The sequence below is a fragment of the Primulina eburnea genome, chromosome 3, assembly GCF_022965805.1.
Source record: "Primulina eburnea isolate SZY01 chromosome 3, ASM2296580v1, whole genome shotgun sequence".
NCBI classification, from domain to species: Eukaryota; Viridiplantae; Streptophyta; class Magnoliopsida; order Lamiales; family Gesneriaceae; genus Primulina; species Primulina eburnea.
In genome coordinates this window covers 35988827-36060915 of record NC_133103.1, presented here as the reverse complement: position 1 = coordinate 36060915, position 72089 = coordinate 35988827, and the positions used below count along the sequence as shown (strand labels likewise).

Below are 72089 nucleotides of genomic sequence, written 5' to 3'. Positions count from 1 at the left end.
AAAAAAATTATTTATGGAAGTTTTACGTAAGAAACTTGAAGTTATATGGTCGGACATAATGATATTAAGAAACTTACCTTAGAATTTTGTTGTCGATTGCACCTTGAAGCCTTGAAAATTAAATAAGGTCTTTGAATTTGGAAATGAATTGAGAAAATTTTTTAGAGCAAAACATTCGGAAGGAGAAGTTGCATAAGAATGCTTTGAAGATGAATTGAAAGTTTGCATTCAATAATTCCAATGCAATCACGTGCATGTGATGTGTTGAAATAATTGAAATTCTTCTAGTACATATATATAAATTAATTTTGCATATTAGATATTATGTGAAATATATTGGGTATTTATTTGATATGAACATGGAAATTTAATATTATGTTTGCATTTATTTTTGAAGTTTTAAAATGCAAATTATATTGAAAAATATTTTGGTAACTCAAGATTTACATTATATTCATATTAAATTATATTTTGTTGTTTATAATTTAAAAAATGAAATATCAAGTAAAAATGTAAATATAAAGTTATTTAATAAAAAATTTTGGCTCATAAAAATTCAAATAAATGTGAATAATTAAGTTAAATAATAGTTATAAGGTATCATAAGATAACATTATTTGATATAGTTCTTTATAGATCAGTTTAAACTGCCTTGACTTGCCATTGGTCTTCCTAAGGAACGTTGCTCTGTCTAGGAGTTAGATATTTAAAGGGCTATAGCGTTACTTATATTTCATGGAAGCACTCTTGGAAAATATTGATTGTGTCATTAAATAATTATTATATAAAACGTTAAGTAAAGCCAAAATTTTGATCGGTGGACCGTATAATTTTAAATAACTGAGCTAGCCACAACATCCTAAATTATGGAAAATTATGCATTAAGTGGATTTGGATCACATGTTATCATCAATTGCAACTAATTATATAAACATGATAAATTTTACCCCACAGAGATTTTTGTTATATTTATATAACTAATTGGGTTAAAATATCAAAATTATATTTTTCTTAATTTATCAACATGAGTTAACGGGAAATATATTTTGAAAGTTTTATCATAAAGTTTCAGAAATTTTTTAGTGAATTAAAATTTTAGCCCACAAGCAAATTATATATCACTAGATTTATAAAACATGATTTACATTGGTAAAACATGATATTACCTCAAAATTTTAAAAATAATAAGCATATATATTTTTATGCAGTTTTGCAACCTATGATTTTTTCTGATATGAAATATGACATTTTCGAACTGAAGGACGATAATTATAAAATATGGAAAGATGATACAACATGTGTTTGTGCTCTGCTGAACTATTTGGGTCCTAAACTGATTAGTCATTTGGGAACCCAAACTTGAATCAGTCGAATTGATCTACCAGTTGATGTGTTCTAGATAACTTTACCTAATTTGAGTGTGACAATTGTGTGGTGTGAAAATGATACAACATATGTTTGTGCTTTATTGACCTTGTTGTTTATCCAGTAGCGTTTTTTATCAGGCTTGCAATTGTAATAGTTATTGTAATAGCATTTGCCGAGTTCTATTTGCTATAACTTAACCGCTTGGGTGACCAGCTTCTTGAATCACTTGAACTCTTAGGGCTATAAACAATTTTGTGTCGTTTTGCCTTGTTCATATTTTCAGTTGGCTGCTCAACCATGTTGTATCATGACTGATTTAACAAAGTGAATATACTTCTCTTTGCTCATATTCATTGGCATTGTACCGCTAGTTGAGATTCATCTTGGCTATTGAAGCCCAAACAAGTTTTGTCCCCAACTGGTTTATGTGACCCTTGCATTTCAGTCAACATAACTGATGACTTATTCCAAGCTGGAATCACGTCAGTCAGTCTAGAGTTTTTCTGATCTCAACTGCTAAATCAAAGATTGACTTAGAAATCTCATCTTTGAAATTTAAGCTTTCAACTGATTTTAAACTATCAGTTGTGTCATTTGAAGGATCACTTTGCCTAGCCTTAGCTTCCTCAAAGTAGATAGCCAACTTGCAGTAATCATTGACCATATCGTGCAATGTGGAAATGAATTCTTCTCATGTAAATTTAGTAGAGCTAAAATCAAATACTTGATCACTGCTAGATTCCAGTTCTGCATCATCAGCCATGGGACATTTCATCTCATCTTCATCGCTGGAGCTGCTCGAGCTCTCAGTTTCTGATGCTTCGCTGTCATTTTCAGCCTATTTTGACTTGTTCTCTTCAGTTACTAGGGCTTCGTGCTTTCTTCTGAATGACTTCTTCTCATCATTGGATCTTCTCCTGTGCTCGAAGGACTTCTTATCCTTTTCAACAAATCTCTTGCTGTCCTTTTTTAGGTTTTGGATGATCAGTAATGAAGTTACCAGTATTTCCGAAGCGAAATTACGCATTTGGTTCCTTTTTTGATTCATTCTCGTGATAGTTTCTATGAAAGGTACCTTGATTGTTTCTGATGAATCTTTCGAATTTCCTTACAAACAATGACATTGCGTCATTTCTCAGTTGTTCAGCTGTCTTCTCAACTGAAACTATTGGCTCTAGTTCATCACGCTTAGGGAAATTGTAACTGATACGACTATTGGTTCGCCCTCTTTTTTTGCATCTCAAATTCATAGGCTTTTAAATCTGAAATCAAGTCATGTAGATCCACCTTGTTTAGGTCTTTTGATTCTCTCATGGTCATAATTTTGACATCCCATTCTTTGAGAAGGCCCCACAATATTTTTAGAGAAGTCTCTTTGTTTGAGTGCACATTTCCTAGTGCATTCAATTCATTTACGATTTACCTTACTCTTTCATTGAATTCATTCATTGATTCTCCTGATTTCATCTTGATGTTATCGAACTTATGAACAGAAACTGAAAGATTGTTGTCCTTAGTCTGCTCGTTGCCTTCACATAACTGAATCAGCTTCTCTCAAATTTCTAGAGCTGATTTACACATTTTTATCTTGCTGAAAGTGTTTTTATCCAGCATCTTGTACATAATATCCTTTGAAACAATATACAATTTTTATGTTCTTTATCTTATGCGGTCAACTCATCGTGTGGTTTTTCGATACGATGAGGTGCTCCGAAAGTTAGAGCAACAACTGTGTTTGCTTCCATAATTTTCATGGGTCCGTCAATTATGAGTACCACACGTCATCATCATGTGTAGCTAAATGAGCCTGCATTATGGTTTTCTAATCATTAATCACTACAACAAAAACGGCTTTCCGCAGCGCGCATATAAGCTTTCCGCAGCGCGCATTGCACGCTGCAAAGTTCCAAGCCGTTAAAAGTTCAGGATTATCCGCGGCGTGCATTGCACGCTGTTGATACTATTATCAACGGCGTGCATATGTACGCTGTTAATACAACTTTCCGCAACGTGCATGCGTAATCCATTAATAGTCATAAAAAAACAAAATTCTAGCGACGGTTTTCGATAAACCCGTCGCAAATCAGCGACGGTTCCGAAATTAAACACCGTCGCTACTATAGCGACGGTCTTAAAATAATGTGACGGTAAAAACTTTCGCGACGGTTCTAAAAGCCGTCGCTAAAGTTTGCGTAAATTTAAAAAAAAATTACTTTAATAATTTAATATATTTTAATAAAAAATTCAATTAAAAAATTAACCAAAAATTGAAATAAAAACAAATATCTAAATCGAAATTAAAATCATTTAACAAGAGAAAAATTTTAAGTGTTAAGTGATGTGGAAGACAATGGAACGGAGATCGGGTTTAAATAGATAATTTGTGCTTTGTTGCGACGGTTTGTATGTAAATTGTCGCCGATGTGTGTCTATTAGCGACGGTTATCTATTAACCGTCGCCGATGACAATCGGCGACGGTTTTAGTTAGCCGTCGCTAAATGTGGCCTTGAAGCAATTCATTTTCCACTGCATCGGCGACGGTTTTCGATAACCGTCGCTAAACGTGCAATTCATTTTCCCCAGCATCGGCGACGGTTTTAGATAACCGTCGCTAAATGTGGCCTTAAATCGAAATTCGAACTCATTTTTGGCAGCGTGCTTATAATATGCACGCCGTAAATAATACTATTAACGTCGTGCGATTAATGTACACCATTAATGTCTGAATACGATTTATTTTTAACAGCACACATAAACTTGCACGTCGTTAATAATATTATTAACGGCGTGCGTTAATTGTGTGCTGTCGTTTATATAATTTATTAACAGCACACAAAAAGGCATGCTGCAAATATCACTATCCGCAGCGTGCGTTTAATGCACGTTGTCCATAGTAATATCCGCAGCGTGCTTTTAATGCACGCTGTTAATAGTATCAAGTTACTATCCGCAGCGAGCTTTATATGCACGCCGCCGATAGTACTATCCGCAGCGTTCGTTTAATGCACGCCGTTAATAGTATCAAGTGCAACACTATTAACGGCGCACAGGTGGGTGCACGCCGTGAAAAGTAGTATTCGCAGCGTGCTTTTAATACACGCTGTTGATGACGTGCTGCGGAAAGTCGTTTTTCTTGTAGTGAATCCTCTTTGAAAAACATAGGATTTTGTTGAATGAAGACATGATTATCAGTTTGAGCATATGGAATATTCAAGAAAAGATTTTAACAGCTCTGGTACTATTTGTTAGGATCGGTTAAGGATGATGATATGTTTAGAAAGTGTGGGGACCCGGACGCTAATCATCTTCTTAATCGTCATTAAGACCAATTTAATCAATTAGAATAAACAGGGTCTAATTTTTTTTTTTTAAATGTGGAAGGCAATGGAATCATTCTATTATACAAACCAGTATAATAATACAAATCCTGTATAACATGCATCTAGTTCAAAACTAGGTTCAACTACTACAATCAAGTAATAAAACCTATCTATATCCAAGTCCGGAATCACCACTCTAATCTCGATCTTTCTTCACCTCTATGACTCTGAACCTGTCCCACCTGTTGCCATGCACACATACAGACAAGACAACAGCCGGATAACTCCGGTGAGATATAAATATAGCAGTATAAACAATGTATCAATGCAATCATATAAAACATATATAAAAGAATAAATAATCATTAAAACATGTATCCAATCTGACTACATGAATCAATACGAATCTATATTTAAGTCAATGACTTATTATCTTATATCAACTTATTTCTAGCCTAGGGATCCCGATCTAATTTGGACTTCGGCATGCTGTATCGAATGTCTACAATAGAAGTCGATCTACATCTAAGCTCATCGATACACCGTAAGACTAGAGTCTCAGCGGTTCTGACAAAGACTCGGCGGTTCTGCCCTAGCTAGACTGATCTGCCCTAGACTCAAACTCTGACTCTGCTATCATTCATTAGACTAAATATATCAATCAGATAATTTGCAAATATCGATGCAATAAAATAAAGTATGTGATTTAGGAAAACTCAAGTCAAACCTAACTCGAGTTGTGCAATCCCAAATCAACATTTATTTATACCTTTCTTGATGTCGCTCTGATACAATCGAAGTCTTGACTCAAATTCTGTCACTGTTCAATCTGGCAATGACAATATCAATATACTGTATCAATATTCTAATCAAATCACGACACCTCTGGTTTATCAAATTCTGACAGTATAACAGTACAATCTTGCGATACTGGTAATACCATATCAGTCTATACCAATTCCATTAACTCATAATCAACCACCGTACAAATCTGACATCACATCTCAGTCAATTCAACTCTGAAATTCATAACAATTCTATAAGATATATGTTTCTTAATCTGACTTCGATTTATGATGTCTATTACGTCAAGAATGCTATATATGAATCGTATCTGATTCTGGACATAGCATAATTTAAAATCTTAACAAAACATAACAAAACTTACGTCCTGTTGTAGCTGTCGTTGCTAGAAACGCGGTGCCGTACCCGGATTTCAATTTGCACGGACGGATCTCAAAATTTTCAATTACAACTCAAAATCTTCCCTCAGCCTTTTTCTCGATTTTTGCTGAAGAATTTCGTTTATATATATATATATATATAAATATATATATATATATACACGTTGAATGCAGATGGACGAGTGGCTCCATCTTTGAAGCACACGTCTCGCGCATATGCGCGACCTATCTCGAGCGCATATGCCCGAGACCATATGTCTCAGCGCGTAGCTTCACGGAGACTCGCGCATATGCGCGCCCTTACTTGGCGCATATGTGCGAGGCCATTGCTCAAATTTGCCAAGTCTCGGGTTGTCTCGCGCATGTGCGCGAATCTACGTCGCGCATGTGCGCCAACCTCTCTGGACCTCTCGCGCATGTGCGCCTAGTGTTCTGTTCCGCACCATGGGCTTCTATCCTACTCGCGCATATGCGTGCCTACTCTTCGTGCATATGCGCGAGACCTTCGGCTCTCGCCCCAACAACTTCACATACAAACTTTTAATTCGTGTCTCGATTAGCACTTTCATAATCGTCTCGATTACAAATTAATAATCGTAATTTAACACGATATAAAATCTTGGGCATTACATTTCTCCCCCCCTAAGATACGATTTTGTCCTCAAAATCACAAGCATTAATTTATATCAATAGGGAGTACATACAAAAACTATATAAGAAATTTACATTATCGAAATAACTCTGGGAACTCTTGTCTCATATCTGATTCAGTTTCCCAGGTTGCTTCTTCAGTACCATGACGAGTCCATTGAACTTTTACAAGTGGAATATTCTTCGTTCTGAGCTGTTTTTCTTTACGATCAATAATCTGAATCGGATTTTCAACATAGCTCAACGTCTCATCCAGTTCGGCCTCGTCTGGTTGGATAGCATGTGAAGCATCAGGAAGATATTTCCTTAATAACGATACATGAAAGACATCATGTATCCCGGATAATGAAGGCGGTAAAGCGAGTTGATAGGCACGATCTCCTATCTTCTCGAGAATTTCATAAGGCCCAATGTATCGTGGAGACAGTTTCCCTTTCTTGCCAAATCTAACAACTCCTCTGAAAGGTGAAATCTTTAGAAATACTCGGTCTCCTATCTCAAATACCAACGGTCTACGTCGAACATTGGCATATTTGGCATGTCTATCTTGCACTGCCTTCATTTTCTTTCGAATTAGCTTCACTTTTTTAGTTATATAACGGTCTACGTCGAACATTGGCATATTTGGCATGTCTATCTTGCGCTGCCATCATTTTATTTCGAATTAGCTTCACTTTTTTAGTTATATCTCTGATCATGTCAGGTCCAATCTCAGGTACTTCAGAGCTATCATCCCAATATAGAGGGGATCGACACTTCTTTCCGTACAACGCTTTGAATGGTGCCATCTCAATACTCGTCTGATAGCTATTGTTGTACGAAAACTCACAAAGAGGCAATGCATCTTGCCAATTAGTGCTAAAATCAAGCACTACTGCTCTCAGCATATCCTCCAGTGTCTGGATAGTCCGCTCTGACTGTCCGTCGGTCTGTGGATGATATGCGGTACTCAGATGTAACTTCGTACCGAGAGCCTGCTGCAAACTCTGCCAGAAGTGCGAAGTAAATCGAGGATCACGGTCTGATACAATTGACTTCGGCACTCCGTGTAATCTGACCACTTCTCTGACATATATCTCTGCCATCTGGTCAAATCTGTACGTCATCTTGTACGTAATAAAACATGTGGATTTGGTCAATCTTTCAATCACGACCCAAATCGCATCACAACCTCAGGAGGAACGCGATAAATGCGTCACAAAATCCATGGAAATATGATCCCATTTCCACTCAGGAATGGATAAACTCTGTAATAATCCTCCTGGTTTCTTTCTTTCTGCTTTCACCTGCTGGCAATTCAGACATTTGGAAACAAATTCGACGATGTCAGTCTTCATTTATTTCCACCAGAATTGTCTTTTTAAATCATTATACATCTTTATGCCACCAGGATGAATACTGAATCGACTGTTGTGCACTTCTGACAATATCTGTCGTATCAAATCTAAAACATTCGGCACAACCAGACGATTATTCACATACAAGACGTTATCACGTACCTGATACTCCGATCGATGCCCTGCTCTGACCATTAATACCGATCTCTGTACATTCTGATCAACTTTTTGACCTGTCTTAATTCTTAAGATCAGTTCAGGTTCCACTTGTACTGTATAGAGTCTCAACGGTTTATAATCTGTTTCAAATGCTAATCCAGACAAACAGCAATCTTCTATCAAATTTGAAACACCGATCATCGACAAGGATAAAGAACTTACCTTTCGACTTAGTGCATCAACTGCTGCATTAGACTTTCCTGGATAGTATTTGATTTCACAATCAAAGTCTTTAAGCAAATCCAGCCATCTTCGCTGTCTCATATTCAATTCAGATTGCGAAAACAGATATTTTAAACTCTTATGATCATAATATATCTCAAACTTATCCCCGTAAAGGTAATGTCGCCATATCTTTAATGCAAAGACAAGGCTGCCAATTCAAGATCATGAATTGGATAACGGGTCTCATGTGGTTTAAACTGTCTTGAGGCATAAGCAATAACATGCCCTCGTTGCATCAGAACACATCCCAACCCTCTGTGAGAAGCGTCGCAATAAACCACAAAATCACCAGTACCTGACGGAATAGTCAACACCGGGGCACTGGTCAACCTCTTCTTTAACTCCAGAAAACTGGTCTCAGATTCTTCAGACCAAACAAATGGAGCATTCTTTTGAGTCAGCTGAGTAATTGGTTTAGCAATACTTGAGAAATCTTTAATGAAACGACGGTAATATCCCGCTAAACCCATAAAACTTCGAATTTCGGGCACTGACGTCGGATTTGGCCAAGAAATCACGGCTTCCACTTTACTGGGATCCACTGATATCCCATCTTCGGATATAATATGACCCAAAAATACTAAATGTCTTAACCAAAACTCACATTTCGACAGTTTAGCATATAATTTCTCAGCCCTTAAAATTTGCAACACAATTCTTAAATGCTCAGCATGCTCACTCATATTCTTCGAATAAATCAAAATATCATCGATGAAAATAATCACAAAATCATCGAGATATTTCTGGAAGATACGGTTCATCAATCCCATAAACACAGCTGGAGCATTCGTCAAACCAAATGGCATGACAATAAATTCATAGTGTCCATACCTGGTTCTGAATGCTGTCTTTGAGATATCAGAATCTCTGATTCTCAGCTGATGATATCCCGATCTTAAATCAATTTTGGAATATACGGAAGAACCCTGCAACTGATCAAATAAATCATCAATACGAGGCAAAGGATATTTATTCTTTATCGTTGCCTTGTTCAGTTGTCGATAGTCGATGCAGAGTCTCATCGAACCGTCTTTCTTTCTTACAAACAATACTGGAGCACCCCAAAAAGAAACACTCGGTCTGATGTACCCCTTGGCCAGTAAGTCTTCCCGCTGATCCTTTAATTCTTTCAATTCAACTGGTGCCATTCTGTACGGAGCTCTAGAGATCGGTACTGTACCTGGCATCAATTCAATGCTGAAGTCTATCTCTCTAACTGGAGGTAATCCCGGGATCTCATATGGGAAGACGTCAGCAAACTCTCGCACTACTGGAAAATCAGCCAATGATGGACTCGACTTCAGTAAATCTACTGAATATACAAGGAACCCATCTGCTCCTTTCTGTAACAATCGAGTCATACATAATGCGGATATTAAAGGAATTCTCGATCTAGAACCCTTACCGTAAAATTTCCACTCTTCGGCCATATCTAGTCTGAATCTCACTATCTTGTGGAAACAATCAACGGTAGCTCTGTACTTGGTCAGCATATCAATACCGATAATACAGTCAAAATCGGACAATCCAAGTACAATGCAATCTAATTCAATCTCATGCCCGTCATACTGCAGTACACAATGTTTTACAGAATTTACGGATATCAAACCTATTCCCAAAAGGCGAAGAGACAGACACTACAGTAGCTAAAGACTCTACAGGCAATGCATGACTTAATGCAAATCGTTCAGAAATAAATGTATGTGAAGCACCGGTATCAATCAATACGTAAGCAGAGTAACCACATAAAGAATACTTACCAGCCACAACGTCATCTGGTGCTTCCTGGGCCTGCTCCTCTGTCAAAGCAAATACTATGGCCTACTGTCTAGGAGGCTGGCTACCCGTCTGGCTTCCTCCTGGCCTCTACTGTGACTGAGCTGGCGCTAGCTGGAATGTGTGAACCGCAGCTGATCGTCTCTCAGTCTGTGTTGCTGATCCCGATGACTCGGCTCCCTGAGATCTTTGAGAACCTCTCTGTGGGTACACTTTAGCAAAGTGTCCCGACTGTTTACAAATGTTGCAACTACCAGTCACTCCCTGGCATTGCTCAGTTGCATGTCTTTCTCCGCAAGTCTTGCAATAAACTCCAGTGTAACTCTGGCTCTGTCTGGAACCACCGGAGCTGGAAGAACTACTGCTAGACTTCTTGAATTGCTTTCCTCTGGCTTTCAAAAATTCTTTCTTCCCTCCACTACTGCTGCCACCTTCAAATCTGGGAGGTGGTTGCTGTGGTCTCGGTGCTGGAGGCACAAATGAAGCCCCTTTCTGTCTCATCAGACCGGTTTCTGCTCCCTTGGCTCTGTTTAGGGCGTCAGTAAAATTATCTGGTCGCCCTGTGTTCACCAATGTAAAAATATCGGGGTTTAAGCCATTGATGAACTGATCAGCAGTAGCTTCCTCGCTGTCAGCCACATGTGGAGCAAATTTCAGCAAGGAGGAGAACTTAGACACGTACTCTTCTATGTTCATCTGTCCCTGCCTCAGATTGGCAAACTCCGCCCCCTTGTCCTTTCGGTATGACACTGGAAAGAAACGTTGGTAGAATTAAGTTCTAAATATATTCCAGGTAATAGTCGTACATCTATGCTCCAAGGCTCTCTTTCTCGTAATCCACCAGTCCTTTGCAACATCGTGTAACTGGTGTCCAATCAATTTCACTCTCCTCTCATCTGTATACTCCAAGGAGTCGAACAACATCTGAATATCATCAAGCCAACTCTCGCATTCCACAGCGTTCTCTGTTCCTTTCAAAGTTGGCGGATGAAATGACTGAAATCGTTTCAGTAACGTTTCCATTGGTGTCGGGGTGACATCCTTTGGAGGATTTGATGTACTTTCCTGTTCTGGTACTCGTCTCGGAGGCATATCTGATAATCAAATAGATTAGTAACAAATACCACAATTCTGTTTCAATCCTCCTCTGATCATCTTACTGCTGATCTAGAATCAGTACTGATCCAATCTCAATAAAAACACATTACTATATCAAATCAGATAAAGAAGTAACATGTATTAAAGCAGTAAGACATGCTAGCATTCAAAAGCAAGAAAGAAACCTCAATCTACCCCGCTCACTAGCCTCTTCTATCTCAATCTAAAGGATCTATTGCTCTGATACCACCTATTGTGGGGACCGGACGCTAATCATCTTCTTAATCGTCATTGGGACTAATTTAATCAATTAGAATAAACATGTTCAAATTTTTTTTAAAAAAAAATGCGGAAGGTAATGGAATCATTCTATTATACAAACCAGTATAATAATACAAATCCTGTATAACATGCATCTAGTTCAAAACTAGGTTCAACTACTACAATCAAGTAATAAAACATATCTATATCCAAGTCCGGAATCACCACTCTAATCTCGATCTTTCTTCACCTCTATGACCCTGAACCTGTCCCACCTATTGCCATGCACACATACAGACAAGACAACAGCCGGATAACTCCGGTGAGATATAAATATCCCAGTATAAACAATGTATCAATGCAATCATATAAAACATATATAAAAGAATAAACAATCATTAAAAAATATATCCAATCTGACTACATGAATCAATACGAATCTGTATTTAAGTCAATGACTTATTATCTTATATCAACTTATTTCTAGCCTAGGGATCCAGATCTAATTTGGACTTCGGCATGCTGTATCGAATGTCTACAATAGAAGTCGATCTACATCTAAGCTCATCGATACACCGTAAGTCTAGAGTCTCAGCGGTTCTGACAAAGACTCGGCGGTTCTGCCCTAGCTAGGCTGATCTGCCCTAGACTCAAACTCTGACTCTGCTATCATTCATTAGACTAAATATATCAATCAGATAATTTGCAAATATCGATGCAATAAAATAAAGTATGTGATTTAGGAAAACTCAAGTCAAACCTAACTCGAGTTGTGCAATCCCAAATCAACATTTATTTATACCTTTCTTGATGTCGCTCTGATACAATCGAACTCTTAACTCAAATTCTGTCACTGTTCAATCTGGCAATGACAATATCAATATACTGTATCAGTATTCTAATCAAATCACGACACCTCTGTTTTATCAAATTCTGACAGTATAACAGTACAATCTTGCGATACTGGTAATACCATATCAGTCTATACCAATTCCATTAACTTATAATCAACCACCGTACAAATCTGACATCACATCTCAGTCAATTCAACTCTGAAATTAATAACAATTCTATATGATATCCGTTTCTTAATCTGACTTCGATTTTATGATGTCTATTACGTCAAGAATGCCATATATGAATCGTATCTGATTCTGGACATAACATAATTTCAAATCTTAACAAAACGTAACAAAACTTACGTCCTGTTGTAGCTGTCGTTGCTATAAACACGGTGCCGTACCCGGATTTCAATTTGCACGGATGGATCTCAAAATTTTCAATTACAACTCAAAATCTTCCCTCAGCCTTTTTCTAGATTTTTGCTGAAGAATTTCGTTTGTATATATATATATATATATATATATATATATATATATATATATATATATATATATATACACATATATATATATACGTTGCATGCAGATGGACGAGTGGCTCCATCTTTGAAGCACACGTCTCGTGCATATGCACGACCTATCTCGACGCATATGCGCGAGACCATATGTCTCAGCGCGTAGCTTCACGAAGACTCGCGCATATGCGCACCCTTACTTGGCGCATATGCGCGAGGCCATTGCTCAAATTTGCCAAGTCTCGGGTTGTCTCGCGCATGTGCGCGAATCTACGTCGCGCATGTGCGCCAACCTCACTGGACCTCTCGCGCATGTGTGCGCATACAGTCGCGCATGTGCGCCTAGTGTTCTGTTCCGCACCATGGGCTTCTGCCCTACTCGCGCATATGCGCGAGACCTTCGGCTCTCGCCCCAACAACTTCAAATACAAACTTTTAATTGGTGTCTCGATTAGCCCTTTCAGTAATCGTCTCGATTACAAATTAATAATCGTAATTTAACACGATATAAAATCTTGGGCATTACAGAAAGGGATGGGGTTGAATAAACACTTCAAATTTTGTAATCTTTTCCGGATATAAATCAGTTCTTTAAGGAACTGATTCAGAAATATTGTGTGTCGATATCAATCACTTAACTAATGATTGTAGTGCGGAAATAAACTGAAAGATATATTGAATATGTTTGGATAAGGTATTGAAAACATAACGAATAAAATGATTAACACAAAGGATTTTATGGATGTTCGGAGTCTTCAACTGCTCATACGTCACCCCTTCTATCATAAGGATATGATTTCACTAAAAGAATTTGATTGGTTATAAAGATTTGTAATAACCCACTTCAGTTGGACTTATGCAATGTCAAACTGAAAATCTTAGCTTTTCTTCTTACATCTCAGTTTGATAATTGAATAGCTCTAATAAGAAGGCTTAATGCTATGATACAACAATGATGTGAGAGCTAAATTGTGCGATTTGTAAACTTGATAAACTTGAAAGTAAATATCAGATAACTGATAGTTGTTCTATTGGTATTTCATTTCATCTCGTAACCATTCTTCAGCTGGATTCATCATCTATAAATAGTCTTCGATTCCAACAGTCACACTGAACTCATTTACTGGTTAATATCTGTTGAGTCGTCTTCTAGTCCATGTAGATGACTTTATACTGACAGAGGTACGATGTATCAGAATATACTGTTTCATATCTTCTGCTTTAGTACGAGCTGTCAGTTTGTCTGCTGAGTATTTCAAAATGCAACTGATGACATGGCTAACTTATCAGGAGTTAAACTGGTTGACTGATCAGTTCAGCTGGACTACATCAGTTCTAACTGATGTCTTCTCGGTTTGAACACTTCATTTGAGTTAGGTCATGTCAGTTAAATTTTGCGAAGTCTTCAGTTCTGATCTTCAATCTGTTTAATGGCCTTCAAATAATCATTTTTACTTTAGTCTATTAACTTCACTTCGTAATCCATTTAAGTCTGACAAGTCTTCTTTCGGTTACGACGTCTCATTTGCTTCAGTTCAGTTTGGTTCTTCAGTTATTTTACGGATTTTTTTTTTCAAACTCAAAAACTCATAAATCCCAATAGGTATGAAAATGACTCTACCCAGCCTGCTCCATTTCCTACTAGCTCATGCTTCCCTGCCCCAAGGTTTTAAGCTATACTTGAAAAAAAAAAAATCATAAAAGACTGAGCTAGCGTCCTGTACATTCAGAATCATCCAAAAATATAAAAATTTAGTCAACTGCAAACAACATTAACAAGAATTTTTAACAATCCAATCTCAAAGAAGCCGAGGTCAAATCATTTATAAAAATAAAACAACTCAAAATGATATAGTCATAAACATTGCGTGTAATGTCTCAGATTCGACGACTGTTTTCAGTGTTCCAAGACGAGTCTTTTCAGTCTTCTTATGTGCTCATTCATACGCACACTAAGAAACTTCCCAGGAAGAAGTCCATTTTAGAATTGTCCCAAATCAAACACACCTAACTTTGGAATTCTTATATGATGTGCTCCCGAAAGAAGATGCACCTTCTTGATATGAATAATACCTATAAAATATTTTAAACACTTCTCAACTGCACAGTCTCATACCTGAATAATTTTGAATCCCTCTCATTCTGGTGTGACATCAGTTCATTCATGTTTCCTTCATCTAGAAGTTTGACAGGAGACGCTCATTGTCCATGCAATATAGCAAACCAGCCAGATACACCATTAACTGCCTAACTTATCAATAATACGTCCAATTAGATATATCCTCAACTGGCTGACAGTATATCACTGGCCAATATGAATAAAATACATTAATCCTTCATCACCTATCACATTATAATCAAGCTCACATGTTCAGAAATAATAAAATCGTCACATAACCATTCATCACATTTCCAATGTCAACAACCTACTATATTTGCCTTTAAGAGTCGGTTCCAATTTACAACATATATTCTAGAATCGATGACATTATATTAATATTATTAATATTTTTTAATGTTATTTTTAATTAACACTTATACGGACCCAAAACAACCCTCATTTACAATCACTTTGTCTTACTACAATTCCAAATCAATTTTTTGGGATTATTGTATAGCATTAAAAAATTTAAATGTCATCAAAATTTATATTCATCATGAATCCAGTCTAGGATAAATTCTAGAAGAAGAAAGGAGGCTAAACTCAACATAAACTTAAATAAAACGTGATATTATTTTATCAAAAATTCTTGTAATTTTTTCTCACATATCAATTTTGTAATACAGATTTCTTGTCCGACCTGACGTGACTCATGAAAAATTATTAATTTATATACACAAAGAATTATTTTTCACTGAAATTATAGACCGGATCGACTCGTCTCTGTGAGACTACTCTTCTTGTATTAATTTCTATACTTCATCTTTAATCAATTTACTAGTCTAGACATTTTCTTGATTCACAACAAACATGCATTTTGAATTCTAAACAAACCCCATCGTTTCTTACCTTGAAAACTTTCAGATTATAGTAGCTAGTTTTCTCGAAAGAAATATAGGCTGAATCAAAGGAGCGTAGCAAACCCGATGGCTTACCACCTTGGTTGTTTGAAATTGTATATCATGACTTGCGGTTTTCTTAATGCATGTTTTAATTCTGAAATAAAAAAAAATACGTAGTCAGGTTAACCATTTTTCTATACTTTGAAGATTTTTGCTTAATTAACCTCTGCATTTTGTCACGCTTTCTTCTAAAAATTAAGCTACATATTTGATGGAGACTAGATTGACTTGAAGGAACTTGAAAAGACAATGACCTGAAAAATACCTATTTCAAGCCACGTTGATAAGTTTAGTCTCTCTCAAATCTCAATACATTTCAACGGAAAATACTGATCGCATGCCACATATAATTGGGATTGGCGGCTACTAAATAAATCGAGCCTACTTTTCTGACGAAATGATCAATAAATCATTGTCTCAATAATTAAATGTATATTCAATTTTTCTTTGACTGCTTTTTTTTCCTGTAATGTTTGAATAATTTTCTGTATTCATTGGACAATATGTTTTTTTCTAGGTAAAATTCAGTATAAAATATTGAAAATTTGAAATAAATATATGATATTTTAAAATTAAATGTCTTAGATCTGACATTAATATATGTTTTATAGACACCAAGAAATGTAGAACATAATTTGATATTTATAATGACATGTCTTTTCAAATGAAAATTAGATACAAAACGTTAAAAACTGATATTAATATATGATATTTAAGTACTAATTAATTCATGTCTGATACTAATATATGTTTTTTGAGTATCCAAACATGTATTATAAATTTTAGTATTAATAACACATGTTTTTACGGATGAAAATTGGTACAAAACTAAATATATGATAGTAATATATGATATTTAATTATAAACTATTCCAGATCGGGTACTAATATATGATATTTGAGCACACAAATAAGTATTGTAAGTATTGATATTAATATAGTTGTTCCAATTTTATACTGAAAATTTTATCTTTTGTACTAGATTTAAAACATTTTGTTCTACAATATCATATATGTTTCAAATTTTCAATGTTTGGCAACAAATTTCATCCAAAAAATAATTGCGGGCTCATAGAATGCAAAAATATTTTGTGTGAATTAAAGACTATAGAGAAAGATTCGATCTAACAAAAACTGAACACATATTTAATTATATCATTGGAGATTTAAAACAAGTGTCCCTACTTTTTTTTTCTATTTAATTTTCAATACGTTTGATATTAATTAATTGAGTAACGTTATTTATACACCTAACATTACATTTTTGTTAGACATGAATTTTGTTGTGGCAATGTTAACTAAAATCAGCAGACCAGAACAGTAGACTAACTTATCAGAAGCTACTGGTCTAGTAAAACTAAAGCAGTAGAAAGGATAGTAATACAGAACCAGTAGAAGACGTTGTCTAACGTTACTACCTTGATTGTTACCGTTAAAAGTTCCTAGTACTAGTATTAATTGCAGCATTAAATACTATACGGAGTCATTTAATGCACTTTACCCAATTAAGTATAAAACAAGACTGATTGTTTTATACCTTTTTCTGCAGGAACCTCTTTTGGTAATAAAGCTGATTGTATCAGTTATCTGGAGACATCCTCTGATTATGAACGTTGAACTCAGTCGCTTATATATACATGGAACAAATCCTTATACGACAACACTGCGCATAACATCAAGGATCAAAGCTATTTTCACTTATACGACAAATCTCGAAATTCCTTGAGTACTTAAAGTTCAACACAAAGAAAAGTAGCACACGCTTCATAGCTAATACTTGATCTTTTGAAGATCATCTTGTGCTACTGATTCTTACACTCTTCACAATCTTTACATCACTTATACTTTATCAGGAAGAGTTTGTAATCTGAAAAGAGTCTTTTCAGAACTTTGTGTATAACGTTTTTGTGAGTTGAGTAACTAAGAGTTTCAGTAGCCTGAAGTGTAAGTCCTTTTGAAGTGGGTGTGTACAAGAGTTGTACTGTAATTTCCAAAGTCTTTTAGTTATACCTTCTGGAAACAGAAGAAGGGAAGACGTAGAAGATTTCATCTTCGAACTTCCATAAACAACTGCTGCCTACTGTTTTTATTGTCTTTCAATTACTTAATCAGATTGTTTCCGCACGTTTTATTGTAATCTAGGTGAAAGTATACGTACAAGATAAACTACTATCTCTAACAGGATTTTAGTACCTCATCAGAAGAGAAAGAAAAACGAGTAGAGTTTATTCACCCCCCTCTAAACTCAACTTCGATCCTCAACAATTGGTATCAGAGCAGGTCATTCTTGTTCTTGAAAAACTACAACAGATGGCACACTTCAGCAAGATCCCTATGTTCTCTAAGGAAGATTTCGATGATTGGAAGATCAGAATGCAAGCTCATCTTGCAGCACAAGATGATGACATGTGGTATGTCATCACAGATGGTCCATTGAAAATATTAAAGCCTAACTCAGCTGTTGCTGTTACTGAGGGTGCACCGCAGATGGTTGAAAAATCAAGAAGTGAATGGACCAGTGAAGATAAGAAGAAGGCCAACCTTGATAATGCGGCAAATGATATATTGTATAAAACTCTCGACAAGAACAATTTTAGCAAGATCAAAATGTGTTCTACTGCAAAAGATATTTGGGAAATGCTCATTCAGATATGTGAAGGAAATGAGCAGACGAAAGAAAACAAACTGTCTGTAGCAATGCAGAAGTTCGAAAATCTAAAAATGAGAGCTGGTGAAACTCTAAACGAGTTCGATGAAAGATTCAGTAGCCTGGTGAATGAGCTAACAGCTCTGGGTAAAGATCATAGCAACAGAGAAATAGCCCTCAAGGTGATGAGAGCCTTACCCAGAGAATGTGATGTTAAAACAATGGCTATGAGAGTGTCCAAAGACTTGAACAAGTTGGAACTGCACGACTTATTTGCAGATCTGAAAGCTTACGAGTTCGAATTGGAAGTAAGAAGTGGAGAAGATCCTTCAAGCCTACCTACCAAGGCTCTTGCTGCTACTGCTACTACTTTTACTGCTACTGCCACTACCTCTTCTACTGCTGCTACAGTTGTACCTCAAGCACTACCTACTGTGATCATTGACAGTACATTGGAGAAGACTGCTGAACAAATCAGTAGTGATGCTATGTCCTTATTTGTAAAGAAATTCTCCAGGTTCATGAAGAAGAACCATCGAACTTATTAGGGTCCCAATCGCAACTTCAAGAAAGATTCACCATCTGGTGATATGGGATGCTTTAATTGTGGAAAGATAGGTCACTTCATTGCTGATTGTCCTAAACCAAAGAAGGATGACCAGAAGAGAAAGGATCACAAGAGGAATGACAAAAAGTCCAGAAGAGATCGAAAAGCAATGATTGCTGAAGAAAGCAAATCCAAATGGGCGGACTCCAGTTCTGAGTCATCTGATTCAGAAAGTCATTCCAGTGACAGTGATGCAGAAGAAGTCAAATGTCTCATGGCAGACAATGATTCAACCTCGACATTTGGAGAGGTATTTGATTTTGACTCTAACGAATTTACACGAACTGATTTGATTGATGCACTACATGACATGGTAGAAGAGTATTCTAGACTTTCTCAATCATTTGAAGAAGTTAAGATCGAAAATCAGAACTTAAAGAATCAGAACAGTAAGTTAACTTGCTTGCAAGTAGACAGCTGTAATGATTTACAAGTTAAGATGAGTAAATTAATAACTGAGAATGAAATAGCCAAAGCAGATTACCAGAAGGTGCTTTCTGAAAACCAGAAGTTGTCGCTACTGGTGAATGCTTGGAACAAATCTTCTGTTTCACAGGAAAAAATGCAAGAATTACAAAAACAGTCATGAGATAAGAGTGGTCTCGGTTTTTGTAATAATGAAGGCACTTCTGAAACGAATACTAAGCCAACACTGGATATGTGCAAAGGGAAATATATTCACTTTGTGAAATCCAGTGTGGTACAGAATCCAGAAGTACCTACTGCTTCAGTTGAAAGGAATGTAAATCAGATGAACAGAAGAATGCACTATGGTCTGGGTTACGTTAAACCTAAGGAAAAAGTTGACCAGAGTTCTAGATTCAGAAAATAATTCAACTCTGGAAGATAACATCCTATGAAGGTTAAAAATTACCAGTACTACAACTCTAAACCTGTTCAGAAGAGATACAGACTGGAAAACAGAAACAAAAGGGAGGAACAACACTTTAATATGCATACTGTTAGAAATAACAGACCTTCAGTTGCACACACATCTTTGGATACCCGAAGTACAAGGTCACCAAAAATTGTACAAATGTGGGTCCCCAAAGGACTGATAAGGCTTGGACCCAAATAGATTTGGGTACCAGATACTAAAATTTGTGTTTGCAGGAACTGCAGAAGAAAGCAGAAGTCAGTAACTCTACATGGTATCTGGACAGTGGATGTTCCAGACACATGACTGGACAGAAAAACCTACTTTCCGAGATAGTGAGTTGCACTGGACCAAAGATAACTTTTGGAGACAACTCAAAAGGTAAAACCATGGGTAAAGGAAAGATTATCCATGGTAATATAACTATTAATGATGTGTTATTAGTTGACAATCTTTGTTACAATCTTATCAGCATTAGTCAACTATGTGATAATGGTTATTCTGTAGCTTTTCAGAAGCATTCAAGTATAGTTAGAGATTCTGCTGAAACTACTGTGTTAACTGGAAAGAGAGAAGGCAACACTTACAGAGTCTCTTGGAACTCAAATCATGTCAATACTCCTATATACTTAGTTGCCTCTCTTAGCAATAAACACTGGCTATGGCACAAGAAATTGAATCATCTGAATTTCAAGTCAATCAATTATCTCAAGAAGCAGAATATAGTTGATGAATTACCTGATATTAATTTTGTTAAAAATCATGTTTGTTCTGCTTGTCAGCTTGGGAAACAGATAAGATCCAGTTTCAAGAACAAAGATAGCAAATCAACTTCAAGATTTCTGGAACTACTGCATATGGATCTATTTGGTCCAATCCCTATCATGAGCTTAGGGGGAATGAAATATACTCTTGTTGTTATTGATGATTTTTCTAGATTCACTTGGGTAATATTTCTCGCAGGAAAAGATCAAACCAGTAGCCTCCTGATCAAGCTTCTGAAAAGGATTCAAAATGAAAAAATCTACTTCCATCATTAAAATCAGAAGTGATCGGGGTACTGAGTTCACTAACAAGTATCTTGAGTTATATTTGAATGAACAGGGGATTCATCATGAATATTCAGCTGCCAGAACACCTCAACAAAACGGAGTAGCTGAGAGGAGAAATAGAACTCTAAAAGAAGCAGCTAGAACAATGCTAGCAGATGCAGACATCTCTCAGCGCTTCTAAGCTGAAGCTATCAATACTGCTTGTTACACGCAAAATAGATCTATGGTCAACAAAAGACACAATCAGACTTCTTATGAAATATGGAAAGGGAAGAAGCCTAACGTATCTTATTTTCATGTGTTTGGTTGCAAATGTTTTGTACTAAATAATGGCAAAAATCATTTAACTGCATTTGACTCAAAATCAGATGCTGGACTATTTCTTGGTTACTCTGCTGTAAGCAAAGCCTTTAGAATTTTCAACAATAAAACTCCTAATGTTGAAGAGTCGATTCATGTTGTCTTCGATGAAGACAACAGTGCTCCTGAAATATCTAACATATCTGATTTAAGCAACAGGCTAGACAGGATTCACTTGGAACTAGACAGTGAAGATGATGTAGAAGCAAACATCAAGGATCTTCAAAATCCAGAACCAGACATTCCGATAGTGGAACCAGAAGTACAGACTTTGGATCTACCAATACCAGCAGAAGACACTCAAGAACCTACTACTGTTTCCGTCGAGAACAATCTCAACATATCAAATCAGGAAGATATCCTTTTAAATCTTTTTATCTGGAGAAAATCTCATCCTCCATCATTGGTTATTGGTATTCCAGCAGCGCCTTTGAGAACCAGAAGGCAAATGCTTAATGAATACATGCATGCTGCTTTTATATCTCAGGATGAACCACTGGATCCTAGTTGGATTGAAGCCATGCAAGAAGAGCTGAATCAATTCAAACAAAATGAAGTTTGGTTTCTAGTGCCTAGACCATCTCACCAAGCTGTCATTGGAACTCGGTGGGTATTTAGAAACAAACTCAATGAAGAAGGCACAGTGGTGAGAAATAAAGCAAGATTGGTAGCTCAAGGTTTCAGACAAGAAAAAGGAATAGACTTTGATGAGACCTACGTATCAGTAGCAAGGCTCGAAACAATCAGAATATTCTTAGCCTTTGCTGCTTTCAAGAATTTCTAAGTATATGAAATGGATGTGAAAAGTGCTTTTCTGAATGGTCTTTTACAAGAAGAAGTCTACGTCGAACAACCTCCAGGTTTTATCGGTCATTTCTTGCCTCATCATGTATTTAAATTACACGAAGCATTATATGGTTTAAAACAGACACCTAGAGCATGATATGACACTTTATCACAGTTTCTTATCGATCATGACTTTACCATTGGAGCAGTAGACAAAACTCTGTTTACATTAGTCAAGAATAAGCATATTCTTTTAGTACAGATCTATGTTGATGATATCATTTTTGGGTCAACTAACCCCAAATTATGTGCAAAGTTTGGAAAATTGATGCAGGATAATTTTGAAATGAGTATGATGAGAGAATTAACATTCTTCTTAGGATTACAGATTAAGCAACTGGAGACTGGAATTTTTATAAATCAAGTCAAGCACACCAAGGAGCTTCTGAAAAAGTTCGGAATGGAAGCATGCTCTGCTGCTTCTACTCCAATGAGCTCATCTATTAAACTTGATAAAGATGAAAATGGAATTCCAGTATAGGTAACTCAGTATCGCGGTCTCATTGGTTCATTATTATATCTGACTGCCAGTAGACCAGATATCATGTTTGCTGTTTGTATTTGTGCTAGATTTCAATCTAACCCCAAACAATCTCATTATATTGCTGCTAAATGTATTTTGAAGTACTTAAAGGAACTCAAAATGTCGGCTTATGGTATCCCAATGACTCATCGTTAAATCTTATTGGATATTCAGATGCTGATTATGCAGGTTGCAAACTAGACCGAAAAAGAACAAGTGGTTTTTGTCAATTTCTTGGTGATAGGGTGATATCCTGGTTTAGCAAGAAGCAGACTTCCATAGCCACATCTACTGCAGAAGCAGAATATCTGGCTGCTGGAAGCTGCTGCTCTCAGATATTGTGGATTCAGCAACAGTTAAGAGACTATGGGATTCAAGCCTCTGAATCACCTATATTCTGTGACAATACCAGTGCAATTGCAATCACACAAAATCCAGTACTTCATTCCAGAACGAAGCACATAGACATCAGACATTATTTCATCAGAGATCATGTGCAAAAGAAGAACATTCGTCTGGAATACGTTTCTACTGATCAACAAACAGCAGATATCTTCACAAAACCTTTACCAGAAAATAAGTTTTCTTACTTTCGTAACTCTCTTGGTTTGATAGATTTAACTTGATTATTATCTGTTATCTTGGTTTAGCTTTTATGATTGCTTGGTTATTTATCGTATTTAACTAACAGTAAGTCATTTGCAGAAAAGCAGAAGGGAAGGTAAAGTACGTAAAATTGAAATTTTATTAGAAACCATTTCAGTACATTACACGATGCAGAAATAAAAGCAGTAGATCTACAAATACTCTTTAACCAGAAGCGTTACATTTAGCTTTTGTCTTCAGTACTATGAGCACCCTGCAGCTTGTTTGCAAAGTACTTCAACAGGAAAAGAGATTCCAGCAAGCTTAAGGCCTAGAAAGAATCTAGCAAGCTTGGGTCTTGTCAGCACTAATGTATTATTAGATGCCTTACAGGGCATCATAGATGATATCAGCATCATCGATCAACCAGCATTCTCTAATCGCATTAGCATGCTTCTGGAAGAAATCGATGCTACATTTCAATATCAATGGAAGCAACAGATCTGTTTGACTGTGGACATTACAACTCCAGGAGTTTGTTTCAAGGATCATTACGTAAACAATGATATCCCAAACCTCCTTCTGAACATTTCTTCGGCTCCTGGATCAGACTCTAACTCTCTTTTAACTTGAGTTTTCATTGTAGATTTTGTTTGTTTAACTTTGTTCAAGTTGTGCAGGTATTTATAGAAGAAACAAAGACTCTTGCGAATGTTCATTTTCAACGGTTCAGATTGAGAGATTGCCAAGAGTCACTTGTCGCTTTAATGACCACTTATTAGTTGCATTTACCGAGGGGGAACAGTATCTTAGTCAGACTAAGATTTTGACACCTTTTTCAGAAAACAGATGGAATGTTTGTCTTTTCGATAAAACTACGAGTCTGCTGGTTTTGTCAACGTGCTCAAATATTTCAGCACCCTGAAACTTCCAGCAGACGTTATCATAAAACGACAAATCTTCTTCTGATTTTTTTTTAGTAACCATCTGGACAGCCCGCCTTTTTCAAATTTTTAAAATCATTTGTATCTCTGACAATTTCTGCAAATCTTTTCAAACACTCAACCAAAAACATACTGACACGTGTCTTTATGTTTATTTGACGGCTGTATATTTATTCTAAATTTCACCTTTTCATCTTTACTGTTTCATAACTATTGGTATTCAGCTACTGCTTTCTCTCCTTCATCTCTAACTACTGCAAATTGTATCTGATTCTATCTTCATATAGAAATGGCTCGAGCATACATTCTCAACGCATATCAAGTAAATTTTGCTTCTGTTCTCAACGTCAAGGATGAGAATCTTGTGAAAATGTTTCAAGACATTGAGAAATCAGGACTTAGAAAATTCCTGGAAGCACCAGCTGTGATTTACAAAAATTCTCTCCTGGATTTTTACGCTAAAGCGACAGTACATGAAGGAAAGATTGTTCATTCTCAAGGAGATGCATCCATCTCCATTGATGCCACACTTTTGGGAGCGACCTTTCTCCTCCCACTCTCAGGTATTTCTGAACTATCTGATATTTCCAAGATAGATATTTCTATTGCGCTCAGCTCTTTCTCAGCCTCTGGAAAAGAATTTTCTCCTTCTTGTCACAAGAAATTACTCAAAATGGAATATCAAATTCCGGCCGATATTGTGGCAAAAGCCATTTTAATCAAGGCCGGCACTTTCGACAAGTTGACTAAGAAGAAATTTCAGGTGATGACTGCCATTACTAAGGGAATCAAAGTGGACTGGAGTCGTTTCCTCTTCAGAATCATGAAAGATATGGTTGACAGAAAAAGTTCTGGATTCGCTGTTCAAATCAGCGCAATGCTCAAGGATGCTGGTTTTGCCTCTACCAGTGATCAAGATGCTGCTTCAGTATCCATGATTGATGCTGAGAACATACTCGCTTTAAGGCCTAAGCCAACCGTGGCTGAATTTGTCGCCTTGAAAAAGGAGATCGGAGAAACTGCTTCTGAGGTTCAAAAACCTCAAAGAAAAATTAAAAGGAAAAGAGTGATCATTTCGACTGATTCGGACAAGACAACATCAGAAGTGTCACACCCTTACTCTATACTTAGCATAATTACCATAATCAAAATAAGGTTTGAATGATATAACTATATTATGAATCAAATCAAACAAGGGGCATCACTTTGACGGTTTGTAAAAATTTTGGCATGATGTCCCTATATTTTGTATAAGCCCAAACCAAGCAATAACCTCAAGCATATTCTCATATAAAAACATACTTTGTATCATCATTCATAACATGGAACTTGTTTCAAACCCTCATATAAAATTTACTACAATACATATGCGGAAGTTATACAATAAGAAGTCCCGGTTCTTGTCGAGGTAGGGCACGTCACAAGCATCCATTGGCGAACCGGCATCCTATGTCTCTTCACTACCTGATCCTGTAACACATGAGCTACGTGAGTTTATAAAACTCAATAAGTTGGCACTTATACGTATCAATATGCATCGAAGGAACATACATATCAAGTCGTGACAGCAATGAATCTTAAAAACATGTCATACCGTAGCATATATTCAATGTTCATTTTTGTACTTGAGCCTCATTAGTTGACCTGTACTACTGTGCTTGCTTTATTATATAGCTACTACTGTGTTGGACGTCAGAGAGCAACCTTTGGCAACCCCACGCCCCATGAACATATATTGGCCAATAGCTTTGGTGGACTTAAAACCACCCATGATGTCAACAAGCTCTATATCATGTAAAATCAGTCCTTTTTCTTTCAATGTTCATGTTCATGTTCATAACATAGCACCCATCATCAATATTCATGAGTTTCTTACATATTTAATACATAACAATGGAATATGGTGCTATGTTTTCATCAATAAGATACTAACAATGTGCATATAGGAATAATCAATGGGAAGTATTTGAAATCATAATATTACTCATGTATTACTTCAAGAACATGCCAACTTACAGTCCAAGTGTACGAATACTGGTTTGAGACGATGTTCTCGCTCCTATACTGTCAAATACATCAATAATTTAATTACTATGTCTATACTAGTGAAAGTTACACCTCTACACAAAGAACAACTAAAAGTGAAGAAAACTTACAACCTTAGGAAGTTCTTGTGATAGAGAACTTAATTCTAACTTCAAAATGATGAAAGGAATGAAGAAGAGAGCTTTTGAGAGAAAGTTTTCTAGGTTTGCTTCGTGTTTTTGCTGAGGAAGAAGATAGGAATGGTAAAAGTGCTTAGAAAAGTCAAAACTTATCCTTTTATACAGCAGGTTCGCTAGGGCGGACGCTTTTTACCGCTAGGGCGAGTAAATCTCGGTCCTACACATTTTATTTCTGCACAGGCTCGCTAGGGCGGACACTTTTGACCGCTAGGGCGAGCAAGTTTCGGCCCTATACATTTTATTTCTGCACAGGCTCGCTAGGGCGGACATTTTTGACCACTAGGGCAAGCCAGTTTCGGCCCTATACATTTTATTTCTGCACAGGCTCGCTAGGGCGGACATTTTTGACCGCTAGGGCGAGCCAGTTTCGGCTCTGCACACTGATGCATCAGAAATCGCTCCAGAAACGGCTCTTCCCTTCAAAATCTGGAAAAGTTGTAAATTCGCCAGAAGTATTGGGTGAGAGGAATCCAAAGTTGTAGCCCTATGTCTTGGCTTTAAGCTCCCCAAATTTCAGGTCATTTGGAGGTCGGAGTAAAAAGTTATGCCCATTCTCCTAACATGTGTCAATGAAGGAATGACGGTAAACATGACACACTTCGGGGCGCTTTTGGCTTGTCTTCCACAATGATTTGGACAAAACTCAAAACTTGAAAGTTGTAGCATTATATCTTAGCTTTCTAATGGTTATGGCCTCACTCAATTTGGATCAATATTCAAATCATTATGCTAAGACACTTACGAACTACCATATTTACATCTCATTTCCCACAACTTCCATTACACTATTTCTATGTACACATCTTACTATCACTATTTTGACATATATTCATTCTCAATACACCATGAACAATATAAGAGTCATGTTCAATCTCAATATTGATACTTCATTCATCACGTGAAATCTAATGAGGTAATTAACTACAAACTAAACGACATAAACACGTTATAATCATTTGTACGAGTAACGGGGCATTACAATTCTCCCTTCCTTCAAGGAATTTCGTCCTCGAAATTTGACGTACCATATAGTTCAGGATATCTCTGTTGGATCTCGTCTTCTCGCTCCCAAGTTGCTTCTTCACTCGCATGATTGCGCCATAATAATTTCACCAAGGTTATTTCCTTGCCTCGTAACACTTTTGATTTCCTATCCAGGATTTGAACTGGTCGTTCTTCATACGAGAGATTCGATGCAAGCTCCAATGGTTCGTAATGAAGAACGTGAGAAGGATTGGCCAAATACTTCCGTAGCAAGGAAACGTGAAAAACATTGTGAACATTTGACAAGTTCGGTGGTAAAGCAACTCGGTAGGCTCTGTCTCCTATTCTTTCCAAGATTTCAAATGGACCGATATATCTTGGACTCAATTTTCCTTTCTTACCAAAACGCAGAATGCCCTTCAATGGTGATATCTTTACAAATACATGGTCACCAATCTGAAATTCCAATCGACGACGTCGCACATCAGCATAGCTTTTCTGTCGACTTTGGGCAGTGTGCATTCTTTCTCTAATCTTGGTTACCAATTCAGCTATCTGTTGTACCAATTCAGGGCCTAACAACTTTCGTTCTCCTATTTCATCCCAATGTACTGGAGAGCGACATTTTCTACCATATAATGCAGTATATGGTGCCATTCCAATACTTGACTGATAGCTATTATTATATGTAAACTCAGCCAACGGTAGTTTACTGTCCCAACTGCCTGGGAAGTCAATATTACAGGCCCTCAACATATCTTCTAAGATCTGGTTCACTCGTTCTGATTGTCCATCAGTTTGAGGGTGGAATGCTGTGCTGAATGACAATCGAGTTCCCATAGCATGATGCAAGCTTTTCCAAAATGCTGATGTAAATTTTGGATCTCTATCAGATACAATGGACACTGGGATACCATGAAGCCTCACTATCTCCTTGATGTATTCTTCAGCATATTGATTCATCGTGTATGTGGTCATCACCGGAAGAAAGTGAGCTGATTTTGTAAGTCGATCGACAATAACCCATATAGCATTGAATCCTCTTTGTGTTCTTGGCAGACCAAGGATGAAATCCATTGTGATATGTTCCCATTTCCACTCAGGAATGGGTAGCGGTTTCAGAAGTCCTGCTGGTCTTTGATGTTCAGCCTTGACGTGTTGACAAGTTAGACATTGTGCAACAAATTGAGCAATGTCCTTTTTCATACCTGGCCACAAAAATAATGGTTTCAAATCCTTGTACATTTTCGTGCCTCCTGAATGGATCGAATAGGGAGTAGCATGAGCATCAATAAGAATGTCGGTTCTGGTCGTTCCTTGTTTTGGTACACACAGTCTCCCTCGATATGTCCATATTCCTTCCCCATTCAATTCAAAGTTTGAATGTCCTTTATCTTCATCTCGTTGTCTCAATTGCTGTAATTCAGTATCTGTATCTTGTTCGACCTTGATCCTGCCTGCAAGTGTTGGTCGAACTATGAGAGATGATAATTTTATTGTAGATCCCTTTGGAATAACATCAAGCTTCAAGTTCTGCAAATCCCATAAAATTTGTTCTTGTACTTGCATTGCAGCAATAGAACTGGACTTTCGACTTTACGCATCTGCAACAACATTGGCTTTGCCTGGATGATAATTAATAACACAATCGTAATCCTTCACCAATTCCAACCAACGTCGTTGTCTCATATTCAAGTCTTTTTGCGTGAATAAGTATTTAAGACTCTTGTGGTCCGTGTAAATTTCACACCGTTCACCATACAGATAATGGCGCCATAATTTCAAAGCAAATACCACTGCTGTCAATTCTAAGTCATGTGTGGGATAGTTCTTTTCATATTCCTTTAACTGTCTTGAGGCATAAGCAATGACCTTCCCGTGTTGCATCAAGACTGCTCCTAAACCTTGTTTCGAAGCATCACTGTATACTACAAAATCTCCTGATCCTTCTGGAATAGCAAGGACTGGTGCTGAAGTCAACTTTGCCTTTAACTCTTGGAAACTGTTATCACATGCTTCGTACCATACAAATTTCACATTCTTCCGTGTTAAAGCAGTCAAAAGCAATGCTATCTTAGAAAATCCCGCTATAAACCGACGGTAATAACCAGCTAGTCCGAGGAAACTACGTACCTCGGTAACAGTGGTAGGTCGTAGCCACTTATTAACAGATTCAATCTTACTTGGATCCACTGATATGCCTTCTTTCGAAATGATATGACCCAAGAATGATACTTGTTCAAGCCAAAATTCACATTTCTTCCATTTAGCATACAAATGTTTATCCTTCAAAGTTTGCAAAACTAATTCCAAATGTTCTCGATGCTCTTCTACAGTTCGTGAGTAGATGAGAATATCGTCTATAAACACAATCACGAACTTGTCTAGAAATGACTTGAAAATTCTATTCATTAGATCCATGAAAGAAGCTGGTGCATTCGTTAGTCCAAATGGCATTATAAGAAATTCATAATGCCCGTACCTGGTTCGGAAGGCAGTCTTAGAAATATCATCTGACTTCACTTTTAATTGATGATAGCCTGATCGTAAATCAATCTTCGAAAAGATAGCAGCTCCTTGTAGTTGATCAAACAAATCATCAATTCTAGGGAGTGGATACTTATTTTTGATTGTCACTTTGTTCAACTCCCGATAATCAATGCATAGACGAAGGGTACCGTCTTTCTTCTTCACAAACAAAACAGGTGCACCCCACGGTGAAAAGCTCGGTCTAATAAACCCTTTATCAAGCAACTCCTGTAACCGTTCTTCCAATTCTTTCATTTCTGTAGGAGCTAATCGATAAGGAGCTTTTGAGATCGGATGAGTTCCTGCCACAACATCAATTACAAATTCGATCTCTATATCTGGGGGTAAGCCTGTTACATCATCAGGAAATACTTCTGGAAATTCACAAACAACATCTGTATCTTTTAATTCACGAACAGGTGGATCACTAGTTAACACAGATGCTAAATATCCTTGACACCCCTTCTGTAGTAATTTACAAGCCTTCATACAAGAGATTATCCGAAGAGGTAAGGATATACCTGCACTTGCTACGGTGAATGGTTCAGCTCCTACTGGTGCAAACTTGATCATCTTTATGCCACAGTCAATAGTAACTCTGTACTTCGAGAGCCAATCCATTCCCAATATTACATCAAAATCGTTCATTTTCAAAACAATCAATTCAGCATACATCTGATGGCCTTGGACATATATTGGACACCCTCGCACAATCTGATCTGTCTGTAATTCTTGCCCGGAAGGTAAGGCTATGGCGAGTTGTGTCTCTGTAGTACTTGATGTAATGCCCAGTCTCTTTACAAACGATTCCGAAATAAAAGAATGCGTGGCTCCTGAATCTAGTAAAACAATAGCAGTAATACCAGAAATCAAGAACACACCAGTGATCATCGACGTATCTGCATCCACCTCCTCTTTAGTCATAGAGAAAAGGCGTCCCTGTACTTTATCAGAACTCCCTGGACAATTCCTGGCGAGATGCCCTGGCTTTTTGCAGCGATAACAAACATTGGAACCTTGCATACATTCCCCGCCATGAAGTTTGCCACATTTAGGACAAGGTGCTCTGTCCTGTTCTTTACGTGGAGGAGGACCCTTACCACGGGATTCTTCGGGTTTGGTACCTTTACTATCGGTCTTCTTGCCTTGTCCTGTTGCTTGGCTCCTTTGGAAGTATTGCTGCCTTCGTTGTTGCCTGTCTATGCCAATGTCATGTTCATCCTGCTCCGCCATAAGTGCTCTTTCAACTTTCTCTCCATACGTAGCAACTTTGGACATTCGTACATCTCTTTTAATTTCAGAGTGAAGTCCTCGCATGAAGTGTTCGCCCTTACTTGTATCATCTCGTGCAATATATGGTACGTATTGGACTCCAGCTTCGAATTGTTGTATGTATTCCGTCATTGACATGGTCCCTTGCTTCAAATTCAGGAAGTCACTGGCTTTCTTGGCTCGTACATCTTTACTGAAATACTTGTTGTAAAACACAGTTTTGAAAGTTTCCCATGTCAATGGTCCAACCGATAATGCGACCCTTGCACTCTCCCACCATATTCTTGCATGTTTTGTTAATAAAAAACGGCACAAGTTACTTTGTCAACATCTTCCATATGAAGGTAGGAGAAGATGGACTCCAACGACTTAATCCATTCTTCTGCTACTGCTGGATCAGTGCTTCCCATGAATTCCGGAGGATTCAAACGTCTAAAACGATCATATACGTCGGTCTGAACAGGCACATGTCTGTGTACTATGGCTTGAGCTTGTGCCTGTTCATGAGTAGTCCGTTGCATCTCCAGTAGCTGCTGGATTTGTTCACCATGGACTTTTGCTTGTTGTTGGAGTAATTGCGCGAAGTCATCTATCGGTCGTGGTGCACTGCCCTCACCTTCGACTGCTGGGGCCTTGCCCTTAGATGACTCTCCTTCATGTACTTTACGTTTTGGTGGCATCGTCGCTTATCTTAACCTACATGTAGGTCACGTAGAAACACATAACTTAGCATAAACTATGGGATACAAAGATACTTAATTGCCGAGTTCTCCATGTGGATGAAGTGCAGTGTCTTCCCTGTCAAAGAACCGTGGGCTCTGATACCATTTAAAATGTCGCACCCTTACTCTAAACTTAGCATAATTACCATAATCAAAATAAGGTTTGAATGATATAACTATATTATGAATCAAATCAAACAAGGGGCATCACTTTGACGGTTTGTAAAAATTTTGGCATGATGTCCCTATATTTTGTATAAGCCCAAACCAAGCAATAACCTCAAGCATATTCTCATATAAAAACATACTTTGTATCATCATTCATAACATGGAACTTGTTTCAAACCCTCATATAAAATTTACTACAATACATATGCGGAAGCTATACAATAAGAAGTCACGGTTCTTGTCGAGGTAGGGCACGTCACAAGCATCCATTGGCGAACCGGCATCCTATGTCTCTTCACTACCTGATCCTGTAACACATGAGCTACGTGAGTTTATAAAACTCAATAAGTTGGCACTTATACGTATCAATATGCATCGAAGGAACATACATATCAAGTCGTGACAACAATGAATCTTAAAAACATGTCATACCGTAGCATATATTCAATGTTCATTTTTGTACTTGAGCCTCATTAGTTGACCTGTACTACTGTGCTTGCTTTATTATATAGCTACTACTGTGTTGGACGTCAGGGAGCAACCTTTGGCAACCCCAGGCTCCATGAACATATATTGGCCAATAGCTTTGGTGGACTTAAAACCACCCATGATGTCAACAAGCTCTATATCATGTAAAATCAGTCCTTTTTCTTTCAATGTTCATGTTCATAACATAGCACCCATCATCAATATTCATGAGTTTCTTACATATTTAATACATAACAATGGAATATGGTGCTATGTTTTCATCAATAAGATACTAACAATGTACATATAGCAATAATCAATGGGAAGTATTTGAAATCATAATATTACTCATGTATTACTTCAAGAACATGCCAACTTACAGTCCAAGTGTACGAATACTGGTTTGAGACGATGTTCTCGCTCCTATACTGTCAAATACATCACTAATTTACTTACTATGTCTATACTAGTGAAAGTTACACCTCTACACAAAGAACAACTAAAAGTGAAGAAAACTTACAACCTTAGGAAGTTCTTGTGATGGAGAACTTAATTCTAACTTCAAAATGATGAAAGGAATGAAGAAGAGAGCTTTTGGGAGAAAGTTTTCTAGGTTTGCTTCGTGTTTTTGCTGAGGAAGAAGATAGGAATGGTAAAAGTGCTTAGAAAAGTCAAAACTTATCCTTTTATACAGCAGGTTCGCTAGGGCGGACGCTTTTTACCGCTAGGGCGAGTAAATCTCGGTCCTACACATTTTATTTCTGCACAGGCTCGCTAGGGCGGACACTTTTGACCGCTAGGGCGAGCAAGTTTCGGCCCTATACATTTTATTTCTGCACAGGCTCGCTAGGGCGGACATTTTTGACCGCTAGGGCAAGCCAGTTTCGGCCCTATACATTTTATTTCTGCACAGGCTCGCTAGGGCGGACATTTTTGGCCGCTAGGGCGAGCCAGTTTCGGCTCTGCACACTGATGCATCAGAAATCGCTCCAGAAACGGCTTTTCCCTTCAAAATCTGGAAAAGTTGTAAACTACAAAGTTGTAGCTCTATGTCTTGGCTTTAAGCTCCCCAAATTTCAGGTCATTTGGAGGTCTGAGTAAAAGGTTATGCCCATTCTCCTAACATGTGTCAATGAAGGAATGACGGTAAACATGACACACTTCGGGGCGCTTTTGGCTTGTCTTCCACAATGATTTGGACAAAACTCAAAACTTGAAAGTTGTAGCATTATATCTTAGCTTTCTAATGGTTATGGCCTCACTCAATTTGGATCAATATTCAAATCATTATGCTAAGACACGTACGAACTACCATATTTACATCTCATTTCCCACAACTTCCATTACACTATTTCTATGTACACATCTTACTATCACTATTTTGACATATATTCATTCTCAATACACCATGAACAATATAAGAGTCATGTTCAATCTCAATATTGATACTTCATTCATCACGTGAAATCTAATGAGGTAATTAACTACAAACTAAACGACATAAACACGTTATAATCATTTGTACGAGTAACCGGGCATTACAAGAAGAGTCTGCTGCTGCTATTCAACCAACCGTACCAACACCAACCAAGAAGAAAGCTCGCACCTTTCTTAAGATCAAGAAAACAACAGCACTGTCTGAGATTGAGAAAGTACCTATCAGACAGGTATTTCCAGAAGTGATTCCTTCTATTCGACCCACTGCTGCTACTTCTGTACTAGCTACTGCATCTTTTCCAGCACCATCTACTACTTCTGCTTTCAAGCCATCGTCTGGAATAGTTATTCGGGAATCAACAAGCTTGTCTTCTGCATTCCGACCCATTTTGCCTATTTCATCATCACATAAAGGCAAAAGAAAAATGATCGAAGAACCACCAGTTTTTGGACTCAAAACAACTGTAACGACCGGTTTTGATCTTCATCTGGGAGAAATCAAAAACTCTGCAAATGATGACATTAATTTTTTTTATGAGTGGCACACGGTCCGACTTTTCCACTCTTTTGCTTACTTCAAGTCAAAAGGAACCTATGCAAAAATGATGAACGCAGTGAAGAAAATTTTTCAGCTTGCAAAAACTGAAAATATCATCGAGGCCTTGCGCAGAAGGAGTTTCATCCTCGATCAGCTGAAACGTCAGAAGCTAGAATCGGTTCTGAAAGTTCTTGAATCGAATTTTGATCCTACTGTTCCTACTGCTGTTCAGGATCAAAACGTTATTTTGATTCTTTCTGACAAGTTAAAATAGTGCGTGAGCAACTTCTTGCTCAAGAACAGGGGTTTGGCGAGCCTATTGTATATCACGTCGGACTTGTTCCAGACTTTCATTAGATTCAGACAGTTGAGGAAATGACTATAGCCTCCCCAAAGGCTTCTGCTCTCAGTACTCCTGCTTCTCCAACAAGGCCCATTCCGTCATCGTCTCTGTTATCTGTACATGAACTGGCTTCGGTTGAAGAAGTCATTGAGTCGATTGTTCCAACGGTCTCTACCACTCAGGAAGCAGCACCGGCTACTTCATTGCCACCTTCTCCTTATCCGACCCCAGTGCAACATATGGCAGAACCAGATGCTACATCTCTCTTGCCAAATTTAGAGAAATTCTCTACTGCTCATCAAGCAGAAATGCATATTCTTCTGAATCAGCCTTCTGCACCTTCAACTGCAGAACCATCAGACTCACCTGCTGTCATTGCACCGACGGAAGAGAATTTTTCCTCTGACTTGGCCGTTCCCGCTGAAGAAATTGCTCCTTCACTGGTTGCTGCTGAACCCACTGTCTCTACTCTTCCAAAAGAAAGCTCAGCAGTCCCTGGTCCTTCTACTGCTTTGATGGACACTAATCTCGTTTCTACTGCGTTGACTATCTCTCATCCTGTTCTAACTCAGACGAACTCTCGTCTTACTGAGATTAAGCAACGCATGCTTGAGCGAACTTCCTCCCCAGAATCAGATGCATTCAACTTGGAATTTCAGATTGAGACTCTGCAAAGGGAACTCAACAACGTGTCTGATTTAGTCAAACGAATGTCATGTGAAAGCCTTTCAGAATTCACTGGTGCTCAAACTTTCAGAGAACGCATGGGCAAATACATTTATAACACGACGGAAACTATGGACAAGATGTATGCTGAAACCATCGTTTTCAGACAGGCTATATCGAGAAATCACAGTAACATCATACTTGCTCAAACTGATATACTCAACCGAATCACCGAGCATGATGATCTCTTCCGATCATTTTCCACTTCCTTGGAACTTATGGATGCCAAGATTGATTCTCAAAATCAATCTCTCACTACACTGAATGATCGCGTCTCTTCTCAAGCTCCGTATCTGGAGATGCTAACCAATGGCATTCAGAACCTATTTGGAAGAATGAATGATCTCTTGGCCCATGTAGTTGCTGCTGATGCCAAAAAGGGGGAAAATAGAAGAGATCCAGCAGAAACTAGGCAATCAGAAGCTGAAGCTGAACCTTCAGACAGAAGACTTCAAGATCCTCAGAATGAAGAAGTCATCTACAGGGATATTGAAACTGATTGATTATTTACTTTGATACTTTATTGACATTATCCTTTTTGCTTAATGATTATCTGCTTTATTTAACGCTTTTCTACTGTTTAGGTTTTGGCATCACCACAAAGGGGGAAATTGTTAGACATGAATTTTGTTGTGGCGATGTTAACTAAAACCAGCAGACCAGAACAGTAGACTAACTTATCAGAAGCTACTGGTCTAGTAAAACTAAAGCAGTAGAAAGAATAGTAATACAGAACCAGTAGAAGACGTTGCCTAACGTTACTACCTTGATTGTTACCGTTAAAAGTTCCTTGTACTAGTATTAATTGCAGCATTAAATACTATACGGAGTCATTTAATGCACTTTACCCAATTAAGTATAAAACAAGACTGATTGTTTTATAGCTTTTCTGCAGGAACCTCTTTTGGTAATAAAGCTGATTGTATCAGTTATCTGGAGACATCGTCTGATTATGAACGTTGAACTCAGTCGCTTATATATACATGGAACAAATCCTTATACGAAAACACTGCGCATAACATCAAGGATCAAAGCTATTTTCACTTATACGACAAATCTCGAAATTCCTTGAGTACTTAAAGTTCAACACAAAGAATAGTAACACACGCTTCATAGCTAATATCTGATCTTTTGAAGATCATCTTGTGCTACTGATTCTTACACTCTTCACAATCTTTACATCACTTATACTTTATCAAGAAGAGTTTGTAATCTGAAAAGAGTCTTTTCAGAACTTTGTGTATAACGTTTTTGTGAGTTGAGTAACTAAGAGTTTCAGTAGGCTGAAGTGTAAGTCCTTCTGAAGTGGGTGTGTACAAGAGTTGTACTGTAATTTCCAAAGCCTTTTAGTTATACCTTCTGGAAACAGAAGAAGGGGAGACGTAGAAGATTTCATCTTCGAACTTCCATAAATAACTGCTGCCTACTGTTTTTATTGTCTTTCAATTACTTCATCAGATTGTTTCCGCACGTTTTATTGTAATCTAGGTGAAAGTATACGTACAAGATAAACTACTATCTCTAACAGGATTTTAGTACCTCATCAGAAGAGAAAGAAAAACGAGTAGAGTTTATTCACCCCCTCTAAACTCAACTTCGATCCTCAAAAATTTTGATTTACATTTTATAATTACACCTAACACTACAAGAAATATTAATATTTACAGCACAACATTAACGACGCACACTAAAAGCACGTTGTTATTATCCTTATTCGTGGCGTGCCCGTACATGCGCGCTGTTAATATTATTAGAGCTCACACAAACAACATCGTGCAATAAAGACACGCCGTTAATGTTAGTATTTACGGCGTGCCCGTATCTGCACGTTATTAATATAGGATATACTTGTAATTTAAATACAAAATGTAAAGTTAGGTTTAATTCTTGTGTTTTACACCTTGTGTACATATGTCTTTACTTAATAATAAAACATCTTACATATGCACTGTAACATGACCTCAACATATTCCCAAGACATATTTAAAATAATAAAAAAACCGTGAAAATGAAGTTGTGGGAGAGCAATACAAGCGTCGTGTTGCTAGACGAAGCAGCTAGAATACTGCACCCTAGATGGCGGAAGTCCAGTAGCCGAAAGCATCACTAAAATATAAAATCAATACTATATTTGATAATAGGAATTACCAAAATTGTCAAAATACATTGCAATTTTCTCCATTTATATCTTAAAAATATTGCAAAATTCAGAATATAAAAATTAAAAGTTGTAATTATATATAATACATATAGGATAAATAAGTTTGTTGTACAAAAAAGTGTTTGTACTTCATGATCCACAAAAAATATTTATACAATTTTTGACGTACATATATTTTCTCGAATAAAAATTAACACAAAACATTAAAAATATTGTAAATATTATACTGATATATTATATTTGCGTGCGATCAGTTTCAGATCTGATACTAATATTTGATTTTTGAATACTAAAATAAATCTTATTTTAACGAGTGGTCTTATAGTACTCATTTGGCCATGCTTATCCCTCTGGTCCCGTTGCCTTTGAGCTATGGTTTTTCGGTTTGATCGACCTTCTTGATCGCTCTTACGTACATGATTATTTCGAATTTGGGCTTCAATAAAAAATTATTCCAGTAATAATAAAATTTATTTAATTTATTGTGTTTTTTTGAATTATATAACTATAATTAGTATTTTTAATATATGCATATAGTTATTTAGTTTTTAAACTTTGAAATATATATATATATATATATATATAGTGTATATTTATATACATTTAGTATGTATGTTTAGATTTTAAATTTGGATAATATATTTTTTATTATTTATATATACATTTTAAATCTTATAATTTAAAATATAATATTTATGATATTATATAATATAACGATTTTTCGGTTCTATCGTCGGTTCAACCATTCGACCGGATAACCCTTTTTCAAGGTAAATCGGTTTGATTATCGGCCTGGTTATGAAAACATTGCCCAAATATGTATAACAAATATTGATATTAATGACACATCTTTTTCGGTAAAAATATTGAAAATGCAGTATTAAAATATGATATTAGAGTATAAAATATTTCAGATCTGATACTAATATATGATTGTTACTACCCAAACAAGTGTAGCAAGTATTCTCCATTCATCTTCCCTGTAATTAATGACATACCATATATATATATATATATATATATATATATATATATATATATATATTCGTTATTTTCAGTACGTAGTGAATAAACCTTCGTACTAATGCAATAATCTTGAAACCATGTTAGCTAGTTAAACCACATTGAGTAAATCATGCGTGACAAGTTCGCCTAAAAAAATGTTGTTAAGGGTGATCAAACTCTTGACTATTGATTAAATACTTACTTACATTATCAACTCGAATACCTCGTTGGAGTCAATGACTTAACATCTTACGTACAAGGGAGAACATGAATGTAAATATCCCTTACAAAAATCTACATTTCATTGGATTCCCCTGTACCTATTCATATAAAAAACTGAAACCAGAACCGATACATACGATACAACATTCCAATTCTTAATAATAGGAAATCCGAAGAAAAATCATTGGAACAGTGATGAAATTATTGGTTAACGTTAAATAATGTCCTTTATTCACTAGTACAATTTTTTATTTTTATTTCGCCACTGGTTATTTCGGCGATTATTAATTATGAATTATTATATATCAATCAACTTCGTTAATAACACTGATGTAGTAAAAAATTATTTTTTACTTCATAATTTAAAAAACACGGGCTTCACTTCTAATTTTTTTGTAACATTTTACTTTGATAGAGTAGTTTTGATGAAGTAAAAAGTTAAAAAAAATTTAAATTTATATTTAGTGAAGTAAAACAATGAACCACAATTGTAATTTAGCTTCCTTAAATTATCTCTTAATTTAATGATGAAGTAATAAAATACAAAATAACACGTTATATTAATTACTTCACTACAATAAAAAAAATGAAGTCTTTTAAATCTTCTACTAAATTAAATGATGATGTAATGAAATACAAAATAACTCGTCATATTAAAATTGTGTCGAAGTTAAAAAAAGAATTTACTTCACCGCAACTCAATAATTGTGAAGTCATTCTCTATTAATTACTTCACTACAATACAAAAAATTGAAGTCTTTTAAATCTACTACTTTGTCAATAAATGTAAATTGTGAAATAACTCGTCATATTAATTATTTCACTACAATACAAAATAATGAAGTATTTTAAATCTACTACTAAATTAAAAGATGAGATAATAAAATACAAAATAACTCGTCATATTAAAATTGTTTCAAAGTTAAAGAAAAATTTTACTTCACCACAACTCAATAATTGTGAAATCGTTCTTTATTAATTACTTCACTACACTACAAAAAAATTAAGTTTTTTAAATCTACTACTTCGTCATTAAAGGTAAATTGCAAAGTAATAAAAGATCTTCGTCAAATATTTGCGACAATTTTTACAAAAGCCTAAATTAAAAATTGGCTATGATTTGATAATTTAAAATCGTTAACAAAAGCCTATTAGCAAAGGTTTTCATGAACTGTCGCTAATTAGCGACAATTAAAATTAGTCCGTCGCTATTCTGCATCGGCGACGGTTATTAAAACCGTCGCTACTACTTTTACACAAACCGTCGCTATTAGCGACAAATATGACAAACCGTCGCGACAGAAATCGGCGACTGTTGTGAAGCGACGGTTTATAAACCATTAGGGACGGTATTAACGACGGTTTGTTGGAAACTAAATTTCAGTGATTTGACAAACTAAGCTTCGAAACGTATTAGAATAACTGATCAAAGGCAACAAGCTTAATTGACTCAAATATTACAACTGTTAGTTGTCATTAGCTGAAGATTAATGCGTACCAGCTAAATATTATCCACGTCATCAGTTGAAGCTAAATCTAACTGACTGATCAGTTGAGAAATGATTAGTTGAAAACAATCAGTTACGAGTTTTCCAGCAAAGTATCTTTCAGCTGATCTCCCAGTTGAACACGTCATCAGTTGAGAACGAAAACCGGCAAATAGTACAACAGACTGCAACTAGTAGTGGAACGCCACATTTCAGAGATTGCAGTGTACGTATGTCAGAGAATATCGACGTGTCAATCAATGAATGTAAAGATTCAAATGATATTTAATATTACCGTTGAGAGGGAAGCCCATAAATAGGTGATGAAGACAGCTGAAAAAAACACCCACGCGAAATACTATTCTATTCAAGCTTCCTGTTACTCTGCTAAATTCACAACTCGTATTCAAATATCAAGAGCTCACTCTTATCAGACTTATCAGTAGCAATCAAGGCTACATTTACGAGCTTGTTAGCACTTTGAAATCTCTGTTAGATTTATTCAGTTGTGTTATATCCAGTCACACTCCAAAAGTTATTGTGAACTAAGAGTTTCAGTTTGGCAGTGTTAAATCCAAACTGAAGTGGGTCAGTACAACGTGTGTATTCGATCAAATCTTTTAGTGAAAATCCTATCTTCGTGAAAGAAGGGGTGACGTAGGAGTTATTCTATTCTCCGAACATCCAGAAGCATATCGTGTGCTTTTTACTTCAGTTACTTTCAGTTATTCTATCTTTCAGTCAGTTTACTTCTGCAACTATTTTTCAATTAAACTGATTGTTATCGACTGACAAGATAACGACTGTCAGTTTTTCATTAAACTGAACCCTTTATTCGAAAAGAATTTATTATCAGTAAGTGTTTATTCAACCCCCCATTCTAAACACTTATCACCTACTAACCGATCCTTTCAAGTGGTATCAGAGCGGTTGTATCTTGTCTAAGAATATTTCTACTCAAACTATTCATCATGTCTTCCTTCAACAAGATCCCAACGTTTTCCAGAGAAGACTTCAATGATTAGAAAATCAGGATGCATGCTCACTTAGCTACTCAAGACGATGATGTGTGGTACGTCATCACTAACGGACCAATGAAGATTCTGAAAGCCCACACAGCAGTTGCAATCACTGATGGGGCACCTATAGAATTGAAAAGCTCAGAGATGAGTGGACTGCTGAGGACAAAAGAAAAGAAAATTTGGATAACGTGGCAAAGGATATACTGTACAAAACGCTGGATAAAATAAATTTCAGCAAGATCAAAATGTGTAAGACAGCTAAAAAAATTTGGGAAAAACTGATCCAGCTTTGTGAAGGGAATGAACAAACCAAAGAGAATAAACTTTCTGTTGATGTTCAGAAGTTTGATAATATCAAAATGAGAACTGGAGAATCGATGCATGAGTATGATGAAAGAGTCAGCTGTATCATCAATGAACTAAATGCACTTGGAAAAGTGTATACCAACAAAGAAGTTGCATTAAAAGTGATCAAAGGTCTTCCCAAGGAGTGGGACATTAAGACTATGGCAATGAGGGAGTCCAAGGATCTAAACAAGGTTGAGCTTCATGACCTGTTTGCTGATCTGAAGGCCTATGAGTTTGAGCTGCAAACTCTAGAAGGAGAACCCTCTACTCCAGCTGTCACAACTGCCTTAGCTGCTGTTAGAACAGAACCAACTGGTTCAGTCGAGAAGGTTGCTGATCAACTAAGCAATGATGCCATGTCATTGTTCATCAAAAAATTTGGAAGATTTATGAGGAAAAATCAAGGGAACTTCCAGAAGCATTATCAGAGAAACAATTCTAAAGAGGAATCAGACGCTTGCTAAAACTGTGGCAAACCCTGTCACTTCATTGCTGACTGTCCCAAACCTAAGAAGGACATTCAAGGCTCGACTCAAAGAAAGAATAAGTAATATGAGCACAAGAGGAGACCCAAGGATGATAAGAAGTCTTTCAGGAAGAAGCATGAGGTACTCTTAGCTGAAGAGAGTAAATCAAAATGGGCAGAAACTGACAGCGAAGAGTCAGAGCCAGAAACCTCGTGCAGTTCTAGTGATGGTGAAGAGGAAGTGAAGTGTCTAATAGCTGTTGATACAGAAGTGGAGTCAAGCAGTCAACAGATATTTGACTTTAGCTCAACTGATTTCACTAGAGAAGAACTCATTTCAACTCTTCATGACATGGTTAGTGAGTGCCACAAGCTTGCCTTATCTTTTGAAAAGGCCAGAGCAAAGCAAAATGATCCCAAAGACAATAAAACTAAAAATGATGAATCAGTTGATGTGTTGAGTCTAAAAGAGGAAATTGCTGAGCTCAATGCTGAAAGAAGCAGGAATCAATCAATGATTCAGAAGTTAATTCTTGAAAATTCAAAGCAAACTGAGCTTATTCAGGCTTGGAACAAATCATCTGCTGCATTAACTGATATACAGAACTCACATAAATCAGTTACTGATAAAACTGGTTTAGGGTTCAGTAACCAAGATGAAATGCCTTCCAATGATACTCGACCAAAACTGAGTATGGATAAAGAGAAATACATTCACTTTGTCAAATCAGTTGTGGCACAAGAACAAGCTGAGCCAAGTAAACTGGTTGAACAGCTTACTGAAAGTACGTACAAGGATAAAAGATATGGTATTGGTTATAGCCCAAAATTTTTAACTGACTCATGCAGTCAGTCGTCAAAAAGATTTAGCAGGAATTATTCAAATGGCTACTCCAATTACTATAACAACAAGCCAGTTCAGAAAAATATCGGCTGAACAATCAGTTGAACAGAGCCAAATCACATGTTCTCTCATCTGCACACTACACACCAAGCACACACAAATCGAGAAAGACCATCTGGAATACGACAACTAGGACAGTCAGTTAGACTGATCTAAGTCTGGATTCCTAAAGGACTAATCAATTTTGGACCCAAATAGAAAAGGGTACCAATATTATATTTTGTGTGTGATTGCAGGTAAAAGGTACAAGCAAAGAATCAATCTGGTACTTGGATAGTGGATGCTCACGACACATGACAGGAGATGCAAATTTGTTATCTCAATTGATAAAATACACTTTACCAAATATCAGTTTCGGAGATAATTCCAAAGGTAAAACTGTGGGTAAGGGTAAGCTTATCTATGGTAACTTTATCATTAATGATGTTTTATTAGTTGAGAATCTCAAGTATAATTTGATTAGCATTATTCAGTTATGCGATAATGGATTCTCAGTTCAGTTTGACAAACATTCTTGTTTAGTCAAAGATGCAACTGATGAGGTCATACTAACTGGCAAACAGTGTGGAAACGCTTACAAAGTCAGTTAGAATGATCAACCTTATGCACCAGTATGTTTCATTGCTTCAAAATCTTTTAAAAAACTGGTTGTGGCATAAGAGATTAAACCACCTGAACTTTAAATCTATTGCTATCTGAGTAATTACGATCTTGTCACATGTTTGTTCAAAATGGATTTTACCAAAGATAAATTTGCTCAGCATGTCATTTTGGTAAACAAGTTAAATCTTCTCTTTAAAAATAAGGGAAGTAAATCTTCTTCCCAATGCTTAGAGCTGTTACATATAGATCTATTTGGTCCAATACCAGTCATGAGCTTAGGGGGAATGAAATACACCTTGGTGGTTGTAGATGATTTTGCAAGATTTACTTGGGTTATTTTTCTCAAATCCAAAGACCAAACTGTTGCTCAACTGGTCAAGCTTTTCAAAAGAATATTTAACGAGAAATCAGTTGGAATTGATAGAATCAGATCCGATCGAGGAACTGAATTCATCAATCAAATTCTTTCAAATTTTTTAGAAAATGCTGGAATTAGGCATGAGCTATCAGCAGCTAGAACTCCTCAGCAAAATGGTGTAGTTGAGAGGAGAAATCGGACCCTTAAAGAAGCTGCTAGAATAATGCTTGCTGATTTTGGTATTTCTCAAAGGTTTTGGGCAGAGACAGTAAACACTGCATGTTATATTGAGAACAGATCGATGATTAATAAAAAATCATTTGAAAACACCTTATGAGATCTGGCATGGACGAAAAAGTGTGGTTTCTTACTTCAAAATATTAGGCTGCAGATATTTTATTCTTGACAATGGCAAAAATCATTTAAAAGCCTTTGATGCTAAATCTGCAGAGGGAATATTTCTGGTATATTCGTCAGTTAGCAAAGCTTATATAGTCTTTAACAAGTGCACATTAAATGTTGAAGAGTCTATACATGTTGTTTTTGGTGAAACTATTTTAACTGATATCAGTTTGGATGATGATCATGAAGAAGAAAATCATATCAATCGAAACATCATTCAAACACCTGAACCTGAAATTGTGAATCAATCAGTTGAACAGGAAGTAGTTCCTGAAAATCAGTTGGAAGAGCAAAGAAATGATATTCAGTTACGAACTAAAATAGCTCCAACTGAAACTGAAAACATTCAGTCACCTACTGAAGAAATTGCTGATACAGAAGCAACAAACGATGAACTCATATGGAAGAAATCACATCCTCCAGAATTGGTGATAGGTAATCCATCTAACCCGGTAAGGATAAGGAATCAAATGCTCAATCTATTTATTATTTCAGCTTTTGTATCGCAATCGGAACCAAAGAAAACTGATGAAGCTCTTGCTGATCCAAGCTGGACAAATGCAATGCAAGAAGAGCTGAATCAGTTTACCCATAACAATGTCTGGAACCTAGTTCCAAGACCAATCTCAAAAACTGTTATAAGTACAAAATGAGTGTGGGGACCCGGGCTCTAACTCAATTCTTTTGGGATTAATCGGATCTTTATTATAAAATGTGGGTCAAATTTTTGCTTTTAACATTAAATCAAATGTATATAAACTAAGCATAAGATCTTTCTTTATTTAATTACAACAACCATAAGTACATATCTTGTTCTAGTACATTTATCCAAACTAGTGTTTAATACAAACTACAATCTACAAGTAGTACAAGGCTAATATGAAACCACTAGTGATCTTATGCGCCCGAATTCACCACGCTATCTCGATCTCATCTCTGTCGTGACCCAGATCCTGCCCCACCTGTTGTTATGCACACATATAGACATAACAACAGTCGGAAACTCCGGTGAGAACAAATCCAAGTATAAAACATGTATTCATGCTAATACATAATCATAAATCATGCATGAAAGCAATAACAATGGGCTCCATAATCTATGAAACCAATCTATATAAGCATGCAATTCAAATCAAATCATGTCTTGACTCGACTCAACTCTAATTTTAGGGATCCCGGTGTGAATAAGACGTCACTGTCTGCCACCTACCCTACCAATCGGGGTGACGTTACGTCTTATTCCTAGACTTCGGTCATGTCTGTATCGAATGTCTACAATCGGAGGAAGTCTGCTCCTATGCGTCGATACACCGAACATCTAGAAGTTTGGCAAATCTGACAATGACTCTCCTATCTTAGATGCATGATTATAAATCTATAAATGCATAATCACATCAAAAGATTTGAATATAAATCTATAAACAAATCATAATCATATCAAAAGATAAACAACTATTCTAGTATGTGATTTTGTTGGGAAACTCAAATTGAATCTCATTTGAGTTGTATCTCCCCAAAGTCACATGAATTATACATTTCTTGTCGTATAATCTTTGTTGCAGTCGAAGTCTCGAATACGAATCTTACCAATATCAATCTGAAATGGTAATGTTGAATGTTCATTATCAATCCATAATTCCAATCAATACACATTGGACCTAACAATCAATCTCAGTACAATTCAACGGCGTAATGGCATGATTTCTCGCTATTGATCAACTCAAATATCAATACTCAATAACAATAACTCATACTATTCATTATAGACATACATCAATTCTGATATTTGCATATTCCCAACTCGATATATGTTGAAAATCATATTAAAAGCATAACATATCCGTTCTTCGATTCGCTTACAATTCTACGATCCTCATAATCATGGGAACACATAATAGAAATCAAATCTGAGTTCTCCCAACATATATATTTCGAACCATGTTGGAATTGAACCATACTTACATCCTCTTGTAGCCCTTGATGAGAGAAACAAGAATCTAAGCTTGGATTAAAGTTTAGATGGCTAGATGTTAAGTGATCACGATTCAAAGATGGAAGAACCTTATGCCTTTCCTGGAGTTACTCTCGGCTCTTTTGTTGTTTAGGAGTAAAGGAATGAGTTACAACACATTAAGTATGCATGGCAAGGGCAAGTGTCTTATTTTTCATTCAACACGTTGCACCGTGGGTGCGCGCCCCTTCAGACCGCGGGTGCGCTCAGCTTTCGGCAACCCTATCTATTTTCCAAAATTGACGATCGCGGGTGCGGTATTGTTTTCACCGCGGGTGCGGTTACCCTCCAGTAGCAAATCTCCTACCCTATTGGCCATGCACCGCGGGTGCGGTATCTCTTCACCGCAGGTGAGGTGTCACATTATTCAAAAATCATACCCTATTGTCCACGCACCACGGGTGCGGTAGAAAATAGGGCGCGGGGGCGGTCTCCTTTGCATTCAAAACTCTAATTTTTCATGTCTTCTCCATGTCTTTCCTATTCCCATCTCATTTAGTGCTTCTCATTACATGTCATACATACTCATATCTTCCGAATATCACATCAATGAAGACTAATAAATCTCAAGCTTACATTTCTCCCCCTCTAAGAAATGATTTCGTCCTCGAAATCGCAGGCAATTCTATCAAATCATATATGAAAGGCAATATAATCAAAACTGAAGAAATACTCACATCATGTAAATAACTCGGGATGTTTCTGTCTCATATCTGATTTTGTCTCCCAAGTTGCTTCTTCATTGCCATGACGACGCCACTGAACTTTCACCAGCGGAATAGTCTTCGTTCTGAGCTGTTTTTCTTTTCGATCAAAAATCTGTATCGGTTGTTCAATATAACTCAAAGTCTGATCAAGCTCGGCTTCATCAGGCTGAATGACATGAGAAATATCCGGCATATATCTACGCAACATCGATACATGAAAAACGTCATGTATCCCGGATAGAGAAGGAGGAAGAGCAAGTCGATATGCTCGATCGCCAATCTTCTCCAAAATCTCGTAAGGACCAATGTATCTTCGAGACAACTTCTCGCGTTTGCCAAATCTGACAACGCCTCTGAAAGGAGAAATCTTCAAAAATACTCTGTCTTCCGGTTCAAATACTAGCAGTCTACGTCTGATATTGGCATACTTGGCTTGTCTATCCTGTGCCGTCTTCATCCTCTTCTGAATTATCTTTACTTTCTCATTCATTTCTCGAATCATATCAGGCCCAAGTTCTGGTAGCTCAGATATATCATCCCAGTACAACGGAGATCTGCACTTCTTGCCATACAAAGCTTCAAACGGTGCCATCTCGATACTCGTCTGATAGCTGTTATTGTACGAGAATTCACAAAGTGGTAGTGAATCTTGCCAACTAGTGCCGAAATCTAGCACTACAGCTCTCAACATGTCCTCTAAAGTCTGGATAGTCCGTTCTGACTGTCCGTCTATCTGAGGATGATAAGGGGTACTCAGGTGCAATGTCGTACCTAGAGCTTGCTGCAAACTGTGCCAGAAGTGTGAAGTGAATCGTGGATCTCGATCTGATACGATAAACTTCGGCACACCCTGCAATCTGATTACCTCTCTGACATATATCTCGGCCATCTGATCATGACGATATGTCATTCTGTATGGAATAAAACAAACTGATTTGGTTCTGTCGATAATGACCCAAATCGCATCACAGCCCCGGGATGATCGAGGTAAATTCGTCACGAAATCCATGGAAATGTGATCCCATTTCCATTCAGGTATAGACAAACTCTGAAGTAAACCTCCGGGCTTCTTCCTCTCAGCCTTCACCTGTTGGCAAATAAAGCACTTTGACACAAATTCTGCAATATCTGTCTTCATCTGTTTCCACCATAATTGCGTCTTCAAATCGCTGTACATTTTCCGGCCTCCAGGATGAATGCTGAACATGCTACAGTGCGCTTGTAGTATCCCGATGCCTAAATTGAGTAATTATTGGATTAATTATATTCTGCGAGTTCGGAAGGAACGAACCAGGATCGGACCGTCCGAAGAGGTTCGGATCGTCCGAAGTGGGTTCGGATGGACCGTTCGGTTCGGTGTCAGACCGAGTCTTGTCAACAGTAGACCGTGTCAGGGTTCGGATCGTCCGAAGAGGTTCGGATCGTCCGAAGACAGGTGGCTGGACACGTGGAAGACATGCAGAGTTCGGAACGTCCGAAGTGGATCGGATCGTCCGAAGTGCACAGGATCGGATCTTCCGAAGTGGATCGGATCGTCCGATCGTCGTCTATAAATAGAGGCGCGAGGCTTCACTTTTCAATTACCAATTCCGAGAGTTCCAGAGCGTTTTAGTCGTTTCTGATGGGTTTCTAGCTTTTCCCGAGGTTCGGGCACTAGCAGGGAGCTACTGGCTTTGTAGCGGAGCTGTGCTCTAGTTGGGAGCTAGCGGCATCAGTGGGCTGACTACGGACGCAGGTATGGTTCTAGGTTCCCTTGAGATTTGGAAGTATCTATTAGTCTAGTTAAGGCTTTTAGATGTGGTTTAGTGATATGGTATCACTTGGATTGTAGGCTTGATTCTAGGGCTGATTACTAGGATCTACTGGTTTGAGGTACGGAAGTACTATCCGAGATATCCTGGTTGAGTATGCTTTACTATGTGTTGCATGTTTATGTGTTGCATTATTATCTGACATATGATGCATGGTTTATTATGCGGCATTTGCATAATCATGTTGGGCCTGTTTATCTTTTGAGATAGCCTGTTCAGAGGGTGCTCAGCCCTCGGTTGTTGTGGATGGTTGGACCCCGTTGGCCGACGGTGGTCAGGATACCGGTATATCCACAGGTTTATGGTATGGGAGCCACCTCCTGGTGCGACGGCGCAGAGTGCTACATACCTTGACGTCATTTGCCTGAGCAGTTTTTCGTTATACCCAGACCCTGGTATCCAGTACATTTTGCATACATGCATGTCATAGTCTTGTATACTCATTCTTTCGGTACTGAGCGTTTTATGCTCACGTCCTCGGTTTATCTCTGTTTTGGACACCCTATTCGATGGGGCAGGTCTCAGGTTGGACGGTCCAGGAGGGAGAGGACAGGGAGCTAGCAGGGGTTGACCTGTAGTTGCTGGTATTTTATTCTTGGGATTTAGTTTGATTTGGTTGTTTTAGTATTCGTACTTACTGATTCGATCGGGCTGTATATGTTGTTTTTTCCGCTGTTTATCTGATTCAGTTTTATTAAGTTAATTGCATGCTTAAGTTCTGATTAGTAGGTGATTCTGGAACGGGTCACTACATTTATGGTATCAGAGCATGCATTAAGATTTTGGGATTTAGAACTGTTCTTTTGGGTCTAATCTCTGGTGACTTTTTGTAGAGATGTCTGGTTTTGACGACGATGCTAGTAGTCATGGCAGCGTGGGACGCTGGGGAGACCGCGACGATCGGGAGCGTCGTCGAGAGCATCGGGAACGTCGTCCACACCGACGAGATGAGCCTCGGAGTTTCAGTATGCATAGGTTCTTGCAGATGGGGCCGAAACCTCTTTCGGGCGGCGAGACTCCGGATGTTGCGGAGAACTGGCTTGAGAGGATGGAGAGCTGTTTCAAGTCTTTCCAGTGCTCGGCGGAGCAGCAGATGGATACCCTTGATTTCTTGCTGGAGGGCGGTGCACGTAAGTGGTGGAGGTCTACCTCTGCACCGATAGTTCAGCGTCAGGGCCGAGTTCTTTGGGCCGATTTCCGAGCTGCTTTCATGCTGCTTTACTTTCCGCCAGCTCTTCTGCAGACCAAGGCGATTGAGTTGATCAATCTGAAGCAGGGGAGTTTGTCTGTTGATGAGTATCAGCAGAAGTTCTTTGAGTTGCTCCCATATGTTCCGCACGTCAGTGACAATGCGGTGGCCAAGTATAATCATTTTCTTCAGGGCCTCAATCAGGAGATTTATGATCGGGTCGTGGTCTGTGATGATCCGACGTCGTATGAGGGCCTTGTGAACCGTTGTCGCCAGGCAGAGGGCAGTTTGCTGAGGGGTCGAGCCATGCAGTCTGCTCGTCCTACTAGTTCTTTGGGTCCCCGTGCCCAATCATTTAAGAAGGCTGGATCTACTTCTTCTTCCTCTGGATCTGGAGGAGTTCACCATTTTGGGAAGAAGAAGGGCCCGTGTCAGCATTGCGGGAAGGACCATCCGACAGAGCGTTGTCGCAGAGTTGCGGGTGCTTGTTTCAGGTGCGGTGAGATGGGCCACATGAAGAGAGATTGTCCACAGATGGGTGGAGGATCAGGATCTGGTTCTCAGGCTTCAGTTCATCAGAGGCCACAGCAGGGACAGTCTACTCAGGGCTCTAACCTCCGACCGCGTACTCAAGGGCAGGTCTTTGCTCTTAACCAGGATCAGGCTGCTGAGGAGAACGAGAGAGTTATTGCAGGTATTTGTAATTTATGTGGATTACCTGCTTACGTTCTCATTGATACTGGTGCATCGCATTCATTTATATCTGCGAGGTTTGCTAAGCGTCATGCTTTACCTTTCACTTCTTTGGACATTGTGGTATCTGTTTCCACACCGATGGGTCATTCGGTGTTAGCTAAACGTCTAGTGATGGGTTGTCCTCTAGAGTTTGAGGGTAATATCTTAACTGCTAATTTGATGATTCTTGCGATGGAGGATTTTGATTGCATTCTGGGAATAGATGTGCTGACTGTGTATAGAGCTACTGTGGACTGTTACCAGAAGTTCGTGCAGTTTCGTCCAGTGGAGGGCGACAGTTGGTTTTTCTATGGAGAGGGAGCGCGACCCCCGATGCCTGTGGTTTCTGCTCTGAAAGCCTGTCGTGCCTTAGAGTCGGGCGGGGAAGGCTACCTTATCTATGCTATTGATTCGTCCGCAGACAGTGTCGGGGTCAGTGACATTCCAGTGGTTTGCGATTTTCCGGATGTTTTTCCCGAGGAGATTCCTGGTTTTCCTCCAGTTCGGGAAGTGGATTTCAGCATTGATTTAGTGCCAGGCACGGCACCAATCTCCAGAGCTCCTTATCGTTTAGCTCCATCAGAGATGCAAGAATTGAAACAGCAGTTGCAGGATCTTCTTGACAAGGGGTATATTCGACCCAGTGTGTCCCCGTGGGGAGCACCAGTTCTTTTTGTCAAAAAGAAGGATGGTTCTATGCGGCTCTGCATAGATTATCGGCAGTTGAATCGTGCTACGATAAAGAATAAGTATCCGTTGCCACGGATTGATGATTTATTTGATCAACTGCAAGGTACCTCTGTGTATTCCAAGATCGATTTAAGGTCTGGTTATCATCAACTTCGAGTTCATCAGGGAGATATATCAAAGACTGCATTCAGGACCCGGTATGGGCATTATGAGTTTCTGGTTATGCCTTTTGGGGTGACGAATGCACCAGCAGTTTTTATGGATCTGATGAATCGGGTATTTCGAGACTTCTTGGATAAATTTGTTGTGGTGTTCATAGATGATATCTTAATCTATTCGCGTGATCAGCGAGAACACGTACAACACTTGAGAATTATTTTACAGATACTTCGCGAGAATCAGCTTTATGCGAAGTTGAGTAAATGCGAGTTTTGGATTGACAGGGTTGTATTCCTTGGTCATGTTATTTCTAGCGAGGGAGTTTCAGTTGACCCGAGCAAGGTGGAGGCGGTATTGAACTGGTCGCGTCCGACGACAGTAGCCGAGATCCGCAGTTTTCTGGGATTGGCTGGGTATTATCGCCGCTTCATTGTCAACTTCTCTCAGATTGCTAAGCCACTTACTCAGCTCACTCGGAAAGATGTTTCATTTGAGTGGACATCAGAGTGCGAAGAGAGTTTCTTGGAGCTTCGCAGACGGTTGACATCTGCGCCTGTTTTGGCCTTACCGGCTGGATCTGGTGGTTTTAGTGTTTACACCGACGCCTCTTTGCAGGGTCTAGGGTGTGTTTTGATGCAGAATGAGCATGTGATTGCTTATGCGTCGAGGCAGTTGAAGCCTCATGAGGAGAACTATCCTGTTCATGATCTGGAATTAGCAGCGATCGTTTTTGCTTTGAAAATCTGGCGCCATTATCTGTATGGTGAGCGATTTGAGATTTTCACCGATCATAAGAGTTTGAAGTATCTGTTCACTCAGGCAGAGTTGAACATGCGTCAGCGTCGCTGGATGGATCTACTCAAGGATTATGATTGTGAGATCAAGTATCATCCAGGATCTGCGAATCTCACGGCTGATGCTCTTAGTCGCAAGGTGAGATTGTCTGCTCTTCAGACTTGTGCTGTATCTGGGATTATTCAGGATTTCTGTTCGATGGGATTCAATTATAAGCATCGGAAGGGATCAGAGAGTATCCGTGTGGCTACTATTTTGTCTGAACCAGTGTTGTACTCTCGGATTAGAGATGCTCAGATGTCTGATTCTAAGGTTCAGAAATTAGCTCGGTTGGCTGATGGAGATAATACTTCTGGTTTCCACTATCAGTCTCAGGGTCTTTTGTGCTTATCTGGTCGTGTTGTTGTACCGGAGGATGACACTTTGAGGGAGGAGATTTTGTCCCAGGCTCATCGTAGCAAGTTGAGTGTTCATCCGGGGAGCAACAAGATGTATAAAGATTTAAGGACTCGATTTTGGTGGAAAGGTATGAAACGCAATGTTTATCAGTATGTCTCCAAGTGCCTGGTCTGTCAGCAGGTAAAGGCAGAGTATCGACGACCTGGAGGTTTGTTGCAGAATCTTCCTATTCCGGAGTGGAAGTGGGAGCATATCACGATGGACTTCGTGACTCACTTGCCTATGTCTGTGGGGAATAGAGATGCTATCTGGGTTGTAGTAGATCGGCTTACCAAGTCTGCCCATTTTCTTCCGTATAACAGAGATTTCACTTTCGATCGGATGGCACGGTTGTACATTCAGGAGATTGTACGGTTTCATGGTGTGCCTGTGAGTATCGTTAGTGACAGAGATCCTCGATTTACGTCTAGATTTTGGGGTAGCTTTCAGCAAGCTTTGGGCACTACTTTGAGTTTGAGTACTGCGTATCACCCAGAGACTGACGGACAGTCAGAGAGGACTATTCGTACGCTTGAGGATATGTTGAGGTCTTGTGTGATGGATTTCGGGCCAGCTTGGCAGGATCATTTGCCACTGATAGAGTTTGCATACAACAACAGCTTTCATAGGAGTATTGGTATGTCTCCGTTTGAAGCGTTGTATGGTCGACGTTGTCGTACTCCTCTGTTCTAGGAGGAAGTCGGAGAACGACAGGTCGAGGGTCCAGAATTGATTCAGCAGGCCAAGGATAAAGTTCTTGTGATCAAGCAGCGGATTAAGACTGCTCAGGATCGACAAGCGAGTTATGCGAACACCAAGCGCAGGCCTCTTCATTTTGATGCAGGCGAGAAAGTGTTTCTCAAGGTATCACCTTTTCGGAGGATTCTGAGATTTGGACTCAAGGGTAAGCTATCTCCGAGATTCATTGGTCCTTTTGAGATCTTGGAATGTGTGGGAGATTTGGCCTACAGATTAGCCTTGCCACCGTATCTGTCTAGTGTTCACAATGTGTTTCATGTGTCCTTGTTGAGACGATACGTAGCGGATGAGTCCCATGTTTTGCATCCGACAGAAGTTCAGTTGAATCCGGATTTGTCTTTTGTAGAAAGACCGGTTTCGATCTTAGACCGGAAGGATAAGGTACTGCGGAATAAGACTATTCCTCTTGTCTTAGTGCAGTGGCAGCGCCGAGGTACTGAAGAAGCTACTTGGGAACTAGAGAGTCGCATGCGGTCAGAGCATCCTGAGTTGTTCTAGTTGTAGCATTTTCAGTTATGATTGTAATTTCAGTTGGGCTTTCAATTTGTAATTCATTCTTGAGATGAATGTATTGATTGTTCAGAATTGTTATTCTTCAGACTCGATTTCGCGGACGAAATCCTTTTTAGAGGGGGAGAATGTAGTATCCCGATGCCTAAATTGAGTAATTATTGGATTAATTATATTCTGCGAGTTCGGAAGGAACGAACCAGGATCGGACCGTCCGAAGAGGTTCGGATCGTCCGAAGTGGGTTCGGATGGACCGTTCGGTTCGGTGTCAGACCGAGTCTTGTCAACAGTAGACCGTGTCAGGGTTCGGATCGTCCGAAGAGGTTCGGATCGTCCGAAGACAGGTGGCTGGACACGTGGAAGACATGCAGAGTTCGGAACGTCCGAAGTGGATCGGATCGTCCGAAGTGCACAGGATCGGATCTTCCGAAGTGGATCGGATCGTCCGATCGTCGTCTATAAATAGAGGCGCGAGGCTTCACTTTTCAATTACCAATTCCGAGAGTTCCAGAGCGTTTTAGTCGTTTCTGATGGGTTTCTAGCTTTTCCCGAGGTTCGGGCACTAGCAGGGAGCTACTGGCTTTGTAGCGGAGCTGTGCTCTAGTTGGGAGCTAGCGGCATCAGTGGGCTGACTACGGACGCAGGTATGGTTCTAGGTTCCCTTGAGATTTGGAAGTATCTATTAGTCTAGTTAAGGCTTTTAGATGTGGTTTAGTGATATGGTATCACTTGGATTGTAGGCTTGATTCTAGGGCTGATTACTAGGATCTACTGGTTTGAGGTACGGAAGTACTATCCGAGATATCCTGGTTGAGTATGCTTTACTATGTGTTGCATGTTTATGTGTTGCATTATTATCTGACATATGATGCATGGTTTATTATGCGGCATTTGCATAATCATGTTGGGCCTGTTTATCTTTTGAGATAGCCTGTTCAGAGGGTGCTCAGCCCTCGGTTGTTGTGGATGGTTGGACCCCGTTGGCCGACGGTGGTCAGGATACCGGTATATCCACAGGTTTATGGTATGGGAGCCACCTCCTGGTGCGACGGCGCAGAGTGCTACATACCTTGACGTCATTTGCCTGAGCAGTTTTTCGTTATACCCCGACCCTGGTATCCAGTACATTTTGCATACATGCATGTCATAGTCTTGTATACTCATTCTTTCGGTACTGAGCGTTTTATGCTCACGTCCTCGGTTTATCTCTGTTTTGGACACCCTATTCGATGGGGCAGGTCTCAGGTTGGACGGTCCAGGAGGGAGAGGACAGGGAGCTAGCAGGGGTTGACCTGTAGTTGCTGGTATTTTATTCTTGGGATTTAGTTTGATTTGGTTGTTTTAGTATTCGTACTTACTGATTCGATCGGGCTGTATATGTTGTTTTTTTCCGCTGTTTATCTGATTCAGTTTTATTAAGTTAATTGCATGCTTAAGTTCTGATTAGTAGGTGATTCTGGAACGGGTCACTACAGCGCTTCTGATAGAATCTGTTGTTTCAACTCTGAAACATCTGGCACTACAAGACGGTTATTCACATACTATTCAAAATCATGTACCTGATATTCAGATTGATGTCCTGATCTGACCATATCAATCGATTTCTGCACATTCTGATAAGTTCTTTGGGCTTCCTTGATTCTCATAATCAAATCTGGCTCAACTTGAATCGAAGCAAGTCTCAATGGTCTACTATCTGTGTCAAATGCTAAACCAGACAAACAGCAATTTTCAACTAAATTCGAAACACATATCGTCGATAAGGATAAAGCACAAACCTTTCGACTCAAGGCATCCGCTGCTGCATTTGACTTCCCTGGATAGTATTTGATCTCACAATCAAAATCCTTCAACAAATCGAGCCATCTATGCTGTCTCATGTTCAAATCTGACTGAGAAAATAGATACTTCATGCTCTTGTGATCAGAGTTGATCTCAAATTTCTCGCCATAAAGATAGTGACGCCAGATCTTTAATGCAAAAACGATAGCCGCCAATTCAAGATCATGAATTGGGTATCAAGTCTCATGTGGCTTCAACTGTCTTGAGGCGTATGTGATCACATGACCTCGCTGCATAAGAACACATCCTAACCCTCTGTGAGATGCGTCACAATATACAACGAAATTGCCAGTACCTGAAGGAATCGTCAATACTAGAGCACTGGTCAGCCTCTTCTTCAAATCTAGAAAGCTAGACTCGCAATCCTCAGACCACACAAATGGTGTATTCTCCGGTGTCAACTGGGTAATCGGCTTCGTAATACTGGAGAAATCTTTGATGAATCGTCTATAGTACCCTGCTAGACCCATGAAACTGCGTATCTCTGGCACGGAAGTTGGTCTCGGCCAACTGATCACAGCTTCAACTTTACTCGGATCCACAGAAATACCGTCTCCAGATATGATATGACCCAAGAAAACAACCTGTTTCAACCAGAACCCGCACTTTGACAGTTTGGCATACGGTCTTTCATTTCTCAATGTCTGCAATACAATTATTAAATGCTCTGCATGCTCATTCCTATTCTTGGAATACACCAAAATATCATCAATAAACACACTCATAAACACCGCTGGAGCATTCGTTAAACCAAAAGGCATGACAATAAATTCGTAATGTCCATACCTGGTTCGGAATGTTGTCTTCGGTATATCAACATCTCGAACTCTGAGCTGGTGATATCCGGATCTCAAATCAATCTTAGAATAAACATATGATCCCTGCAACTGATCAAATAAATCATCAATGCGAGTCAAAGGATACTTGTTCTTCACTGTTGCCTTGTTCAGTTGCCGGTAATCTATACATAATCGCATCGAGCCATCTTTCTTTCGCACAAATAGCACTAGTGCGCCCCAAGGAGATACACTGGGTCTAATATATCCCTTGGCTAGAAGATCTTCTAACTGTGCTTTCAATTATTTCAACTCTATCGGCGCCATCCTATATGGAGCTCTCGAAATAGGAACGGTACCTGGAATAAGATCAATGCTAAAATCTACCTCTCGAACTGGAGGTAACTCTGGAATCTCATCAGGAAATACATCTGCAAACTCCCGTACTACTGGAAAATCTGCCAATGCCGGGCTTGATTTCTGTAGATCTACAGAATAAACAAGGAACCCTTCTGCTCCTTTCTGCAACAATCTACTCATAGTCAGAGCAGAGACTAAGGGAATCCGAGATCTGGAACCCTTACCGTAGAATTTCCATTCTTCTATCATTTCAGGTCTGAATCTGACAATCTTGTGAAAACAATCTACGGTAGCTCTGTACTTAGTTAACATATCAATACCCACTATATAATCAAAATCAGATAAGCCAAATACAACACAGTCTAAATCGATCTCATGCCCCTCATGTAGTATGCAATGTCTAATTGAAGTCACAGATATCAGACCACTTCACACAAGTATTACAATACACACCTGTATACTCGGTACTCTGGCCAGAACCTCTTTGTCTTGACACACTGGAGCTCGACGAACTGCTCCCTGACTTCTTAAACTGTCTGTCTTTTGCTTTCAGAAAATCCTTTTTGCCACTACTACTGCTTCCACTATCAAATCGAGGAGGAGGTGGTGGAAGCTGGGCGGTGGGTTGTGGCGGTCTCTGACTCTGAGCACTATAGGAAGCCCCTCGCTACCTAATCAAGCCAGCCTCTGCTCCTTTCGCTCTATTCAGTGCATCAGAAAAAGTGTTGGGTCGTCCCGTGTTCACCAAAGTAAAAATATCTGGGTTCAAACCATTGATGAATTGATCGGCGACCGCTTCATCATTTCCTTCCACGTGTGGCGCAAATCGGAGCAAGGAAGAAAATTTAGCAACATACTCTTCAATATTCAATTGCCCCTGTCGTAGATTTGCAAATTCTGCCCCTTTGTCTTTTCGATAGGAGACTGGAAGGAAACGTTGATAAAATTCATCTTTAAATACTTTCCAGGTAATATCAATACCTCTATGCTCCAATGCTCGTTTCGTTGTAAGCCACCAACTCTTGGCCACTTCTTGCAACTGATGCCCAATTAATTTCACTCTTCGTTCATCTGTATAAGCAAGAGATTCAAACAACATCTCTATATCGTTTAGCCAGCTCTCACAATCCACTGCATTTTCTGTCCTCTTCAATAACGTTTCCATAGGTGTAGCAGTAACGTCCATCTGAGTACCTGACGTACTACCTAATGACAAAAAAAATCGTGAAAGCAATATAAATTGAAAATATAAAAGAAGAAAAAATTTGACGCAATAAATTAATTTAAGGTTTAGAATATATTATGTATATTATATTTTTACTTTTCATAAATCAATAACACGTGATAAAATAAGTGGTCAACGTTATGTATTATACTTTTTTCTTCTCTCAAATTTAATTTTAATACCTATTGTGATATCAATTTTATATTAGATTTTCTCCAATGTCTAATTTATACAAAATTATAATATTTATTACTAATATATTTTTCAACAATTATTAATTTATTTAGATTGTGCTTGGATAAATTGATTTCAAATTTATGAATTAGAATTATAATTTTATTGTTAACAATGAAACAATATATCAAATCTTGAATCTACACATTACTTATTTACATATTATTATTTATATAAAGTAGAATAAATTTCAAATAACATTATTATTTGGTGGACTTGAACAATATCATAACTAACATGAAATACTACTATATAAACATGAAATGAGTGGATTTGAAGTTTATGATGTTACATCTCTAAATAACAAAAATACATTTGAATGTATTGAAATCCATGGATTTGAAATCCTTCCAATCAAGAATAACCTTAGATTTATAACACATAAAATTTTTTAAACAAATATCTTTTGCAATCATTTTATAATACATATAGTATAAATTATATTACATTGAATTTCCTACGGATAATGCTAAAGGTACAACTAATATATAGTACTGCGATATTTACAACAATTATATCATGAGATTTTGTTATTATCTAATGAGATTTTATATTTAATTTATCATGAGATTTTGATAAATGAAATTTCTATTGATTTTTTTGAATTGTAAGAATTATTATACAAATTTGGTTGCACATAGCATTACTCAAATCTATCGACTAATATAGCATGAAATCATTAATATATAATTTTTTGTAAATTAATCTCTTCTGATCTCATTTCTTTAAGAACAATTATTGATCATAGAAATGTATTTTCACGTGCGTCGCACGTATCTTTACCTAGTTATATTAAAAATGTGAATGTTATGGCAATAATCACTAGTAGAAAAATCGGATTTTATTTCGGCAGGCTTTACTTCGACAATAATAAATTACGAAGTAATACATTACCAATAACTTCAGTAATAACACAAGCGAAGTAAAATAATATATTAAAAATGTGAATGTTATGGCAATAATCACTATATTTTTTTTATTATATTTTACTTCGGTATATCAATGTTGACGAAGTAAAAAAATAAGAAAAATAATTTCATGCTGAAGTAATAAGATGAACCGCGCAGATTAACAAAGGAAACTAAACTATGCTGAACATTTAGCGACGGTTTGTCGTTAAAAACCGTCGCTGATTTAATCATCGACGGTTTGTCGCTTAAAAACCGTCATCGATTTAATCAGGGATGGTCTTTCAAAAATCCGTCGCTAAATGTTTGAGCCGAGCTCGAACCGAGCCCGAGCTTCATAACTTCCGAACGAGCCGAGCCCGAGCTCGAAACCAAAAGCTCGTAACGAGCTCGAGCCGAGCCCGAGCCGAGGAAATTGTTGAACGAGCCGAGCCCGAGCCTGATACTGTTCGGCTCGGCTCGGCTCGGCTCCTTTACATCCCTAATTACCGTTGAGAGGGAAACCCAAAAATAGGTGATGAAGGCAAGTGAGAAAAACTCCACACGAACTGCTCTTCTATTCAAGCTTGATGTTACTCTACTAAATTCACAACTCGTATTCAAATATCAAGAGCTCACTCTTATCAGACTTATCAGTAGCAATCAAGGCTACATTTACGAGCTTGTTAACACTTTGAAATCTTTGTTAGATTTATTCAGTTGTGTTATATCCAGTCACACTGCAAAATTTATTGTGAACTGTTGTAATCTTGATCTTTTTAGAGAAATGAATAACCGTGTATATCCAAGAATCGCGCACCCTCAAGCGTTCCTTCTAGTATCGATCAAGTAGAATTATTAAAGAATACTTATAGTAACCATACACAGCAACAAGAACAAATGTATCAGCAACAGAAATCAACACGAGAGTTTTACGTGGTTCGATCAACTTGATCTACATCCACGGGAGGAAATCTCATTAAGCAATAGTGATAGTTTACAAGACAATAGGGCGTACAGGAGTAGCACTATCAACTCTATTCTCACACTCGTTCTTCTCCTATGGATTTCAGAAGAACAAGAAACACCATGGGTTGTGTCTCGGCCAGTGAGAAATCCTTGATTCTGCTGTAGTTCCTTCTCGCTTCACCCTTTTAATTTTTCTCTGTATCTGTAATTGATGATCTCCTTCTCTGTTTTTTTTCCTTCTTGGCAGTATATATGTAGTTATATATTGACAACTGCTAGAACCTCATCGAGAACAGAACCCCAGGGGATGATCAACTGAGAGCAAAACAAACTAACTGACTATTTCAGTTTGCATCAATAAAGCCTTGTAGTTTTTTCACTAATCTATCAGACTTTAATTATTTGACACTTGGTGCAACAAATCTCCACCTTGTCATCAATTTAAGTCTTTTATGAGAGAACCTCCTTTCTCCATGTTTTATCGAATGGAGCACTGCTCAGTTATATTCACCAGCTCCATGCAACGAAGAAGCTTATTTGTGGATATAACTTTAGTGCACATATCAGATGGATTTTCTTCAGTACTAATCTTCTGAATATGAACTTCTCATGATTCTATTATGTCTCTTACAAAATGAAGCTTGACATCTATATGTTTGGACCTTTCATGAAATACTTGGTGTTTGGATAAATGTATTGCACTTTGATTGTCGCAATACACTGTCAAGCACTCTTGCTTTAAGCCAAGTTCCATCACGAAACCTTTCATCCACTTTTCTTCCTTAAAAGCTTCAGTCACCGCCATGTATTCTGCTTCCGTGGATGACAGAGCCACCACCGGTTGGAGAGTGGCTTTCCAGCTTATTGCAGTGTCATTCAATGTGAATACATAGCCTGTTAGAGACTTCCTGGTGTCAATACTTCCAGCATAATCAGAGTCCACATAGCCTTTAATTACATTTCCATCAACGGTGTCGCCTCTGTACCTTAGTCCCTTGTACATTGTGCCTTTAATGTACCTCAGTATCCATTTTAGGGCCATCCAATGTTCCTTTCCAGGATGTGCCATGAATCTGCTTACCATGCTGACAGAGTAAGCCAAGTCTGGCCTTGTGCAGATCATCAAGTACATTAGACTCCCAACAGCACTTGCATAGGGGACTCGCTTCATGTATTATTCCTCATGTGTATCTTTTGGAGATGGCTCTTCGACAGTTTGAAATGTTGAGGCATAGGTCCTAGGACTGGTTTAGAACTCTCCATGTCAAATCTCTTCAATACCTTTAGAGCATATCCCTTTTGTGTTAGAAACAGGTCCCTTGCCTTTCTGTTTCTGTGAATTTCCATGCCTAAGATAAATTTGGCATGTCCAAGATCTTTCATCTCAAACTCTACACTGAGTTGAGATTTCAGGGACTGAATTTGTAGTGTGTCTCGGCTGGCAATCAACATATCATCCACATATAGTAGCAAGTACATGGCTCTATCAGTATTAACATCCTTATGATATACGCACCAGTCATAATTGTTCCTTGTGAACTTGTGTGCTATCATAAAGTCATCAAAGCGTTTATACCATTGTCTTGGTGATTGCTTTAGGCCATAAAAAGACTTGTTTAGCCGACATACCAAGGGAGGATTTGTTTTGTCTTCAAACATATGGGGTTGTTCCATATAAATGCATTCATCAAGTTCTCCATGAAGGAAAGCTGTTTTTACATCAAGTTGTTCCAGTTCCAGATCTTCTTTTGCAACCACAGCCAGCATGGTTCTTATTGACCTGTGTTTAACAACAGGAGAGAATACCTCATGGAAATCTATCCCTTCGATTTGGGAGAAACCCTTTGCTACTAGTCTTGCTTTGTACCTCGGCTTCTCCACTCCAGGTATTCCAAGTTTCCTTTTAAAAATCCACTTAGAGCCAATCAGTCTTTGACCCTTTGGCTTTGGGACCAGTGTCCATGTGTTGTTCTTCAAGAGTGAATCCATTTCCTCTGTCATAGCAGTGTGCCATTCATCCCTTTCCTCAGATCTCATTGCTTCCTGGAGGTTTGGTGGTTCATCTTCAATCTGGGATGCCACAGAGAATGCATAGATCATACAGTCTGCATGGCCAAAACGTTCTGGTGGTTTTATAACCCTCCTTTCCCTGTCTCTTGCTAACTGATAGTTTTGTACTCTGACAGGCCTTGAGTGTCAGTGATTTGTTCTTCATGTTTCACCAGTTGGTTACCTTGAGGACCGTATGTTGTTTCTACCAGCTCCACCTCAAACTTTGTGCTCCCATCTCCTTCATGATCTTCAGTGAGTGTGTCTGTGGAAATTAGTGAATTCAATGGAAATAGATCCTCCTTGAAAGTGACATCTCTGCTTATGATGGTCTTCTGTTTTCCTGGCTCAATACACCAAAGCTTGTAGCCTTTGATTATTTCAGGGTATCCTAGAAAAACACACTTCAATGCCCTGTCATCTAACTTTCCCTGCCTTACATGTGCAAACGCTGCACATCCAAACACTTTTAAGTCATTTAGATGAGGGGGTTCAGATGTCCATTTTTCCATTGGAGTCTTGAATTCTAGTGGGACAGAGGGGCTTCTGTTTATTAGATGACATACTGTGTTTGCAGCCTCGGCCCAAAAAGATTTCGGTACCCCTGAATGTGACAGAAGGCACCTAACTCTTTCCAAAATTGTTCTGTTCATTCTCTCGGCGAGTCCATTTTGTTGGGGAGTGTTTGGTACTGTGAAGTGCCTTGAAATTCCCTTGTTCTTGCAGAACTCAAGAAACTCGTTAGAGCAGTATTCTAACCCATTGTCAGTTCTTAGTTTCTTTAACTTCCTGCTGGTTTGATTTTCAACAAGGGTGAGCCATTGCTTGAACTTATCAAATGCCTCGCTCTTATGTTTCAGTGTATACAACCATACTCTCCTTGTATAATCATCTATAAATGTCATAAAGTACCTTGATCCTCCATTCGAGAGTACTCTTGATGGACCCCAGAGATCCGAATGAACATAATCCAGAGGTGCAGTAGATGTGTGTCTTCCCATATTGAACTTTACTCTTGTGGATTTTCCTCTGATACAATCCTCACAAAATTCCATCTGTCTCAGAGGCTTGTCTCCTAGTAAGCCTTGTTTATGGAGTTCAAGAAGGCCTTTCTCACTTATATGTGCTAGTCTGAGGTGCCACATCTTGGAGTTATTTTGTTTCTCTTCAGCTGGGCTAGCTGAACCCACTAGTGTTTTACCTGAGAGAACATACAGCCCATTAGATCTATGCCCTTTCATCATACTCAAAGCACCTTTGTAGACTGTCAGTGTTCCACTTTCTGCCTTGAAGGTGTATCCAGCAAGATCAAGGCTACCTAGGGAGATTAAGTTTCTCTTCAAGTCTGGAACAAATCTTACTTCCTTGAGGATCACATCAGTGCCATTTTCCATGATCAGTTTTATAGACCCAATGCCTTTTATCATGCAGGTCTTGTTGTTTCCAAGAATGACTTCCCCACCCTCAACCTCTTCAATATCTTTGAACCAGTGTTTGTTTGGTGTCATATGAAAAGAGCACCCACTATCAAGAACCCAATGTTGATCAATTCTGAAGTCCGAAACACATAAAACCTCTGCACTTTCATAACCGTCTTGGACGGAAGATGCTTCACCTTGATCCTTGGTTTTATCTCCTGGTCTGATGAGTTCAGGGCAGTTCCTTCTGAAATGCCCCTGTTTATGGCAAAGGAAACACTTTAATGTGTTCATCTTCGTCCTGGATCTGCTTCTTGATTTCTTCCTTATAACCCTCTTGTCTGATCTACCTCTTATATGAAGGCTATCACCTATTTCTTTTGATCCATGTTCCAGCATGTTCTGAGATTCCTTTGCTTTCAATGCCTTTTGAATCTCTTCGAAAACTAGTGATTCTTTGGCATACTTCATGGTATCCACAAATACTGAAAATGTTTTGGGTAGAGAGTTGAGTACCAAGATAGCCTTGTCTTCATCTTCAATCTCTATTCCAATATTCTCCAGATCAAGGATGAGTTTATTGAACTCATCCAAATTTTCTCCAATTGTCTTCGACTCGATCATCCTGAAGCCAAATAACTTCCCTTTGAGATATATGCGATCTAGGAGGGATTTGGTCATATAGAGAGATTCTAGTTTTGCCCAAATACCCGCAGCCGTTTTTTTCCGATGAGACTTCGCGGAGGACCTTGTCACTTAAATGCAGAGTCAGTGTGCTGAATGCTAATTCCATTATTTCCATCTTCCTCTCCTCAGATAGCGATTCTAAGAGTTTTGAATTTCCCTCCAGAGCCTTTGCAACTTTCTGTTGGACCAGGATGGCATGCATTCTCCTACGCCACAGTGCAAAATCCCCTTTCCCATCGAACGATCTAGTTCGATTTTACCCGCCATCATCGTAGTATTTCTCTTCTAAGAACCCAAAGCTCTGATACCAGTTGTTGTAATCTTGATCTTTTCAGAGAAATGAATAACCGTGTATATCCAAGAATCGCGCACCCTCAAGCGTTCCTTCTAGTATCGATCAAGTAGAATTATTAAAGAATACTCATAGTAACCATACACAGCAACAAGAACAAATGTATCAGCAGCAGAAATCAACACGAGAGTTTTACGTGGTTCGATCAACTTGATCTACATCCACGGGAGGAAATCTCATTAAGCAATAGTGATCGTTTACAAGACAATAGGGCGTACAGGAGTAGCACTATCAACTCTATTCTCACACTCGTTCTTCTCCTATGGATTTCAGAAGAACAAGAAACACCATGGGTTGTGTCTCGGCCAGTGAGAAATCCTTGATTCTGCTGTAGTTCCTTCTCGCTTCACCCTTTTAATTTTTCTCTGTATCTGTAATTGATGATCTCCTTCTCTGTTTTTTTTTCTTCTTGGTAGTATATATGTAGTTATATATTGACAACTGCTAGAACCTCATCGAGAACAGAACCCCAGGGGATGATCAACTGAGAGCAAAACAAATTAACTGACTATTTCAGTTTGCATCAATAAAGCCTTGTAGTTTTTCCCTAATCTATCAGACTTTAATTATTTGACACTTGGTGCAACATGAACTAAGATTTTTCAGTTTGGCAGTGTTAAATCCAAACTGAAGTGGGTCAGTACAACGTGTGTATTCGATCAAAATCTTTTAGTGAAAATCCTATCTTCGTGATAGAAGGGGTGACGTAGGAGTTATTCTATTCTCCGAATATCCAGAAACATATCGTGTGCTTTTTACTTCAGTTACTTTCAGTTATTCTATCTTTCAGTAAGTTTACTTCCGCAACTGTTTTTCAGTTAAACTGATTGTTATCGACTTACGAGATACCGACTGTCAGTTTGTCATTAAACTGAACTATTTATTCGAAAATAATTTATTATCAGTAAGTGTTTATTCAACCCCCCAGTCTAAACACATATCACCTACTAACCGATCCTTTCACGGTTTATAAATCATCGCTACTTAGCGATGGTTTATCTAACACCGTCCCTAATAGCGATGATTTTTTATAAAACCATCTCAAATTACCCATAAGTGCCACCACTTCAGCCCATTTTCCTCCATCACTTCATGTCTTCAGTCCATTTTTCTATACTGCACAATTTTAGTGTCGCTTTACGTTAAATTTTTTAGCTTCTATTCTTAATTTATGATCATGAATTTTAATTTTTTCGTTTATTTTATCACAAAGTTAAATAATTTTATAGATTATTCATAAATTTAAAAATGTGATATTTTGATGAGTGAGAGGATATTACAAATAATTACAAAACTAAATCTTTTTTAGTAAATTATAAAATAAACTTTTTTTTATAAAAAAATAGCGACGCTCTTTGTTAAACCGTCACTAATTAGCGACAGTTTATCTTTCTACGACTGTCGCAAATTAGCGACGATGTTCTTCTCAAACCGTCGCAAATTGGCGACGGAATTCTTTCTGCAACCGTCGAACATTAGCGACGGACTGCAAATTAGCGACGGTTTTGTAGTCCGTCGCTAATGTAGTTCCATTACACCATTTCCACATCAATTACTTTACAAAAATACAAAGCATGTGAAGTTATAAAACACATTTACTTCGTCATTTAATGTAAACTATGTAGTTATATATAACTATTACTTCTGCACTTTACGAAATCGATGATGTAAAAGACGTTGTTTTACTTTGGCATCGGTCTAATTTCGGACCGGTTTTCCCTCATTGAACCGACCAACGACTTCGCTAATTTCTTGGATACGACTTCGATTCACAAACATTAGTGATTTATTTATCTCTCTATCAAAAAGAAGTTTTCCAATCACTCTAAAACTCAAGATTTCATGAATTAAATATCTGAAAATCAATCCAAAGCTAAAGGTTTCTATCTGATTCAGAAGATAACTTGTGCTATTTTAATTTACACTTTTTTATATCATATACTATAAATTGTGAAGTATTTTTAATATGTGGAAATAGTCTTTCTTATAACCAGATTTTATTAAGCGTTGAGTTGTAATACAAAGATTTCCAGTAGGCAGAGGTAAGTCTTACTGAAGTGGGTTTGTATAAGAGCGTACTAATAAAATTCTTTTACTGATACATTTTGAAAACAGAAGAATAAGATACGTAGAAGATATTATATTTTGAACTTCCAAAAATAAGCCTTGTCTTATTTTTTATCTACTGATTTATTGTTATACCCAAGTGTTGTTATATGTTACTGCACTTATAGTAGTATACTGACTTTATCATATGAATGAGATTAGCGGATTGCTTCTTTCGCCGTCAAAGTGCGAGCGAAATGGGAGCAGCCTAAACCGTTTGACTTCTCAAAGGTCTGAAGCACTTTTTCAGTATAAGAAAAGAAAAATTTGGGATTGTTTATTCAGCCTCCTGTTATAATCACTCCACCAATCCTTACAAGTGCTATCATAGCAGGGTTTATTTTGTTTTGAAACATTTATTGCATTAGCTCTGAAATTCTTCAACAAAATTATCATGTTCTCAATAGAAGACTTTGATGACTGGATAATCAGAATGAAAGTTCATCTTGTAACTCAAGGAGATGACATGTGTCATGTCATTAATGTTGGTTTCATTAAGATCATGAAAGCCAATCTAGCAGTGGTTATAATAGAAGGTGCACCATATATGTTAGGGAAACAAAGAAGTGAATGGACTAGTGATGATAAGAAGAAAGTAAACCTTGATAATATAGCCAAGGATATTCTATATAAACAAAAACACTTTTAGCAAGATCAAAATATGCTCTTCTGCAAATAAAATCTGGCAAAATTTAAACCAGAAATTTGAAGGAAATGATTATACAAAGGAAAATAAACTTTTGGTAGTCATGCAAAAGTTTGAGAACATCAAAATGAAGACCGGAGAATCTTTAAATGACTTTGATGAAATATCCAGTAGCAATATCAATGAATTAAAGAATATGGCAACAGAGAAATTGCTTTCAAAGTTATGAGAAAGCACTTCCCGGAGAATGAGATGTTAAAACTATGTTGATGAGAGAATCAAAGGATTTTAGAAAATTGGAACTTCACGATCTGTTTGCATACTTGAAGTCTTATGAGTTTAAACTTGAAGTAAGAAGTAGAGAAGAGCCTTCATCAAGTCAACCAACTAAAGCTCTCACTTGAGCTGCTTCTGTTCCAAATATTTATCCAAACGTTGAGGAATGGCTATATAAGGATTTTTGAGTGATTCACAAACATTAGTGATCTATTTATCTCTCTATCAAAAAGAAGATTTTCAATCACTCTAAAACTCAAAATTTCATGTATTAAATATCTGAAAATCAATCCAAAGCTAAAAGTTTCTATCTGATTCAGAAGATCACTTGTGCTATTTTAATTTACACTTTTTTTTATATCATATACTATAAATTGTGAAGTATTTGTAATATGTGGAAATAGTCTTTCCTATAACCAGATTTTATTAAGCGTTGAGTTGTAATACTAAGATTTCCAGTAGGCAAAGTTAAGTCTTACTGAAGTGGGTTTGTATAAGAGCGTACTAATAAAATTCTTTTACTGATACATTTTGGAAACAAAAGAATAAGAAACGTCGAAGATATTATATTTTGAACTTCCAAAAATAAGCCTTGTTTTATTTTTTATCTACTGATTTATTGTTATACCCAAGTGTTGTTATATGTTAATGCACTTATAGTAGTATACTGATTTTATCATATGAATGAGATTAGCGGATTGCTTCTTTCGCCGTCAAAGTGCGAGCGAAATGGGAGCAGCCTAAACCGTTTGACTTCTCAAAGGTCTGAAACACCTTTTCAGTATAAGAAAAGAAAAATTTGGGAGTGTTTATTCAGCCTCCTGTTATAATCACTCCACCAATCCTTACAAGTGATATCATAGCAGGGTTTTTCTTGTTTTGAAACATTTATTGCATTAGCTCTGAAATTCTTCAGCAAAATTATCATGTTCTCAATAGAAGACTTTGATGACTGGATAATCAGAATGAAAGTTCATCTTGTAACTCAAGGCGATGACATGTGTCGTGTCATTAATGATGGTTTCATTAAGATAATGAAGCCAATCTAGCTGTGGTTATAATAGAAGGTGCACCAAATATGTTAAAGAAACAAAGAAGTGAATGGACTAGTGATGATAAGAAGAAAGTAAACCTTGATAATATAGCCAAGGATATTCTATATAAAAATCTTGACAAAAACACTTTTAGCAAGATCAAAATATGCTCTTCTGCAAATAAAATCTGGCAGAAGTTAACCCAGAAATTTGATGGAAATGATTATACAAAGGAAAATAAACTTTTGGTAGTCATGCAAAAGTTTGAGAACATCAAAATGAAGACCGGAGAATCTTTAAATGACTTTGATAAAAGATCAAGTAGCAATATCAATGAATTAAAGAATATGGCAACAGATAAATTTTAGTTGAAAGTTTGTCAACTTCAGTAACAAAATTCTGTTAATTTTCGAGCAGAATCTTTCCCCTTTTGCAACAATTGGCATTGTCAAAATTTTAACATATTCTGCGTTGAGACAAATGATCTGCCCAAAATTCAAACCTTGTATAGCATAAAGAACTCGAGCAGATCCTATAGATTGGAAGCACTTGTAGCAGAGGCAAGTTGGCAACATTGGAGTTTGAGTATTCCACTTATTCTTCTTCCATGTTTTCTAAAGATCAATACCAGTAAGTGGACTTATATATATGTATTTTAAAATAATGATGTTCATATGTTTTTTTTTTAAAAAATCAACTGTACACTATTCGTTTCATGTCATTTAATTCTTACATGTTTTGTTCCGCATGATTCCTCTGTTATGCTATGATGTCTTGAAAATACACTGTTATGATTCGAATTAAAGTGGTAAGGAAATTTCCGAGGTATGATAAGATAAGGCCCTGATACGGTAGGTTATATTAACCGATATATGGTCTCGTCTTCTTAGAAGAGTAACAATAATGGACTGATCAATATACTATAAATAAAGAGATGAATAACAGTGTCTTGTTTGATATGTTTTAATGACTTGTTTCAATTCTGTTTGTCTCATGTCTTGATTTCATGTTGCGATATGTTCTGCGATATTTCACATTTGAACTCATACTATATGTATATTTTGATATTCTTGTATACGAATGACCCCCACATGCTGAGTGTTTTCCCATATGCTCACCCCTTGCTTCCCTCCCCAGATAAGGGCGAAGATTAGTTGGAAGATGATGAACAACACATGTTATTGAGTTGGTGATCAAGTTCGAGACATGAAATTTCAAGCATCGGTTTTAGTTTTATTTTCTTTTACGTTATTGCTTCCACATTTGTGTTTTACACAATAAAACAGTTATGATTTATGTAATAAGATGACTTTTAACTATTTTTTATATTCTACGTGGCTTGTTGTTTCACATTTTAAATTGTTAAATAAATCCAATAACGCGTTCTGATTTTGTAGCGTGACAATCATCTAGTCCCTGCACATGATATCTTATTACATTCTCATGCATTGATAACACACAATGTTCAGAGATAAAAAAAAGTTTATTTATAAACCTCAAAAAGGTTTATTTATAAACCTCAACTTACGTTCAATGCTCTCTAATTTGTGGAAAATTAAAAATTTTCATTATGTATATTTATTTTTTTATAATTTTGATATTTTACATTATTAAAATTTGTCGTAGTTCTGTATATTTCAATTTTGACAAATATAATAATTTTTTACAAAATGTATTGATATAATACTATATATGTAAACGTCATATCAGTACTACTTTGGAAAAAAGAATAAAATTGCAATATATATGATAATTTTTATTATTTTATATTTATTAAATCATCTCGAAATAGTTTTTTTTTTTTTTCCTTTTTGCAATATATATGATAATTTTTATTATTTTAGATTTATTAAATCATCTCGAAATAGTTTTTTCCCCTTTTTGGCACCCATGTTCATTTAACTATTTATTTAGACAATCCCACCGCCTAGTACAAATTCCTTTGAAATTTTGGTCATTCCAGAAAGTTTATGTGGTGTGTGGCGGCATGAAAAAGCTATCCGAATCTACTCTTTTTTATTTAATTCCTTTTGGGTTCCATAATATTTAGGAGATATTAAATTATATTAACATAAATACACGTAATTAATGATTGCTGATTCTTTGAAATTTGATCACCACACGTTGAATATCTCTCTATACTTGGTTATCGTCATATTATTGTAATTACACGAAACTTATATATCGAATAAAGTTACAAAATTGTTAAAACATTTATTGGTCTTATACATTTAAAATAATAACTTAATTATAATTTATACCTTTATTTTTCACATATATGTGGAGGAATTGGTAGCTTACAATTCACGTTGAGGCTGAAAGGCCGTGTATGCATTATTTACATCATTATTCGAAAACAATTTAGTTCATCAAACTAAATATACATAAATTAAAAGCAATTGTGAAATCAAGAAATTTCTTAGATTGTAAAAATATCACGATTATATTGTAATTTCGATCTTGTATGTTTTTTTTATTTATTTCAAAGGGGAAAAACAGTGTCTTATTCATCAATAATTGCGTACCTCGTCCATACAACCAAATACAATTGTTGGGGCATAATCCACATATTTTTCTTCGTTAACCAAACTTTGAAATAAAAGATGAAAGGGAAATTATCTGGAATACAAACTTGCCTGTATATATAAAGATCGAAGTATATTCCAATAAGCCTTACCAACAAAGTTGACCCCAATGCTAAATCTGTAGTCTGCCATGCACCGCAATTGGCGT

The 72089-nt window shown here is 37.6% G+C and overlaps 1 protein-coding gene and 1 long non-coding RNA gene across 2 annotated transcripts; both read right to left on the bottom strand.

Annotated features, from left to right (window-relative positions):
- Positions 1 to 32370: 32370 nt before the first annotated feature.
- LOC140828475 (uncharacterized) lies at positions 32371 to 33405 on the bottom strand. The gene is made up of 3 exons (XR_012117224.1): positions 33193 to 33405; positions 33050 to 33097; positions 32371 to 32509 (listed from the first exon to the last, which is right to left on the bottom strand). It is a non-coding gene; the product is annotated as an uncharacterized lncRNA (long non-coding RNA).
- Positions 33406 to 60654: 27249 nt separating this feature from the next.
- Positions 60655 to 61959, bottom strand: LOC140827300 (secreted RxLR effector protein 161-like). The gene is made up of 2 exons (XM_073189951.1): positions 61465 to 61959; positions 60655 to 60774 (listed from the first exon to the last, which is right to left on the bottom strand). Exons 1-2 carry the CDS (start codon positions 61957 to 61959, stop codon positions 60655 to 60657), a joined length of 615 nt encoding a protein of 204 aa, XP_073046052.1.
- Positions 61960 to 72089: the final 10130 nt, after the last annotated feature.

Coding starts and splice junctions, on each gene's coding strand:
- LOC140827300 (XM_073189951.1), bottom strand. CDS start 61,959: ATGAAGCGAGTCCCCTATGCAAGTGCTGTTGGGAGTCTAATGTACTTG. Junction 60,775..61,464: donor TACATTTATCCAAACACCAA/GTATTTCATGAA, acceptor CCGTGGATGTAG/ATCAAGTTGATCGAACCACG.